The sequence below is a fragment of the Lissotriton vulgaris genome, chromosome 3_1 (assembly GCF_964263255.1).
Source record: "Lissotriton vulgaris chromosome 3_1, aLisVul1.2, whole genome shotgun sequence".
Classification (NCBI taxonomy): domain Eukaryota; kingdom Metazoa; phylum Chordata; class Amphibia; order Caudata; family Salamandridae; genus Lissotriton; species Lissotriton vulgaris.
In genome coordinates this window covers 858,329,232-858,401,320 of record NC_141689.1, presented here as the reverse complement: position 1 = coordinate 858,401,320, position 72,089 = coordinate 858,329,232, and positions in this window count along the sequence as shown.

The window sequence follows — 72,089 nt, the reverse complement described above, 5'->3', positions numbered from 1 at the left end:
TTAACCTGAAGTTGCTCTGAACCGGGCATTGTAACACTCGCTTTTACCTACTGGTTTTCATTAATTCTCACTGTATATTATTAGGAAAGAGGATTTACTGTTTTTATGTACACTTTTATGATCTATGTTTCTAAATCAGATTGAATAAAGTTTAATTAATTCTATGGCAGAACGGAGGCGAGGATTATCTATATTTTTCCTCATTTTATTTGTATAGCAGTTCAAAGAAAACATAACACAACAATCATTAAACAAAAGACTACACAATCCATGAACCATTAGGGGGGTAGTTTCCAAGGCAACTATAGTCCAATCATATCACAGTCCATCGTATATAATATTGTGACGTCCCTTCCGCTTCCTCTATCTTCACTGCTCGTCAGTTAAGTGCATTCCTTACATTCTTGGCTTAATCTGACGTTGTTGCTGTTTGTATAGGGCTTCTTGTGCAGGTTATTAGCATTATTGCCTTGGTATTGTTTCATATTCCCTCCGCAGCAGTCTCTTGCCTGAGCACGTTCGTCCGCTTGCAGTTTCTCCCACTGTGCACTCTGCGCACGGAGAGATCCTGCCAAGCTCGTCTGGTCCGAACGAGGCAGCTCCGTTGAGCACTCCCGCTGGTCTTTACGCGCGTATGGGAATCCGGTCACTCCTTTAGTGTCCGCTTGATTCCTGACCAACCCTCGCCAAATTTTGACACCGCTACGCGGTGATTTCTCCACACGGCCACGTTAGTGACCAGCGCCACCTGGAGGTGGTAATTGGGAGTACGCCTCAGTCTATTCTTATAACCGCTTCGGGGAAAGCCCTGCTGTTGGAGCACCGGCGAGGGGCTGCCTTAAGGATTTTAAGAAAAACCAAAGGTGATGATGGGTGGAGCGTTGACAATACAAACACTCACCCCCAGTTAACTGATCTGGATTTAATCCATCACCGTTCTTTAGCTCACTCCGCCACCCCAGTTCAACCATGGCCATATGCAAATCAGTCTGACCCTGTGCCTCATGGGAACAGTCCAGTCCGAACTGCCAAGCCATGTCTTCCCTGGACCAGAATCAAGCTTCCCAGGACCGGTTTCTGGCATTACAGCCGTCTTCAGCTGGGCTTGCTTGACTCCAGTGGCAAAGTGAGCATGGGACTCACGTCTGAGCATACCCTGCCAACTTAGGGCAAACAAAGGAAAACCGAAGGTGATGATGGACGGAGCCTAGACAATACAAACACTCACCCCCAGTCAACTGATCTGGGTTTAATCCATCACCGTTCTTTATCTCACTCCGCCACCCCAGTTCAGACATGGCCATATGCAAATCAGTCGGATCCTGTGCCTCATGGGAACAGTCCAGCCCGAACAGCCAAGCCATGTCTTGCCTGGAACGGAATCAAGCTTCCCAGGACCGGTTTCTGGCATTACAGCAGCCGTCTTCAGCTGGGCTTGCTTGACTCCAGTGGCAAGGTGAGCAAGGGACTCACGTCTGAGCATACCCTGCCAACTTAGGGTGAACAAAGAAAAACCAAAGGTGATGATGGACGGAGCGTTGACAATACAAACACTCACCCCCAGTCAACTGATCTGGGTTTGATCCATCACTGTTCTTTAGCTCACTCCGCCACTCCAGTTCAGACATGGCCTTATGCAAAACAGTCTGACCCTGTGCTCATGGGAACAGTCCAGCCCGAACTGCCAAGCCATGTCTTCCCTGGACCAGAATCAATCTTCCCAGGACCGGTTTCTGGCATTACTGCCGTCTTCAGCTGGGCTTGCTTGACTCCAGTGGCAAAGTGAGCAAGGGACTCACGTCTGAGCATACCCTGCCAACTTAGGGCGAACAAAGAAAAACCAAAGGTGATGATGGACGGAGCGTTGACAATACAAACACTCACCCCCAGTCAACTGATCTGGGTTTAATCCATCACCGTTCTTTAGGTCACTCCACCACCCCAGTTCAGACATGGCCATATGCAAATCAGTCTGACCCTGTGCCTCATGGGAACAGTCCACCCCGAACTGCCAAGCCATGTCTTCCCTGGACCGGAATCAAGCTTCCCAGGACCGGTTTCTGGCATTACAGCTGTCTTCAGCCGGGCTTGCTCGACTCCAGTGGCAAAGTGAGCAAGGGACTCACGTCTGAGCATACCCTGCCAACTTAAGGCGAACAAAGAAAAACCAAAGGTGATGATGGACGGAGCGTTGACAATACAAACACTCACCCCCTGTCAACTGATCTGGGTTTAATCCATCACCGTTCTTTAGCTCACTCCGCCACCCCAATTCAGACAAGGCTATATGCAAATCAGTCTGACCCTGTGCCTCATGGGAACAGTCCAGCCCGAACTGCCAAGCCATGTCTTCCCTGGACAGGAATCAAGCTTCCCAGGACCGGTTTCTGGCATTACAGCCATCTTCAGCCAGGCTTGCTTGACTCCAGTGGCAAAGTGAGCAAGGGACTCACGTTTGAGCATACCCTGCCAACTTAGGGCGAACAAAGAAAAACCAAAGGTGATGATGGACGGAGCGTTGATAATACAAACATTCACCCCTAGTCAACTGATCTGGGTTTAATCCATCGCCGTTCTTTAGCTCACTCCGCCACCCTAGTGAATGTTTTGCCATTGTGCAACATTCCGTCCCTCAATTGTTGTTTTTGCATTTGTCACCCCGAGTGGGACGGGTATGCTCAGACGTGAGTCCCGTGCTCTCCATGCCACTGGAATCAAGCTATCCTGGCTGATGACGGTTGATAGCCAGAAACCGGTCCTAGGATGCTTGATTCCGGTCCAGGGAAGACATGGCTTGGCAGTTCGTGCTGGACTGTTCCCATGAGGCACAGGGTCAAAACTGAATTGCATATGGCCATGTCTGAACTGGGGTGGTGTGGTGAGCAAAATAACGATGGATTAAACCCAGATCTGTGACTGGGGGTGAATGTTTTGCCATTGTGCAACAGTCCGTCCATCAATTGTTGTTTTTGCATTTGTCACCCCGAGTGGGATGGGTATGCTCAGACGTGAGTCCCTTGCTCACTTTGCCACTGGATTCAAGCAAGCCGGGCTGAAGACGGCTGGAATGCCAGAAACCGGTCCTCGGAAGCTTGTTTCCGGTCAAGGGAAGACATGGCTTGGCAGTTCGGGCTGGACTGTTCCCATGAGGCACAGGGTCAAGGCTGATTTGCATATGGCCATGTCTGAACTGGGGTGGTGTGGAGTGCAAAAAAACGATGGATTTAGGCCCAGATATCTGTACTAGGGTGAATGTATGACATTGTTCTGCATTCTGTCCATCAACTGTTATTTTTGCATTAATGATTTTAAGGGCATTTGTTCTGTGCTCACACCCTCTGCTATCATGTCTTCTGCAGAAGACCATTTTTACTACTCCTACCAGGAAGTGGAGGAGGAATGGCCCCCCAACTTCTCCCTCCAGCAGTGGACCAAGACCTCCCTCTGACTATTTCTAGGGCGCTGTCTCCTCTTAGGGATCAGGTTGATAAGCTGGTGAAAAGCATCCCTGGGGTGCTCAGTGACCCAGATCAGGTGGGTTCCAGTAGCTCCCAGATGGGGAATAAAAGGGCCGTTAAGCATAACGCGGCGCACTTGGAAGGATTTGATAATCTTACGAGACCTTCCTCAAGAGTGCGCGAAGGCTAAAACATGTACCCTGCCGGGAGGAAGAGGAGCCCGGAGAAAATTGTGACGCTGTCACCACTATTGTAGACCCCAATGGCAGGTTTCCCCCTAGAGGAAGAGGGTGTATCAAAGGACGATTTCTCCTCCGATGAGGATAAGGGCTCGGGGTATCCCTGGCGCCAGAGTCCCACTCCTCTCAGTCCCCGGTTGGGGTCGGGCCCACTCGGACATGTTTGAGCCTACCCAATTTTACCATCCTAGGTCGGTGGAGTGGACCCCTGACGCCAAAGTGGCAGAATATGTGGTGGGAAAAATCCATCAACCCCTTGAAAGGGAGGTCGGAATAGGATCAGGGGAGAATGCCCCAGGCCCTCACTGAAGGGGAAGGTGGCACACACGCCTGAAATTGATGAGAAACTATGTACCTTTTCCTCCAAGTACATGAGGGATCCCAGGAAAGGAATTGATAGGTCTTGGACGTCGAAGGGCCTTTGACCCAAATTATTCAATTGGCGGAGCATTCAAAAGAGTCAGGATCCCCTTTGCCCACTGATATTGTGGCTGGTTGGGTGCACTACCCTAAACCCTAAAACACTACCCCCTCCACCACCCAAAAACCACTGCACTACCCTAAACCCTAAAACACTACCCCAGCATAACACCCTACACTACCCAAAAATAACTGCACTACCATAAACCCTAAAACACTACCCCCAGCACAACCCCTTACAATACACAAACACCACTGCACTGCCTTAAACACTAAAACACTACCCCCAGCACGACCCCCTTCACTACACACACACCACTGCACTACCCTAAATCCTAAATCTGAACCCAGCATGACCCCCTACACTACACAAACACCACTGCACTACCCTAAATCCCTAAAACACTACCCCCAGCATGACCCCCATCACTACCTAAACACAACTGCACTACCCTAAACCCTAAAACACTACCCCCAGCATGACCCCCTATACTACCCAAACACCACTGCATGACCTTAAACCCTAAAACACGACCCCCTACACTACTCAAACACCACTGCACTACCCTAAAACTCTACCCCCAGCACGACCCCTACCCTACACAAACACCACTGCACTACCGTGAACTCAAAACACTACCCGAGCACTACCCCCTAACCTACACAAACACCACTGCACTACCCTAAAACCTAAAACAGTACCCCTAGCTTGACCCCCTACACTACGCAAACACCACTGCACTACCCTAAACCCTAAAACACTACCCCGAGCTCGACCCCCTACCCTACCCAAACACCTCTGCACTACCCTAAACCCTAAAACACTACCCCCAGCATGACTCCCTACACTACACAAACACCATTGGACTACCCTAAACCCTAAAACACTTCTCCCAGCACGACTCCCTACACTACCCAAAAATCAATGCACTACACTAAACCCTAAATCTACCCCCAGCATGACCTCCCACACTACACAAACACCACTGCACTACCCTAAACCCTAAAACACTACCCCAGCACGACCCCTACACTATCCAAACAACACTGCACTACCCTAAACCCTAAAACACTAACCCCAGCATGACTCCCTACACTACCCAAACACCACTACACTACCCTATGCCCTAAAACATGACCCCCTACACTACACAAACACGACTGCACTACCCTAAACCCTAAAACACTACCCACAGCATTACCCACTACACTACACAAACACAACTGCACTACCCTAAACCCTAAAACACTACCCCCAGCACGACCGCCTTCCCTACACAAACACCACTGCACTGCCTCAAACCCTAAAACACTACTCCCAGCACGACCAACAACACTACACAAACACCACTACACTACCCTAAATCCTAAATCTGACCCCAGCATGACCCCCTACACTACACAAACACCACTGCACTTCCCTAAATCCCTAAAACACGACCCCCTACACCTCCCAAACGCTGCACAACCCTAACCCTAAAACTCTACCCCCAGCATGGCACCCTACACTACACAAACACCACTGCACTACCGTAAACCCAAAACACTACCCGAGCACTACCCCTTACACTACCCAAACACCACTGCACTACCCTAAAACCTAAAACACTACCCCCAGTTTGACCCCCTACACTACACAAACACCACTGCACTACCCTAAACCCTAAAACATTACCCCGAGCTCGACCCCCTACACTACCCAAACACCATTGCACTACCCTAAACCTTAAAACACTACCCCCGGCATGACTCCCTACACTACACAACCACCACTGGACTACCCTAAACCCTAAAACACTTTCCCCAGCACGACTCCCCACACTACCCAAACACCAATGCACTACACTAAACCCTAAAACACTACCCCCAGCACGACTCCCTACACTACCCAAACACCACTGCCCTACCCTAAACCCTAAATCTACCCCAGCACAACCCCCTACACTATCCAAACACCACTGCACTACCCTAAACCATGAAACACTACCCGTAGTACGACCCCCCATGCTACACAAACACCACTGCATTACCCTAAAACACTACCACCAGCACAACCCCTACACTACCCAAACACCACTGCACTACCCTAAATCCTCGAAAAGAAACCTCCACCCCATGCCCAATCCCCCTTACCTCTCACTCCTTGTGGTCACGTCGTCTCTGAGGAGCGGTGCACGTTGTTGTGAGGAAACAGAACAGCCTCTGTTTCCTTACAACGACGCAGATCGTCTACATGTTTTTTAGAATGCATGGTCATTTCCATACATACCTTTACAACAAAATTTGTTGTTAAGGCATGCGTGGTAAATGACCATGCGTTCTAAAAAAATGCGTAGTAATGACTTTGCCATGTACAACGCATGCGTGGTATTGCATGCGTTGTAATGGTATCGCGAAGTAAAAAAGTCATTGTAACAGCTGTTTACTGATCGAAGCTGGCCCCTGTTCTTCAGTGAGGAAGAAATGTCTTTTTTTACCGAAAAGTGCACTCTCGGTTGTTGTATTGTGAAAGTGTCCGTGTGGCCTGGTTTCACTTCCGGTGAGAGAGTGGAAGAGCTGTTTGGATCTAAACGAGTTCTGTTGTTGGACGGGCCGGCGCGACACATCATCAGAAACCATAGCTAATGGAAAGCGTCCTCCCTGTAGTGTGGAGCAGTGCCATGAGAGGTCAACGAGTGTGCGTCCCACCACAGTATGACCGTGCCGCATGACCCATGTGCCGCCTCCAGAGTAGGGGAGGCAGAAGTGGCATCGCAGGTCCTCTTGAAGACCATTGTAGCACTAATTCTACATTTTGTTACTAGGGCATTTTAGCTTTGTTGTTCCTGCTACAAAGAGAAGTTGCTATGTTATTCAGTGCCCTCATTACCTTTTTTGTGGGTTGTGGTTCTTGTCACTTCGTTGCACAGACTGGGCACCCAACCTTGTGTGCCATCTGCAGGGCCTCTGCCCTCGAATCACTGGTTTCGGTTTCTGGAGTGGCAACATAAACAGTTGCTCCCAAAGGACTAGCCTCAACACTTAGGTGAATATCCCCTGCACTAGCATTCCACGGAAATTCTTTCCTAGCTCTCCCATGTCAACGAGGACGTCCTAATCAGTCTCGGACTGGCCATAGCGGGCACCGGGCAATCCCCCGGTGCGCCGCAAGGGTGGGGGCCGGTTTTGAGCCCCTGGGGGCCGATTTTGTAACAGGGCCGTTTTTGCATCAGCCCTGCAACAAAATCGGCTGAAAACCGGCCCTAGCAAAGCGCTCGGTGGCACCTCCAACCCCTCCCGGCCGAGCACTTTGCCAGGGCCGGTTTTGGTTCCCAGTCCGGCCCTGGTCATAATAGCACGGCTCCGCTTGTGACACCATATGACGTAATTGGTGCCATAAGAGGACCTCGTCGGCATGCTGACGTCAGTTCCACCCATTTTTTCCATGTCACAGAGGCAAATAGGCGGACCGAGACATTTTCACATGTATACATAGTATAATAATAAGCCCAACAATACCCAAGAAAGCCTCTATAAACTTTAGTCGGCGGCCTCTATGAGGTATAGGCTGGTTAATACCAACCCAGAGGTTATTGAGAAGACAACCTGGCTTCAAACCAACAGTTGTTTTGTTAAATGCAAGACTTGTAAATCTTGCACCCATGGCATCAATAAAAAGACCTTTACTGATGGTGTCAGCAATAAGGAACACCAGATATGAAAAGTACTTACGTGCAAAACGGAATATGCCATCTATTCCTGCAATGTCCCTGCCCACTCAGATACGTAGGAAGCACAAAACTGCGGTTCACAAACGTATCTTACAACATTTAAGGGCTGTTGTTAACCAAGATAATATATATCCTGTAGCCAGGCATTTCAGAGAATTCCATCAGAGTGATTGCAAAGGAATTAACTGTTATTTTATTGATGCATTTAGTGCCAGTAGGCGGGGTGGCAGCAGGGAATCTAAACTACGCAAACTGGAAACTAAATATATACTCCAGTTAGACACTAAACAGCCGGGGCCCTTTTTTTAACAGAGGACTTAAACACTAGTCTATATCAATAATCAATAGGCCCTTCTTAAACATTTTTATACAGTGATTTTTTATCTTTGTAGGTAGGATCCTTTAGTGGTCTTAACTTTTTGATAAATATTTATTGTTTTAATATGGATAAGTACATTTTACTGTTTAGTGTCAGTAAGCAATATGGTAACAAATTTGTATTAGTTTCCTGGAGTCAACTTTTGAGATATAACCTCTGAATTAGAGCATCAGTGTTTAACTCTCCATGGTTGCCTCTGTACTAATATTGTGATTCCTATATGAACCCCAGGCTAGCTTTGCAAAATAGAAATTCTTTACATGAGTTTCCCACTCATAGTAACATGATGAGATTATTAGTTATATCAAAGATATTTGTTTTCCATTCATGTAGTCCTATTAATATTTAACAGTTTTAGACATGATGGAGGTATATGGCTGGATTTTTTGCACAATTTGTTTGAGCAGGGGGCGCTAGGTGGCGCTGGACTGGAATGGCCACTCTAGTGTAGAGCTCTCGCCCTACCAGGAGGAAAAATCGCAATAATCCCCATCTTGCCTTCTTATTAGGTTTTCTAATCTCACCGAAGTGTTTGGGGGACCAAGCTGCTCCCTCAGTGCAAATCCTGAGCCGGTGGCTGTTGAGACGGACCCGGAATCGGCGGACGAAGTTGCCACGGGAGGAGGTTGCTGTACCTGCTGGTCTGCCGGGCGGCCTGTGGAACTACGCTAGACTGGTGCTGCACGGCCCTGCAGGCCACTGGGTGATGAAGATCCGACGCTGCTGGTGACCTTCGGCTCTGGGCTTGACGTCTTCGCGCTGGATGTGCCGAGCTCCCCCCCCTGTCCTGTGGCGCTAGACACCTGCCGGTAGGACATTGCTGCCCTCCCCCCCTCCATACCCCCCCGTCGATAGCTCCTTGCTTATCAGGTGGCGCGTGGGGTACCTGGAGGCCCGAAGCAGCACCCACGATCACCCTGAAAATTGCGTGGAGCTGGCTGTGTAGTTGCCTGGGGGTGGCGGGAGGCGGACACCATACTGCGTGGGACGGCGAGGGGCGCTACGGCGGAAGACGCTTTGCCCCCCATCCTCCACAACCATGCACAGGTCCCTGACCTCCTCCACGCTATACCTGCTTAAGGCAATTTCGGGCCCCATTTCCCTACTAGCTTATTGTTGGTGGATAGCACGGCCTCGGTGGGCTGCCATATTTTCTCAGGGACACGTACTGCAACGCTGGCGCATACCTACCTTAAGGCCGCCATTTTGGAGAAGGCGTACGTGTGCACTTGCGGGCCTCGCTCGGCCCGACAGACCAGTACCCCTTGACATATTGGATCCGCACGGAGGCGTGGACTGGCCCGGTCTCCTCGCCCTGCTGCCATCATTCTAGACTGGAAATACGCTGCCCGGCGCTGTCCCTAGCTATCCTCGCGTAGGGAGTATACTCACATGGCCGCTGGCACTACTGGAGTACGGATCGGCGAGGGAGCCGCGAGTGACGCTGGGACTGACCACACTACTCGGAAGGTGAAGGCGCGAGCAGATACATCAAGTGCCCATCCTCCCCCCTTTCCCCCCTGTCCCCACCCCCCTCGCACGAGAGTTGGGAAGGCGCTTGGCCACGACCGCCCGACTGAGCTAAACTGGTTGTACTCCTACCCACTACTGTCTCGAACTGGAACTGTGCAAGCAGCTGGGTGGAAGTGCGAGGGCTTTCCTCTCCCCTATTTCACAGCAACCCCGAACAACCAGGCCTGCTGCGATGGGCAAAACGGAACCTAGGCAGTCTAAGCTGCTATTCGATGGACGCAAAGCAACGGGCGCCAACTCTAAATCCCAGAGTGACGATGATCCACCCGAAACACGAGAGGACAGCTGGAAGACCCTCCTAGTCACCATGCAACAAAGCCTCACCTCAATTGACTCCAAAATTGACTCAATGAACCATAGGCTAGATAATGTAGTGGCGAAATTGGACGGGCACGAAAAACGCCTTAAAGAAGCTGAACAAAGAGTGTCTGATCTGGAAGATGGTGCTACCTCGAATCAAAAGCAGGTGGCACAAATGAACAAACTGTTGAAGGTCATAGCTGACAAGAACAAGGAGGTGGAAGCGCGCTCCCGAAGAAACAATGTCCGCATGCTAGGCCTGGCGGAATCCACCAACATCGGACGATTGGAAGACTACATGGAGCGCTTGTTAAGCGAACTCTTTGGACGTGAGTCTTTCTCGGCGCAATTGGTTATTGAGCGTGCCCATTGCTCCCTGGCACCCAAACCACCTCCGGGAGCGACACCACTTCCGATCATCATGAAATTCCTCAATTATCGAGACCGAGATACCTTGCTACGCCTAGCGAGAGAGAAAGGTGAGGTGCGTTTCGAAAACACAATCTTGTCATTTTATCCGGATTTCACCCAGGCGGTACAAGATGCTCGGCGAAAATTCCTTGCGGTGAAGAAACAGCTCCAAACCTGCAGCATCCAGTACGCAATGCTCAACCCCGCGAGGCTACGGATTCACCATAGTGGCCACCAGCACATTTTTCAGACACCAATCAATCAATCAATCAATCAGTGACACTTATAAAGCGCGCTACATACCCGTGGGGTCTCAAGGCGCTGGGGGGGGGGGAGCCGCTACTGCTCGAACAGCCAGGTCTTCAGCTTCTTCCTGAAGGAGAGGTGGTCTTGGGTCAGGCGCAGGTCGGTCGGGAGGGAGTTCCAGGTCTTGGCGGCCAGGTGGGAGAAGGACCTTCCTCCTGTAGTCGCTCTTCGGATGCGGGGGACGGCGGCGAGGGCGTGGTTGGCTGATCGGAGGTGGCGTTTGGGAGCGTAGAAGTTGACTCGGCTGTTGAGGTAGCTCGGGCCTTGGTCGTGTAGGGCTTTGTGTGCGTGGGTGAGGAGGCGGAAGGTGATTCTTTTGTTGACGGGGAGCCAGTGAAGGTCTCGCAGATGTCCGGAGATGTGGCTGGTTCGTGGGATGTCGAGGATGAGTCTGGCTGAGGCGTTCTGGATCCGCTGGAGTCTCTTCTGGAGCTTGGCGGTGGTCCCGGCGTAGAGGGCGTTGCCGTAGTCCAGTCGGCTGGTGACGAGGGCCTGGGTGACGGTCTTCCTGGTCTCGGTGGGGATCCACCAGAAGATCTTCCGTAGCATGCGTAGGATGTTGAAGCATGCCGAGGAGACGTTGTTGACTTGCCTGGTCATGGAGAGGGAGGAGTCCAGGATGAAGCCCAGGTTGCGTGCATGGTCTGTCGGTTTGGGTGCGGTGCCCAGGGCGGGAGGCCACCAGGAGTCGTCCCAGGCGGAGGGAGAGGAGCCCAGGATGAGGACCTCCGTCTTGTCCGAGTTCAGTTTCAGGCGGCTGGTCGTCATCCACTCGGCTACCTCTTTCATCCCTTCGTGCAGGTTGGCTCTGGCGGCGGCGGGGTCGTTGGTCAGGGAGAGGATCAGCTGGGTGTCGTCGGCGTAGGAGATTATGCTGAGGTTGTGTTTGCGTACGATGGCCGCGAGGGGGCTCATGTAGACGTTGAAGAGGGTGGGGCTCAGAGATGATCCTTGGGGGACGCCGCAGATGACTTCGGTGGCCTCTGACTTGTACGGTGGTAGGCGGACTCTCTGTGTTCTCCCGTCGAGGAAGGAGGTGATCCACTCCAGCGCCTTGTCCTGGATTCCGACGTTGCTGAGGCGCCGTACTAGGGTGCGGTGGCAGACCGTGTCGAATGCCGCGGAGAGGTCTAGGAGGATGAGGGCCGCTGTTTCTCCATTGTCCATCAGGGCTCGGATGTCGTCGGTGGCGGCGATGAGGGCGGTCTCGGTGCACAACAGTCCAAGGAATATTTGAAACGCGACAGGAGATTATCCTCGTGCGAGGCGGCTGCCCGTCGCCGCTCGCGCTCCCGCTCCCATTTACCCTTGTCTGACCCTTCCTGAGTCGCTATCTCCACGCAGCATCAACCTGGAACTGGGGTCTTCCTCCTGGTGACATGATGACGACCAACTGACTGGTGATGTATAATGTTCCTATTGACTTGAAGGCACTTATTGTTTCCCGGCCGCTCGCCCCCGTCCCGTCAATCCGACCCCTGTGTCCCAGGAGTTGTGGATGGGTGAAATAAGGAGGATGAGTGGTACGGGCGGGAGCCCCTAGTGGCCCTCCCCATCTGAGGGCATTACCCACTGAGAACTAATGACTTTTAACGTTTGGGACTGTTCCGGCAGGGTGATAGGACTCAGCGTATTGTTTAAGGGTGGGTGGGGTGATTTTTTCCTGGCAAGTTGGGGCTGCCAGTGTGGGAGTGGAAGGGGGTAAGAACTGTGGTAGTTGGTCCGAAGTATCAATGTTTCTACTCACTGTACATATTATGCGGCACTCTTTCTTCAACTGCTTACTCAATCTGCCGCTTATCACTGACCTGCCTATTGTTTCATGCTATATACCTGCACGTCCACTATGACCCGTCCTGAGGGGAATCAGATCATTGGACTGGCTTCCTGGAATGTTAGAGGCCTAAATGACCCTAGAAAACGTAGACAGATTTTGGGATATCTAGACAGGCATGGCATAAATGTGGCTCTCCTACAAGAAACGCACCTGGCCCCTGGGCACGCTCCACAATTTGCACCCCGATGGGCCTCCAGTCGCACCTTCTCGCCTTATTCTAATTATGCCAGAGGAGTTGCGATTCTGATAAAAAGGGGGGTGGCCTTTACGCCTACAGGGTTTGAAACTGACTGAGAAGGCCGGTTTTGTCTGGTATGGGGACGCTTATACTCACATGATGTTCTCTTTGCTAACTTCTACGGCCCCAACGTAGATAACCCCTCCAGTCTGCTGACGCTATGGAGCAAAATACATACATTAGGTATTACGCACGTCATCCTAGGCAGAGATTTTAATACAGCGCTACAGCCTGCCCTAGACAGATCTCGTCCACTTCCTTCGCACTATACCAGCACACAAAAAACGCTCACTGATATTGTAGTCGATAATCCCTTGACAGATACATGTCGATACATACACCCCGCTTTACGAGAAGGCACACACTACTCTGCCCAACACTCTACCTGGGCGCGCTTAGATTATGTTTTTGTCTCTGCGGGTTTAGCTCCCTGGCTGCGACGCGCAACACACCTTGCCCGCATTTTTTCTGACCACTCGCTGGTCCTTTTGGAACTACTGCTTCCCCTAGATAGCTCTCCCTTTCTGTCCTGGCGTCTCAACCCGGCGCATCTCCGAGACCCTGTTTTTAAAGCCGAACTGGAACAAGACATCCGGGAATTTTTTGAGCCCAATATTTCTCCTGTAGATAGCATTGTCACTGTTTGGGAGGCCTTCAAGGTAACTGTCAGGGGCTGGTGTATCGCCAAGGGAGGTGGTATTTTGAAATCATTGCGCACTGACTTGCTTAAATTAGAGGCGGAGCTAAGGGACTTGGAGAGGTCCATTGATCGAAGCCCTGCGGACTTAGAGATCCATATATGTATGCGTTGTAAACTATCTGAATACACGCAGCTAGCTGACAAAGAACGGTACAAAAGGGGGTGGTGATGGACGGAGCATCTGAATCAATCAAACACTCACACCCAGTCAAAAGATCTGGGTTTAATCCATCACCGTTCTTTAGCCCACTCTGCCACCCCAGTTCAGACATGGCTATATGCAAATCAGTCTGACCCTGTGCCTCATGGAAACAGTCCAGCCCGAACTGCCAAGCCATGTCTTCCCTGGACCGGAAACAAGCTGCTGAGGACGGGTTTCTGGCATTCCAGCCGTCTTCAGCCTGGCTTGCTTGAATCCAGTGGCAAAGTGAGCAAGGGACTCACGTCTGAGCATACCCTGCCACACTTATGGCGGCCAAAAGTGGTACAAAAGGGGGTGGTGATGGACGGAGCATCTGAATCAATCAAACACTCACACCCAGTCAAAGGATCTGGGTTTAATCCATCACCGTTCTTTAGCCCACTCTGCCACCCCAGTTCAAACATGGCTATATGCAAATCAGTCTGACCCTGTTCCTCATGGGAACAGTCCAGCCCAAACTGCCAAGCCATGTCTTCCCTGGACCGGAAACAAGCTTCCGAGGACCGGTTTCTGCCATTCCAGCCGTCTTCAGCCCGGCTTGCTTGAATCCAGTGGCAAAGTGAGCAAGGGACTCACGTCTGAGCATACCCTGCCACACTTATGGCGGCCAAAAGCGGTACAAAAGGGGGTGGTGATGGACGGAGCATCTGAATCAATCAAACACTCACACCCAGTCAAAGGATCTGGGTTTAATCCATCACCGTTCTTTAGCCCACTCTGCCACCTCAGACTGATTTGCATATAGCCATGTCTGAACTGGGGTGGCAGAGTGGGCTAAAGAACGGTGATGGATTAAACCCAAATCTTTTTACTGGGTGTGAGTGTTTGATTCGTTCAGATGCTCCGTCCATTACCACCCCCTTTTGTACCGCTTTTTTGGCCGCCATAAGTATGGCAGGGTATGCTCAGACGTGAGTCCCTTGCTCATTTTGCCACTGGATTCAAGCAAGCCGGGCTTAAGATGGCTGGAATGCCAGAAACCGGTCCTCGGAAGCTTGCTCCGGTCCAGGGAAGGTATGGCTTGGCAGTTCGGGCTAGACTGTTCCCATGAGGCACAGGGTCAGACTGATTTGCATATAGCCATGTCTGAACTGGGGTTGCAGAGTGGGCTAAATAACGGTGATAGATTAAACCCAGATCTTTTGACTGGGTGTGAGTGTTTGATTGGTTCAGATGCTCCGTCCATTACCACCCCCTTTTGTACCGCTTTTTTGGCCGCCATAAGTATGGCAGGGTATGCTCAGACGTGAGTCCCTTGCTCACTTTGCCAATGGATTCAAGCAATCCGGGCTGAAGACGGCTGGAATGCCAGAAACCGGTCCTCGGAAACTTGTTTCCGGTTCAGGGAAGGCATGGCTTGGCAGTTCGGGCTGGACTGTTCCCATGAGGCACAGGGTCAGACTGATTTGCATATAGCCATGTCTGAACTGGGGTGGCAGAGTGGGCTAAAGAACGGTGATGGATTAAACCCAGATCCTTTGACTGGGTGTGAGTGTTTGATTGGTTCGGATGCTCCGTCCATTACCACCCCCTTTTGTACCGCTTAGCTGACAAAGAAAGCAAATTCCTAGGACTCCCGCACTTGGCCCGGATATATGGGGAAGGGGACAGGCCAGGCAAAGCTCTGGCGAATGCGGTTAAGCCCCATAGATTCACTAACTATGTTACTGAAATACAAGATGAATGTGGAGAGACTCATAGGAATCTACCTGACATAATTCGTACTTTCCGTAACCACTACCGGGAACTATATTCCTCGCACAAAACAGAAACCCTTGACCTCCCCACATACTTTGATGATGTTGCGCTGGCATGGTTGGGAGACGCGCAGCAGAAATTTCTCCACGCTGAACTAGAATGAGATGAAATCAACGAGGCCATTATGGGCATGCGCTCTGGAAAGGCCCCTGGCTCGGATGGCCTCCCTATCGATTTTTATAAACTCTTTGCCCCCATTTTGGCCCCCATACTGAAACAGGTGTACTATACCGCTCTGGAAAAAGGCAGCCTGCCCCAAACCATGCGCGAGGCCCTTATCACTTCCTTGCTTAAACCAGGTAATCCCCCCTCACACTGCGACTCCAACCGCCCGTTGTCCCTTTTAAATTGCGACATCAAGATCCTTGCCAAAGTGTTGGCTACGCGACGTAACTTACTCATGGAGCGTCTGGTTCTCCCTGACCAAGCTGGGTTTGTACCTAATCGTGCTACCTCCCATAACCTCCGCACCCTTCATGCTGTGCTTCAAGACCTTAACCCTAAATGCGACGCAGTGGCGGTGTTCCTTGACGCCACCAAGGCGTTCGATTCATTAGAATGGGATTACCTGCTTGGCACATTACAACACATAGGGATGCCCTTCAGTTTCCTTGACTGGGTGAAATTGCTTTACCACCGACCTACAGCCACTGTGCTCCTCAATGGGTCCAGGTCCACTCCATTTACTGTACAAAGGGGCACCCGTCAAGGCTGCCCACTGTCCCCCATCCTATTTGCTCTAGCAATCGAACCCCTAGCCGCAATGCTCCGACAAAAGCATAATCATCGATCCCTCACCTATAACTCCCGACCACTCCTCGTCTCGCTTTACGCTGATGACCTTACACTCTATATAGAAAAACCCTGCAATAATCTAAATCCCGTGCTACGTGAAATTACTAAATTTGGGGGGATTGCCGGAGTACAACTTAACTGGGCCAAATCAGCGATTTTTCCGCTTACCAACAACACACATCCATTCCAACTAGACTCCCCACAAGTGTGGGAACAAGATGACCTGAAATATCTCGGCATCTACATCCATAGAGATAAGGAGGCACTGATTCGTGCCAATTATGGAACTACACTGGATAAAATAACGGACAACGTCACTAAGTAGCTGCGCCTCCCCCTCTCCATGGCAGGCCGCATTGCGTTGATTAAGATAACATTCTGTCCAAACTGTTATACCTTTTTGTAAACATCCCGTACAACCCGGGCAATTTTTTCTTCCGCTCCCTCAGGTCCCAGATTACGCAACTGATTTGGGGTGAGAAACAGGCGCGCCTCAGCCTCGACATCCTCATGCATCCCTTTCACCTAGGCGGATTTGATGTGCCCAACTTTGAAAGATATTATGACTGCGCACAGGCGCACTTCGCCATCTACTGGTATCACCCACCACCCTATATGGCACATTTGGCTGTTGAGGACGCTATATGGCCCCCTTGGTTCCAACTGGCTATATGCACACCACGGTGAGTCAAAGAAGCCGGGACCCCTCCACTGTGGACTGCACAGTACAGGCATGGAACCGACTCGTACGGGCCCGTGGTAGCCCATTTGTCTATTCACCCAATCTTCCTTTGCTGAATGACCCGAGGCTACAAGTCACCTGCGAAGTCATTTTTCACAACCTGCTCCAGAAACTTAAACTTTGCTGCTGGGGAGATCTGTACGTGCAAGGTACCTTTCGTACAGTGGATCAATTTTTTGGGGAAATGACCCCGTCCTGTATGGACATTTTCCTATTCACTAGACTGAGGCAGAATGTCCGGGCCCTTACCCCTTCATTCCCCACTGAACCAGACACGTTAGCCCCGATTCATGCCATATTCCAGCCAGACGCCCCACGACACGTAGTGTCCATGCTTTACAAACATGTGCAGGCCGCACCTAGAACCACCCTTATCAGGGCTAGAATGGAGTGGGATAAAGATCTTGAGTCACCACTGACTGATGAACAATGGGAAAGAAGCTGCATTCAAACACAGGCAACTACCAGCAATAATAGATTATGACTTCTACATTACAAATTTCTTCATAGGCTGTATCACACACCTGCCAGGCTGAAAAGACTTCACTTGCGCGAAACAGACTGCTGCTTACGTTGTGGCGCCGCTGGCGCTGATTTTATACACTTGGCTTGGTCCTGCCCCCAGATTGCCAATTTTTGGGAACAAGTTTTGCTGGCCTAACAAGCATGCTAGGCGTAGATCTTACCCCGTGCCCGCTCCAAGCATTGTTGGGATTGACGCAATCCGTGGTTACGAACCACAAAAAGTTCCTAGCCCTCAATTCATTACTCGCTAAGCGATTAATAGCATGCCGCTGGGGTAGAGGGCGGGCTCCCAAATTTAAGTGTTGGATTCACTCTCTGACTACCTGGCAAGAGAGCTTACATGACTATGCGGAACTCCTGCCCCCCAGTTCACAGCCAAAAGACATATGAGCTCCTTTCACGACATATCTCCTTCAGCTGAGAATAGAAGAGGACACTGACCAGGCTGTAGAGGCCACGAACACCGAAACATTACCTCAAGTACTGGATAGGTAACGCACTCCTCTGTACGCACTCCGTAACTGATCGCCAACGTGTTCTAATTTCACTGTATTGCCATTGCTGTGCCTGATTATACGACTGGGGTCAACCTCTGGGCCTCTATCTGGGTTGTCATTTTACTGTTGTGCCCACTGTTATATCTTGCATGATTGCTCAGTTTGGATGGTTAGTGTCCCGCTTTCTCAAATGAGGCTTCAGGACTCATCTACGCTGCTCCAGTACTACTTCGGACTTTCGTTTACTATATCCGATTACTATGTTGGGGAGAGGGCGAGGGGGGCGATTGGAGTTCACCCATGGTATATTCCTTTGATTATCTGATACTTGCTCAGCATTGCTCTGCATGGGAAGATGCCACTATTCTGCTACATAATGTAATGTATACCAACTTGATTTTATTGCATTGATGTACCATGCTATTATGCTTCAATAAAGGTTTTTGAAACTTCAAAAAAAAAACAATTTGTTTGAGCACTTTATCAGCACTCGTTTTGCACATTTACTTTAGGATCTATTTGATCGTGACAATAAGGCATGTTACTGTTTATGAGGAAGACCGTTATATGTTACAACTACGGGATTTATCCTAGGATTATTATACTAATCAAAAGCAACATTGGTAAACAGCATAGAATTTGACAGGATTGTTTTGTTATGATGTATGCTAGATTGAGGGGTACACATACACATTACATGAACGGAATTGAATGTGATGTCGTTATTTTAATATGACTCAACAGGCATCTAATTAGAATGTTGGATTTATCCCAGTATTTATGCGCTGCTATTTTCTTATATTTGGATTTTAGCATTATGATGTGTATTGTACACATGACTCAATACAATAGAGCCACCCAATAATCCCCTCAGGACTGGGTATAATCAATAAAAAAATCAAATGGTCCCTAGAGGAAACATTTGTAAATCATTTATAATTTGTAATAATGTCACATTTATGCTCATTAGTCTATTTATACAGGGATATATATGCTCATATACCAGATTTTATCAAAAAGAGGGTATTTTATTCCACTTAGAAATTCTATCACTTGATTCCTGGCAACAGACATACTACTGAGGTTCATACATCAGTTAGCAGTGGTATTCGAAACACCTTTTGCACAAACTATGGATAATCAAAAGACCATGTTGATAGAAATTAAACACAGCATCTCATCACATTTACAATCTGTGTAGTCAACATATAAGCAAAACGGTGCTAAGCATCGACGTTTCGGTCCCCCGTTGGTCTAAACAATCCTTGGGACCATCTTCAGGATGGAAGAGTTGCACATATACATCTAATGCAATAAGAAACAATAAACAATGCATGTACTGGTCATCCCTGTATCTGAAAGAGGCATTGTTTGCTCAACACATACAGAAAACAGCAATGGTGCAGGACACCCATTGTGTCAACCAAAAATCAAAGATCACCAAGACATGCCACCAAACATATACCATCAAAGACATATATGTGCAAAAAACTGTGTGACACCAAAATGATCACCACTCAACCAATAAACTAAAAAGACTCAAAGTGCCACTCACTTGTTAAAAATGCTTTCGGAGGGAGAGACTTATCCTATATTAGTTGTTTAAACAGTGAGTCTAATCATAAAAACCTACATCAATGTACTGGATTAGACTCGCTGTTTAAACAACTAATATATGTCTTTGGTGGTATATGTTTGGTGGCATGTCTTGGTGATCTTTGATTTTACATGGGTTAGTAAGTAATATGTAAATATCTGAATCAGTCTTTCACTTTGTGTATATGTGGCTGCATGGGTTGGTGAGTAGCTACATGGGTGTCTATATGGGTTATTAGTTGGTTTTTTGAGTATCAGTATGAGTGTCTAAGTGTCTGTATGGTTCGGTGGGTGTAGTACTTAGTGCATAGATGCATGAATGAGTGTCTCTCTGTTTGTATGTGTTGAAGACAGCATGTGTGCAGGACTGTATAGGTGTATGAGTGTGTGTATGGGTGTGTTAGTGAGTGAATGACTGTCTCAATAGTGTCTTTATGAGTAACTACATATGTTTTAAACTAGTATATGTGAGTATTGGTGTATATAAGTGAGTATATGTGAGAGTGAGAGATTGGAAGAGTTTCTTTACAAATAAGCAGGTTTTTCTATAAGTGATTGTTTAAGAGAGTACGTATGTGTATGTTTCTGTAGAAGTAAGTGTGGTAGTGTATGGATAACTGTATATGCAAGTAAATGGATGTTTGATACTTTGTTTGCATGTGTGACTATGTGTGTGAGTAACTCTATCGATGAGGGGCGGTGTGTAACAGGATGTATAGGTGTATGAGTACATGTATGAGTGACTGTATAGGAACTGTTGGTGAATGAGTGGATGTGTATGTAGATCTTGGAATTACTGACTAGGTGTGTTGTAACTGGTAACTGGTATTGGTATGTCCATTGTTTTGAAAATGTTAGTTTGTATTTTTGAGTGTGTGTATCAAAGGTTATATTAGGGTTATATTAGGGTGAGAGGAGGTCTGCCTCTCTATCACAAGGATGATGTCATCAGTGATGTCACTGACCATGTCATGAGTGATGTAATATGTGACGTCATCAGCAGTGCATTGCGGATGCGCAAGTTATAGTTAGCTGCACTAACTATAAGGGGGAATTTCTATGGTTTTGTACGAGTGAAATGTCCAACTAACTATAGCCCCCCTGAAACCTATCTTATTTTCAGTGAATTTCTAAGGTTTTTAAAATGCTAATTTCTAACTATAACGTGCCTGAAACCTGTGGTTTTTTCAGTGAATATATATATATTATTTATTATTATTATTATTTTAAGAATTTATAGAGCGCGACTGTCACCGTTGCAGGCATCCTGGCGCTAATAGAATCCAGACTACAGAAGGCAGCGAAGTATGCCTGGGGAGCGAAGGCTAGCCAGGGAAAAGCCAAGTTTTTACCTTTTTCCTAAACTGCATAAGTTCATTAGTGGCCCTAATCTCGATGGGGAGAGTGTTCCAGAGTCTGGATGCAGTCACCTGAAAGGATCTGCCACCAGCTCTGAACTTCTTAAATCTGGGAACAACTACCAGTTTAGCATCCGATGAGCGAAGGTGTCTGGAAGGGGTGTACCAGACAAACTTGGACCTGAGGGGGACTGGGCCGCATCCGTGAAGAGCCCTAAACACAATGCAAAGGGCTTTAAATTGAATCCTCTGTCTAAGAGGAAGCCAATGTAGTTTTGCAAGGGCAGATGGACCATGAGATCTCCTAGGCAGCCCCAACGCCAATTTAGCCGCCGCAGATTGAACCCTTTGGAGTCTGTCCAGTAGATACTCAGGGGACCCGAGCAGGAGGGCATTACAATAGTCCAACCTGCTCAGGATGGTACATCTAACCACCTGGACGCGGGCATGAGATGGTAGCAGGGGCAGAACCTTCCTGAGTGAGCGAAGGATGGAGAAACAACAGGCCGATGTTTTCTGAACATGGGTGTCCATACTGAGCCCATGGTTCAGCATGACTCCCAGGTTACGGACAGAGTCTGAAGGCCGGACGCTAGAGCCGGATTCCGGGGGCCAAAAATTGTTCGGAAACGGGCGAGGGATCCTTGTTCCAGCGCTAAAAAGCACTTCAGTTTTCCCGGCATTAAACTGAAGCGAGTTTGCCTTTAACCAGCTGGCCGTATTCCTGAGGCAGTTGTGTAAAACCTCCACAGAGATGGACTCCTCTCCTTCCAAGGAAAGGATCATCTGCGTGTCATCGGCATAATTAATAATTCGAATGCCAAAGCCTTTGATGAGCGAGATTAGTGGCCTAAGGTAAATATTAAAAAGGATAGGGCTGATGGCAGAGCCCTGGGGCACACCATGCAGGACGGGGGAGAAGGGGGATTGAAAAGGAGGCATAGAAACCGCCTGCTGCCTGCCCTGCAAAAAAGAGTGGAACCAACTCAGAGCCGAGTCTCTCACCCCTGTCTCAAACAACCGCCTTAACAAGATCTTATGATTAACCGTGTCAAAGGCGGCAGACATGTCAAGCAGAATCAAAAAAGAAGCCTGATTTCTGTCTGCACGCCTCTGAAGTTCATCCATGGCGGTGATGAGGGCTGTTTCGGTCCCATGGGCCGGCCGGAAGCCAAATTGGTCCTCGTCAAGTAGGAGAAGTTGTTCTAAGTGGGTGGAAAGAGTGTTACTAACCACTCGCTCGACTATCTTGGCGGGAAAAGGCAACAGTGAAATGGGTCGGTAGTTTTTTGAACACTCTGGGTCCAGAGAGGGTTTTTTCAACAGGGGAGAGACGAGCGCACGCTTCCAGTGGGCAGGAACGGTGCCGGTTATCAGAGATTGATTGCAGATGAGATGGAGGGAGGGAAAAAGCTCGACAGCAAACTCCTTCCAAATTTTAGGAGGGAGCGGGTCCAGAGGGGAGCCGGAAACAATCTCTCTCGCTATATTAGAAAAATTTTCAAAGGTGAGTGGCTGGAAACTGAGCAAGGGGCTTTCCAGAGTCAAAACCGGGTTGGGTACCTGGTTAGCCAGTGGAGCGGGTCTAGATTCCAGGGAGGAGTCACTGTCAAGGGGGATGTCCAAATCTTGAAGAATCAGATCGATTTTTTCTTTAAAGAATACGGCAAGATTGTCACAAAGATCTTGAGACGGGACAATCTCGTTCTTGCACGCGTCTGGATTGGTAACGCTGTTTAAGATGTTAAAAATACTCCTGGCATTATTGTTGGGATTACAGATCAGAGAGGAGTAATAGTCAGCTTTTGCTCTCACGATGAGGCTTTTATAAGCAAGAATTTTAGTTTTCCATATTTCTTTAAAGGATTCATTGTAATCGCGTCTCCATTTCCGCTCTGCTTGTTTGCAGTCCAGTTTTGCAGTTTTAAGAGCGTTGTTGAACCAGGGGGCAGAGACTCGCTTGTTGTCTCTGAGGGCTTTACATCTGCCTGGGATTTTGAACTCGGAGGCGGATCGCCTGAGCAGGGTGTTTCCCTCCCTGTCGGACATGTGCCTGTCTCAGGAAGTCTTTCATTGCCTGATGGCCCGGTTCGGGGTCCCGGTGGTGGACCTGTTTGCGGCCCCGGGGAACGCCTTGAGGGAGACGTTTTGTTCTCTGGTTCGCTCTGCCGAGGTTTGGAGGGTGGATGCCCTGTCCTTCCGCTGGGAGGGGGGCCTGATGTATGCCTTTCCCCCTATTGCCCTGCTGCCGCGTGTTCTGCTGAAGGTCAAATTGGATCGGGCTTCGGTGATCCTGGTGGCTCCGGATTGGTCCAGGCAGCCTTGGTTCCCTCTGTTGTTGAAGTTGGCAGTGGGGCCTTGCTGGAGGTTGCCGGTGGTCCCTTGTCCCTTGTCATTTCCCCCTCTGTCTCTGGAGTGTCTGGTCCGCCTGAGACTGGCGGGTTGGCTGTTGAGAGGATGAACCTTGTGGCGTTGGGGTGTTCTCCTTCTGTGGCGGAATTTATTCAGAGGTCCAGGCGCCCTTCGACTCTCAAATCCTATGCCCGGCATTGGGTTTCTTTTCAGTCTTGGTGTACGGCGCGTGGGTGGTCTGCATTGGAGGTGGATCCGGTACTGGTCTTGGACTTTTTGAAGGACGGCTTTGACTTGGGTCTGGCTGTGTCATCCCTGAGGGCTCAGTGGGCTGCTGTTCGGGCCTTTCGGGGTTCGGTCTGTGACCCGGTGGTTCCCCTGGTGTCCCGTTTGTTGCGGAGTTGCTTCCTTCAGAAGCCTGTCATTCGGTCCTTTGCTCCTAGTTGGGATCTGCCTCTGGTTTTGGGGGCTTTGCAGGGGGCTCCATTTGAGCCTCTACTGGAGGTGTCTTTGAGGTTTCTGACGATCAAGGTGCTGTTCCTGGTGGCTATTACGTCGGCTAGGCGGATTGGGGAGTTGGGCTCCTTGCTTCGTTCGGCCCCTTTTTTACGTTTCTTTCCTGATCGGGTGGTACTGCGGCCTGATCCTTCCTTTGTTCCCAAGGTCCCTTCCTCTTTTCACTGCTCTGCGGATCTGGTTTTGCCTGTTTTATGTCCTGATCCTCTTTCAGAGGTTGAGGTGCGGCTGCACTGTTTGGATGTTCGGAGGGCTCTTGAGATCTATTTGTTGCGTACTGGGCCGTTTCGTAAGGTGGAATCCCTTTTTGTGACCTTTGGCCTGGCTGGTCAGGGTCTTAAGCCTTCTGGGGCTACCCTCAGTCGTTGGCTACGATGGGCTGTGGGTGCTGCGTATGAGGCCTGTGGTGTGTTGGCTCCAGGGTCTGTTCAGGGTAGGTCGACTCGGGGGGTGGCGGCTTCCTGGGCTTGTTTTCAGGGGGCTTCCATGGCTGAAATCTGCAGGGCTGCTACCTGGAGTTCTCCGCACACCTTTATGTCCCATTATCGTTTGGTGGTTGGGGGGACTGATTCTGCTGGGTTTGGGGACGCTGTGTTGCGTTCTACTCCGGTGGTGTGACTTTCTGTGCTTTAATAAAGTCTGTTTTTTGCTACTGAGTGAAGCCGATTATTGCTTTGGTATCTGCTCATGTAGTTAGGACTGGGACGGGGAGGGCTGACGAGGAGGTAATGACCGGTTACTCACCGGTAATATTCATTACTCCGAGTCGTAGCCCTCCCCGTCCCAGTCCAGGTTCCCATCCCTCCCTCCCTGTTTCGGCTTCTTGTGCTTGTTGGGTACAGGTTGTTGATTGGCAGGTCACAGGGTTATATGCCTCAGGGTATGGGTGTGGCCTGGAGGGAAGGGATGGGTTTCAAGTTGCTTGGGAGTTTCTGGTGGGAGGAGCTATGCTATATATATATGGACTGCATTACCAGCATGTGCCACCCTTCTTATGTAAGAGTGCATGTCTCCCTTATACTCATGATAGCGCTTCACTCGCTGGGACCAATTCATATGTTTATATTCATCCTGTATGATTTCCTTGACTACAGAGTGACGGGGCGAACACTTCTTTGGGGTGGAGCTTAGATACGTGGCAACATGACGCCACCGCCTCCCTTTCCCCGAATAGCATAAACTAAGATTGCCTTTCGTAAGTTATCAATTATACGAATTCTAGGCTAATGGTACAGTCTGTGTACTTCATAGATGGATTCTATTTGATATATTATGATTTACGCATGGTCACGGACTATTTTTGTGTTACGTAATTATGTCATGTGATTAAGATAACATATGTTGCATTCACGTAATAGGTAAAATGTAATAATATATGCAACTATATTCATTTTGCATTTATGCTTTATAGTATGACAGATTGGGTTTAAATACAAACACAATGCATTATAAGATGAATGTTACACCATTCCAATATGGCGAAAGTTTAGTTCACTAGAGAACAGTGTTCTTATGCTCATGTCCGTCTTTCATGCTCACAGTTGAATCACAATGTAAACATAAAAGATGTATTCAAACGGGTGCAATTTGTGTGATCAAAGACTCCGTGGAGTGCGAAACGCGTCACGTAGATTTATGATGAAATAAATCTTCTATTTTTGGACTTTTCTGTGGATTGTGGACTGTATATCTTTTGCCCGAGTGCTCGTGAGGAACGCCGTTCTTTGAATTCATATTAATCCCGGCTGCTCCGCCGGCTCGAGCCACCCCTTTTGAAGGTGAAGGGTTGCTAGCAGGAGCGTCTTCTAAAAACGACATATTGATTGAAGCAGCCTACGCGGTCTTTTGAACAGTCCTACACTTTGGATTACATTTATGTCCCTGGATTATTACTATTGGAACGATCACTTTTCGTGGAGAATACTTCTACGGAGGTAAGCGTTTGACTTTGCATAAAGAAAATCGGGGATGCACAATAGACTATGCTTTGATTCTCTGCTTTTGAACTGACACTAGCTTCACATGGGGATTGTATATTACGGACTGTGAACCCAGAGACATTGGGGAACCCTGCATTGCGGGGGGGCATGAGGATACAGTAAAACGAACCACATATAAAAGTCCAAGGGTAATCAAGAACATTTACCCAGTAAGTCACAATGGATGATGAGAAAGAAAGGAGGGAAGCAGCTATGTCACTGTTTGCTAGAGCACCGGGGAAAGTAACCACACTCCCTACACCCATGAGAGCAGATAAAACAATCATGGACAGATTGCGAAGATTTGAAAAATTACATAAATTGGAAGTCTCTAAGTGGTGGGAAGCCACATCACTGCAGGACTATCTGGACAAAAATATGATCCCAAGAGGTCTAAGAATATACTTAATTCCATCCTATGACTCACTAGACCCACAAATGCTTGAAGACTGGTCAGAAAATGCTACCAACAGCTCGAGAGTAATGATGCAAATTCTAATAAAATATGCATGGGCGGATAGAATTAAAATTAAAAAAGAAATTGAAGAAATAACAGAGGAACTGAATAAACATGAAGACCAGGAAACAGTCATCAAATTTCTAGAGGAAATGAAAAAACGCTTAAAAACTCTAGAGGATGACATAAAAAAGAGAAAACAATACAAATTACATCGAGATTATGGTGACTATGAGTCAGGCAGAATACTTACACATTGTAAGAAATACGACCATCTATATGAGAATCAGACTCAAACTAATCAGACCTTTGATGTCAGTGAAGAAGCTGCAACCGAGGAGGAAGACACTATCGACTCCCTAACTGATATGTCCGATCTAACTATAAGTACGGATAGTATGAAATCAACTGATGGTACGGCACCTCAAAAGAGCAATTTTTTATTGCAATACCGGCTCATGAAACAGAGCCGGGAAGCCACAAGATCGTCAACAAGACTCCAGGAGAAAAACCAAAATCAAGCACAAGCCCCGAATACAAGAGGAAGGCCAAGAAATACCAGACAAAGAGTAGGAAGAAACGCCAACAAAGGAACAAACAGAACAGGAAATCAAATGCCAGTGGGAACAAGAAGGGCACAACAGAAGAGAAAATAATTATGGATGACACACAGGTAAACAAAACCATAATCAACCTTTCAGATAGGCATATAAGTCAGAAGGACAAGAGAACACTTTGCCTAGGGTTATCCTTTTGTCCCACTGTCACCATGAACTATGCTGAAGATAAGATTGACATTTTCAAATTTTGTAGAAAATTAAAACTGAAGAAATGGCACAAACTGAAACCTAAAAGAAATAAACGACAACGGACAAATGATCCTATCACAAAAATTGACAACATGGTCATAGGAGACATTGACAGCCTAGTGGCTATTGACGAACTTACGAATGAGGAAGATGAACTGAATCTAAGTAGTGAGGCCAGGAGAATTTTGGATGCCTTAGACATCCAACATAATCAGACGGCTGATACTAACTTCAAACCAAAGTCCACGTTTACTCCCAAAATGAATCACGATAACAGATTCATTCCAAGACCAGATGGGTATTGACTTATTTGAACTCAGCAGTCAGAATTGGATCAAAACAAAGAAAAAGTAAAATTCAATATGACTGTAACTCAGAAAAAAGCTATGCAAGATCTTGCTAACGATCAAAGTATACTTATCAGACCTGCTGACAAAGGCGGGAACATCATTATAATGCCTAGAGAAATGTATATTGCTGAAGCTGAAAGACAATTATATGATGGCACAACATACAGGATATCCAATCGGACAGAGTACAATAACAGCATTAGAGACATATGGGAGAAACTAAGTGAGTGGAAAGACAAGGGATGGCTTGAATGGGAAGAATTTTGTTATCTTAAAAAAGATTATCCCATTCTACCCATCCTATACCTTCTCCCTAAGGTACATAATTGTGTTCAAAATCCCCCTGGAAGACCGATTATCTCCTCCAGAGGTTGTGTTCTTGAAAACATCTCAAGATATATCGATCATTTCCTTAGAGATTTTGTCATGAGTCTTCCTACATATGTAAGAGACACAAAGGATTTCCTTGACAAGGTCAATAAGGTGAATATTGATAAGGAGTGTCTATTAATAACAATGGATGTCAATGCTTTGTACACCATAATTGAACACAATCAGGGGATGGAAGCCTGCACCAGATTTTTGAAAAAGAGAGATATAAAATTCTTGGGACACACAACCATGGTGCTTGACATGATTAAACACTGCTTAGAAAATAACTTTTTCAGCTTTAACGGGGAGATCTTTGTGCAAGCCCATGGTACCGCGATGGGTACTTGCTTTGTGCCGAGTCTAGCGAACCTGTTTATGGGAGCTTGGGAGGCAGACATCCATAATGATGCTCAATTTACAAAGGACTTCGAGAAAGTCCAATTGTGGCTCCGTTACATAGATGACATTTTTGTCATCTGGAAAGGTAACAAAACAGAAGCCTCCAATTTCATCAATAGATTGAATAGCAACACACGCAACATCACTCTCACAAGTAATATCAGCAAAAGGGAGGTGGAATATCTAGACACCAAGGTCCTGATTAAGCAAGATACCATTGAAACAACTCTGTTTCGTAAAAAGACAGCAGGGAATACACTGCTACATGCAGCAAGTAGCCATCCTGACAATCTAAAATGGAGCATCCCCTATGGGGAATTACTAAGGGCTAAAAGAAACTGCAGTAACAACTCAGATTATCTAGCAGAAGAAAAAGTAATGACACAAAGATTCCTCAATAGAGAATATCCAATGTGGGTGATTAAAAAAGCAAGCAAAAAAGTGAATGAAACTGAGAGAGATGACCTAATTAGTGTAAAGCCTGTAACTCCCAACAAAGAGGAAGAGGACTCGGGCACTACATGAGTAATCCTAACTTATAATGGGAACTCTAAGCAAATCCACAAAAGCTTAGTAAAAAACAGGAATTTACTTACATCTGACCCCATTATTGGAGATACCCTACCTAAACGCCCCAGTATAGCATACAAAAGAGGGCGCACACTGAGTGACATGCTAGTACGTAATGACATAAGCACCAAAACTATTCCCAGAAGCATTAACTTACAGGGCTTCTACCCCTGTGGCCACTGTAAGGCTTGTTCTAACAGCCATATGAAAAAAGAATTTTGGAACCCCAGCACCAACAAAATGCAGCAAATCAAACAATTTCTAACATGTACCACTCCTTTTATGATATATGCCTTAACTTGTCCCTGTGAACTAATATATATAGGCAGCATGACCCACATGGCCAAAAAAAGAGTATTAGAACATACCAGAGCGATCAGTAATTTAGATCAACAATATCCGATCGCACGCCATTTCGAAAGTCACCATTTCTCAGATCCTAAAAAACTCACTTACTATATCTTAGAACAAGTGAACATTGGCCCGAGAGGAGGTAACCGTCTTACTAAGTTCATACAAAAAGAATCCAAATACATAATAAGCTTATGTACTCGATACCCTAAAGTCCACAATATGGATGAGGAGTATAACGTATACCTACATGAATAAATATGTTGATGTTGCATGATATGTTATGTTCTCTATTAGAATGTATATTGTGTAAAGATATGTCATTTGTACAGATATAATGTTGAACTCAGACATTGGTCTTCTCTCTTTTCTCTCCTCCACAGATAACACAAAGGGAGGGATGTGTTGATGATATCACGATACACGTACCCTAAACCTTTACACTGTGGTCTTCTCTCATCCTTCAGAAACGAAAGTATCAATTTTAAACTTTTCTCTATTCTTTCTATGTTTTGTGCACTGGATTAGAATTTACGTATAATCGCGCCTGTTCTCTATACCTATGACATGTTGCTGTTATACAAGTACATAGATACCGTGCTCACCTTGTTTAACTATATGTATCATTAGCCTAGCCTAGTCCACTATCGAGGACATAATAGCTGAAATGTTTGCTCAGGCTCCACATATTAGTCTGCTGCCTAACATGCCACGGTCTTCTTATTTATATTACTGACTTATTCCACTAACCAGGACTGCATTACCAGCATGTGCCACCCTTCTTATGTAAGAGTGCATGTCTCCCTTATACTCATGATAGCGCTTCACTCGCTGGGACCAATTCATATGTTTATATTCATCCTGTATGGTTTCCTTGACTACAGAGTGACGGGGCGGACACTTCTTTGGGGTGGAGCTTAGATACGTGGCAACATGACGCCACCGCCTCCCTTTCCCCGAATAGCATAAACTAAGATTACCTTTCGTAAATTATCAATTATACGAATTCTAGGCTAATGGTACAGTCTATGTACTTCATAGATGGATTCTATTTGATATATTATGATTTACGCATGGTCACGGACTATTTTTGTGTTACGTAATTATTTCATGTGATTAAGATAACATATGTTGCATTCACATAATAGGTAAAATGTAATATTATATGCAACTATATTCATTTTGCATTTATGCTTTATATTATGACTGATTGGGTTTAAATACGAACACAATGCATTACAAGATGAATGTTACACCATTCCAATATGGTGAAAGTTTAGTCCACTAGAAAACAGTGTTCTTATGCTCATGTCCGTCTTTCATGCTCACAGTTGAATCACAATGTAAACATAAAAGATGTATTCAAACAGGTGCAATTTGTGTGATCAAGCACTCCGTGGAGTGCGAAACGCGTCACGTAGATTTATGATGAAATAAATCTTCTATTTTTGGACTTTTCTGTGGATTGTGATCTGTATATCTTTTGCCCGAGTGCTCGTGAGGAACGCCGTTCTTTGAATTCATATTAATCCCGGCTGCTCCGCCGGCTCGAGCCACCCCTTTTGAAGGCGAAGGGTTGCTAGCAGGAGCGTCTTCTAAAAACGATATATATATATATATATATATATATATATATATATATATATATATATATATATATATATATATATATATATATATATATATATATATATATATATATATATATTACCTACTGGCGGTCGCCAGTAGGTATATATAGTTAGGATTTTTTCTCTATGGGATTTTTGAAAATTCTATGTCTAATAACTTTGGCGTTTGTGGACGGAATTGGCTGAATTTTTCAGGAAAATGGAACATTTTGTTTCTGAGCAGCCCCTGACAATTTGGGGGGGGTTTCATCAAGGGGGGGCCGAGAAAAAAGGGGGTCCCAAAACGCGTTTTTCCCATGTTAATTTCCATAGTGCGGTTGGCCTCACTTTTAGCTCGAACGGCTAAATGGATTTGCACGAAACTTGGCAAAATTGTAGGGACTGTTAGCCCGATGTGCCTTTGCTAGGTCTCAATATATGTGCTCCAGTGGATTTTGAGTAATTTAGGTTCAAAAAAAGATATATATCTGGGCGGAGCCTAACCACACATCTGATCTGATTGGCTGTCAGCACTTCATCCAAGAAGTGTTGGCAGCCATCTTGGGACCAATATACATGATAGCACCTCATTAAAAAGCATTGTAGTTAATAGAGGGTTTTAGGACTTTAGTTACAGTATAAATCATTTGTTGATGGTACCATACTCATTTTAGGAATTGTGGTGGGTTCTAAGGTGATTTTACCATGTGAAAAAACCTTCTGCTGTGATATCATGAATATTGTTTGAAAGAAAACTAATATCTCATGATTTTCCCACAGTGGTTTAGAAGGGGATCTATAAGCTAAACTGAAAGCATATTTTCTGTAAATTCACATTATCTTTCTCAGTCCTGTGAAAATGAAGTCTGACATTCTCAGTAAAACATGTACATCCAACAAGGACAGAGACTGTCAGTTGATTCCTTTGTGTTCTACTGCAGCCTCCTAGAGTATTCTAAAGAACAACTAGAACGCTAACAGTCCTACTTATTACAAAGGTATGGCACACCTGAAGCCATCTTGATTGGAATAAAGTGGTAACTCTTAAAACATTTAAGTTAAAAAGAAACAACATGAGGGGGTATATTTTGCCATAGAAAGTATGATTAGTGCTGCAGAATGAAAAATTAGGGCACATATTGAGTGAGTTCTCAAATCCTTTTCTATTTCATTAAAACATTCTGACATGCAGTCTCCCAAAATGGCCACCAGAGACAAAAGAGCCCAAATGTAGCCCAAATATCACCCAGATGTAGCCTAAGTATAGCCCAATGACAGAATGTCCCAGAGTGTTCTAAAGAACAACTAGAGCGCTAACAGTCCTACTTATTACAAAGGTATGGCACACCTGAAGCCTTCTTGATTGGAATAAAGTGGTAACTCTTAAAACATTTAATTTAAAAAGAAACAACACGAGGGGGTATATTTTGCCATAGAAAGTATGATTAGTGCTGCAGAATGAAAAATTAGGGCACATTTTGAGTGACTTCTCAAATCCTTTTCTATTTCATTAAAACATTCTGACATGCAGTCTCCCAAAATGGCCACCAGAGACAAAAGAGCCCAAATGTAGCCCAAATATCACCCAGATGTAGCCCAAGTATAGCCCAATGACAGAATGTCCCAGAGTGTTCTAAAGAACAACTAGAGCGCTAACAGTCCTACTTATTACAAAGGTATAGCACACCTGGAGCCATCGTGATGGGAATAAAGTGGTAACTCTTAAAACATTTAATTTAAAAAGGAACAAAATGAGGGGGTATATTATGCAATAGAAGGTATTATTAGTGCTGCAGAAAGAAAAATTAGGGCACATTTTGAGTGACTTTTCAAATCCTCTTCTATTTCATTAAAAAATTCTGACATGCAGTCTCCCAAAATGGCCACCAGAGACAAAAGAGCCCAAATGTAGCCCAAATATCACCCAGATGTAGCTCAAGTATAGCCCAATGACAGAATGTCCCAGAGTGTTCTAAAGAACAACTAGAGCGCTAACAGTCCTACTTATTACAAAGGTATGGCACACCTGAAGCCATCTTGATTGGAATAAAGTGGTAACTCTTAAAACATTTTATTTAAATAGGAACAAAATGAAGGGGTATATTTTGCCATATGAATTATGATTAGTGCTGCAGAAAGAAAAATTAGGGCACATTTTGAGTGACTTCTCAAACCCTCTTCAATTTCATTAAAAAATTCTGACATACAGTCTCCCAAGATGGCCACCAGACACAAAAGAGCCTAAATGTAGCCCAAATATCACCCAGATGTACCCCAAGTATAGCCCAATGACAGAATGTCCCAGAGTGTTCTAAAGAACAACTAGAGTGCTAACAGTCTTACTTATGACAAAAGTATGGCACACCAGAAGCCATCTTGATTGGAATGAAGTGGTAAGTCTGAAAACGCTCAATTTAAAAAGGAACAACATGAGGGGGTTAATTTTGCCATAGAAAGTATGATTAGTGCTTCAGAAAGAAAAATTAGGGATCATTTTGAGTGACTTCTCAAATCCTCTTCTATTTCATTAAAAAAATTCTGACATGCAGACTGAAACATGCACTTTGAATACCAGCAGCAGACGTCCCTGGTGAGCAGTAGCTTTACTACAGTGATCTAATGTGCAACTAGAGTGCTAACATTCAGAATTTATGGCAAATGTGTGACACATCTGAATGCCTTCTTGATAGAACCAAAGTAAACAAGCATTGAAAATGCAATAGATCTCGCCCTCGTTTAAGTTAAAGCCATTCTGTTTGTAATGAGGTGGCTTTTTAGCTTTGCTTTTATTAGTGTTTTTTCAACTTTCATGTAAATAACATGCATCTGTATGCATATAAGTATATGTATGCATGCATTTATGTTTGTATTTATATAGATATACAGATGCTATATGTCTTAGATGTCACAGTCAGGGTGGTAGAAGGGGAAATGGTTACAGACCTATACAGGAAACCCACCTCAGGAAATAGCATCTTGCATGCCAAAAGCCACCATCTAAACAGCTTGAAGGATAGCATCCCATATGGCGAGATCCTAAGGGCCAGGAGAAATTGCAGCAACAATGAAAACTTTGAAAAAGCACAAGGTAACATGATCCAGAGGTTCAGAGCCAGGGGATACTCAGAACAGACACTTATGAAAGCTAAAGATAAGGTGAAAACGAGAAACAGGGCATCACTTTTAACTAAAAAGGTGGGCAAACCCCTTGAGACTTCTGGTTCTAGCAATGTTAGGATGATAACATCTTTTAATGTTGAGGCAGCTAGCGTACGAGGTATCCTGAAAAAACATTGGCACATAGTGAAGAGTTATCCAGTAATTGGGAAATTGACCAACAGTTCACCGCAGGTTAGCTACAGAAAGGCACGCTCCCTGCAAAATATGCTGGTCAGAAGTAACTTTGAGAGCCCAGGGAAGAGCAAACAGTGGCTTAAAGAGCAGAAAGGCTTTTATAAATGTGGGAAATGCAAAGCCTGTGCAACCAGTCGCAATGTGAAATCCTATGTACTACCCACGGGAAGAACTGAGAGTATCTGTAAATTTATGAATTGTAACACGGATCACTGTGTGTATGTAATTGTGTGCCCATGCTCCAAATTCTATGTAGGCAGTACCATCTTTCCTATAAAGAAGAGGATCCTTGAGCACATGCGTGCTATCAGAAATGTTGATCTGTCCTATGCAACTGCTAGACACTGGCTTCGAGTTCATAACAGTGATGTTAACAAGTTTTCCTTTTTTGGCATTGACAGGATCCCAGCAAACCCCAGAGGGGGAAACCGTCTCAAACAGCTACGTATCCTGGAATCCCGCTATATCATTCACCTGGATTCTATGAACCCCTTTGGCCTGAACGAAGACGAAGAACTGCATGTGCATATTGGCTAAGACCATATGTTGAGCCGATATATCCACTCCTACTATGCACTAGTTCTTAAATGATCCTGTCCCCCCTGTTACCCTGTCTTGTCTTTTTCTGGTACATATGTGTGTCTTCCCCTCCCTCACTATACCTGCTCAGAGAGGGCTCTCTCTGGTACAGGTGGGTAAACAATACCTGCACCCCCAGAATTCCTGGGCGCAGAGCCTCTTTATCAATCCTAATCTGTCTGAAAATGTCTGGTTCTGTATTGCGTTACGAACCTATTATATATATTGATCTGTCCCCTGACCAAATGTGGATACTGGTGCAAATACCAATGATTTTAATTATTCTCACACTCACACCATTGTGCTTGTTCATGTCATGCCTGGCTAGGTAGATCTTAGACAACACAGGGTTCACTTTCACTATCATCACAGGGCTGAAAGAAGTATTTCAGTCCCTCACCCTTTATTTTTTGTTTTATTGTTAAGATGAGTTGGTATGTTTTCTATATTATGTCGGGTACTCCCGTCATATCATTGAGACATTGCCTGTTCTTACCTTAGCTGGAGAGTAGGTCGGGCTGCCTGATCTGTTATGAACTACCCAGACAATCAAGTTGGAGAAATATTGGCATTGTGATTTGGCCACTCGGCCGTGAAGTTTAATTCTTTTAATTCATGTAATTCTTTTAATTCTTTTATGCTGTAGTAAATGTGGCCACTTGGCCGTGTAGATGTGACTTACAATGCCTGGTAAACATGTTGTTACCGTGTTAGCCGCGAACGCTGCACACTTAAACTCGTTAGTAACCAGCTTGACATGCGTGGTATTCTACAATTACCTTGAGACTATGTTTGCTAAATTTGCAAATAGAAATTCTACTTTGCACTGCATAGTGCATAAGTACAATTTAAAATACAGTCACTGAATTCCATTCAATTTAAATTGCATTAGTTTACATTTATATACAGCAAATATGTCAAAGTATTATTTAACCTATGCATTGGAAAACGTTTGTGGTAAAGTCTGTTGTCTACCTTCATGGTAGTTCTTACCAATTGTAGTTCTTGTTAATGGAGCAGTCCTACCTCTATTTCTTGAAAAGTATGTGGAACACTTTATGCATAAAATGGTGAACACATTGTATTTTGGTTGGCTTTGGAAGAAGACCGTTTGGTCGAAACGCGTCGCCATTAAACATCCTTAAAACACAGACCCTGGAGTGCGAGTCTCTTTGTGTGGCTGCGGCGTGGATGCAAGCTGTCAGCCCTTTCGAAAAAAAAAAAAAATGTTTATATATGTATGTATATATATATATTCACTGGAAAAAACCATAGGTTATAGACCATATATAGTTAGGAATTAGCATTTACAATACCTTGAAAATTCACTGACAAAACCATAGGTTATAGACCATATATAGTTAGGAATTAGCATTTACAAAACCTTGAAAATTCACTGAAAAAACCATAGGTTATAGACCATATATAGTTAGGAATTCGCATTTACAAAACCTTATTTTACTCACACAAAACCATTGAAATTCCATATATAGTTAGTTGCACTAACTATATATCGCGCACCCGCAATCCACTGCTGATGATGTCACATATTACATCATTCATGACATGGTCAGTGACATCACTGATGACATCTCAAATGACATCACTGATGACATCACTGATGACAACATCCAGTGACTGTATGTTTCTGTAAAGTTAAAATATGTCTTACATATTGAAGAATGAGTGGATATATAAGTGTCTGGATGAAGGATTTAGTAGGTGCATGACTGACTGTATGAGTGAGTGATTAAATGGGTCTCACTGAGTGCATGGGTTAGTGACTAAACTGTCTTAATTTGTGCATCATTATGTCTGTTGTTCTGTAAACTGTTGCATGTGTTGATAAGTAGCTATATGAGTAACTATATGGGTTATTGATTGGTTGCCCAAGTATTTGTATGGGAGACTGAGTGTGTGTGTGGGTGGCTGGGAGGTGTATGACTCTGTGCATAGATGTATGAGCAGTTGATTCACTAGATGTATGGTTTCAAAAGTGCATGTGGAAACAGCTGTATGGGCGGTTGACTGTGTGCATGAGTGTATTGGTGAGTGAATGGATATCTCAGTGCTACATGTCAAAGTAAGTACATATGTAAAACACAGTACATGTGAGAGTTGACATATATAAATAACTGTGCATAAGAGCCAGTGAATGTGTGAGTGGCTGTATGGATCATTGTGAACTTGTATCAGGGATTGTATAAGAGAGTAAATATGTGTTAGTATATGTTTGAATAAGTAAAGTTTGTATAACTGTATAGTTGAGGAAATGGAGGTGTGATTGATTCTTTGCATGACTGACTAGGTGTGTGAGTAACTCCATGGATGAGTGACAGTCTGTGAGTGTCTGTTTACACTGATTGTATCTAAGGTTATATTAGAGTCTGAAGAGGTTCATCGTATTATCACATGAATGATATCATCAGTGATGTGATCAGTAATGTCATCAGTGATGTCATCAGTGATGTCATTTGAGATGTCATCAGTGATGTCATTTGAGATGTCATCAGTGATGTCATCAGTGATGTCACTGACCATGTCATGAATGATGTAATATGTGACATCATCAGCAGTGGATTGCGGGTGCGCGATATATAGTTAGTGCAACTAACTATATATGGAATTTCAATGGTTTTGTGTGAGTAAAATAAGGTTTTGTAAATGCGAATTCCTAACTATATATGGTCTATAATGTATGGTTTTTTCAGTGAATATATATATATATATCCAACAGGTCAAGAACTGGCGTAATCCTTCCTTAGATCTCGGACAAGGAATCACACAGGAGCCGTGGCCTCTATCAAAGTGCAGGTTTATTCCAGACACAACGTCCTACGCGTTTCGGAGTAAGATTACACCTTCATCACGGGCATGAAGGAGTAATCTTACTCCGAAACGCGTAGGACGTTGTGTCTGGAATAAACCTGCCGGTTCTTGACGTGTTGGATTTACGGGGGTGGCTACCCCTGCCGTGAGCCCGCCGAAACAAGAGGCTCGGGAACAGCCACAAATTTTTGTGTTTATATATATATATATATATATATATATCTATATATTCCAAAAGCAACTCCGTTTGGGGAGCCCCCCACCCTTCAGGGCGGCCTCTGAGACCGGGCACGGAGAGCCCCGGCTGAATTATACATATAAATATATATATATATATATATATATATATATATATATATATATATGCACAATGTAGCGGCGTTCCTATCGAGCACTCGGATAAGGATCACTCAGCAAACTCCAGGGTTACCAAGAAAAAAGATTTATTGCTTCATAAATCTCTCCGTGACGCGTTTCGCACTCCACAGAGTGCTTGATCACACAATATGCCCCGAGTTCCATTACATTTTTTATGTTAGTAGCACATTAGACACCAAAGAGGGACTCGTTAAGTTAGATCCATGACATACATTTGAACTTGCGTATAACAGGAGGACATGTTGGACTGGTGTAAATCCCATGAATAACGCCCCTTGTTTCGAGAGTAGGAATAAATAATAACAACAACAATATCCTACTCAAGCATTATGAAATAAATATTTGCATTACCATTTTGGTTATACTTTAAATAACACGCATATTTTCGTGAAATCTTAAAGATCTTCGTAATGCACCATCAGGAAAAAAAGAAGAAATTGCAAGACATCGTGTAAAATAATACCTTACAGTCTCATGACCTAAATCCCACTAATAGCCGGGATATGAAGGTGAACTGAATATGTTTTGCGTTCCGGGGCTCCTCCCTGTGTGCGTCATGTAGGATTGTCGTCATGGCAACGGGGGGTAAACATAAACAATAATAATAGTGCGGTCTACGGAGCAGAGAGATCACATCGTAATATGTAGATGCATTCTCACACATTATGATACAGTGTATGGTTGGAGGCGGGAAACCCGCTGGTAATATTGGTGTTCAAACTCTTCAAGCTCCATGTTATACGCCGGCAAAACTAACCGGGTAGTGCTCTATCTGCACGTGACTTGTATGAGTGTCCTACTGCATGATAGGAAGATGGGGGAAAGGTGGAAATATACTCCTCTGGTTAGTGAGATAGAAGCCCCCTTTTTGACGACACGCAACTAGTGTGTTGACGGTAATGTCCAGATTGTATTTGTTCCTGGTTAGTGGAATAGATACTTGTTCAACCGATTACCCCCTGTAATCTTACTGGAGTCCCCAGAAGGGTTTCGGTGTACTTGTGTAATAACTCTGTGGGTATTACTGCATACCACACATGCAATCCTAAGCTCGGGTGCATATTACAGTACATTCCTATTTTAAAAGATAGAAGAGGATAAGAGAGGAGATTCACTGTGCAGTTCAAGATGATTCATGTGATTCTTATTCAGACATCTCCCTTGGAATTATCTGCAGAAAGATAGAGAGAATAGAGAATATGAGGAAAGGAAAAGAGAGGTACACTTCAGTCCATGAGCCATCACTTCTCTGACCCCAAAAAGCTTACTTATTTTGTGTTGGAGCAGGTTAACATAGGCCCCAGAGGAGGTAATCGCTTACTTAAATTAAGACAAAAGGAATCCAAATACATAATCAGCCTCTGTACCCGTTACCCTAAAGGGCATAATATGGACGAAGAATACAATGTACATTTGCAAGAATGAAATGTGTCAGTGCAATGTAATGGTATTGTTCTTGGAAAAGTAATGTGCATTTTACTCATGGACTGAAGTGTACCTCTCTTTTCCTTTCCTCATATTCTCTATTCTCTCTATCTTTCTGCAGATAATTCCAAGGGAGATGTCTGAATAAGAATCACATGAATCATCTTGAACTGCACAGTGAATCTCCTCTCTTATCCTCTTCTATCTTTTAAAATAGGAATGTACTGTAATATGCACCCGAGCTTAGGATTGCATGTGTGGTATGCAGTAATACCCACAGAGTTATTACACAAGTACACCGAAACCCTTCTGGGGACTCCAGTAAGATTACAGGGGGTAATCGGTTGAACAAGTATCTATTCCACTAACCAGGAACAAATACAATCTGGACATTACCGTCAACACACTAGTTGCGTGTCGTCAAAAAGGGGGCTTCTATCTCACTAACCAGAGGAGTATATTTCCACCTTTCCCCCATCTTCCTATCATGCAGTAGGACACTCATACAAGTCACGTGCAGATAGAGCACTACCCGGTTAGTTTTGCCGGCGTATAACATGGAGCTTGAAGAGTTTGAACACCAATATTACCAGCGGGTTTCCCGCCTCCAACCATACACTGTATCATAATGTGTGAGAATGCATCTACATATTACGATGTGATCTCTCTGCTCCGTAGACCGCACTATTATTATTGTTTATGTTTACCCCCCGTTGCCATGACGACAATCCTACATGACGCACACAGGGAGGAGCCCCGGAACGCAAAACATATTCAGTTCACCTTCATATCCCGGCTATTAGTGGGATTTAGGTCATGAGACTGTAAGGTATTATTTTACACGATGTCTTGCAATTTCTTCTTTTTTTTTCCTGATGGTGCATTACGAAGATCTTTAAGATTTCACGAAAATATGCGTGTTATTTAAAGTATAACCAAAATGGTAATGCAAATATTTATTTCATAATGCTTGAGTAGGATATTGTTGTTGTTATTATTTATTCCTACTCTCGAAACAAGGGGCGTTATTCATGGGATTTACACCAGTCCAACATGTCCTCCTGTTATACGCAAGTTCAAATGTATGTCATGGATCTAACTTAACGAGTCCCTCTTTGGTGTCTAATGTGCTACTAACATAAAAAATGTAATGGAACTCGGGGCATATTGTGTGATCAAGCACTCTGTGGAGTGCGAAACGCGTCACGGAGAGATTTATGAAGCAATAAATCTTTTTTCTTGGTAACCCTGGAGTTTGCTGAGTGATCCTTATCCGAGTGCTCGATAGGAACGCCGCTACATTGTGCATATTGATTCCGGCTGCTCCGCCGGTTCGAGCCACACCCACGAAGGCGAGGGGTTGCAGCAGGAGCGCTGTCAGAGTGGAATATATATATATATATATATATATATATATATATATATATATATATATATATATATATATATATATATATATATATATATATATATATATATATATATATATATATATATCTCATCACACGCCTCCAAACAATGGTGTCAGGAAAGAAACGGCCAGCACTCAGATGTCGTGATCTTGTTGTTTATTTCATTTCCAAACCCCCCTGCACCCCCGACAGACGCGTTTCGCTCAAGGCTTCGTCAGTGTCGTCAGTGAACAAACAAATTCGCCGTTTTAAACAGTCCGCCCTTTCAGGTTAGTAAACATAGAAGATGGTACAAAATCAATTCTGTGACGGCCATTTTGTAGTGTGTTAATACATGGTTTCTACTACTGTTAAAAAATGGCGACAAATAAAGTGCACAGTGCAAATATGTGAAACAAAGTTTGACATATGACCAAAAAATTATTAAGACTAGCACATATTTACAATTTTTACATTTGTGATACCGAACGATGCTATTTACAAATTTTACAGGCATGTATGGTGTTATGCAGGGGTGTATCCCCGATTATATACAAGCCATTGTAGTGTGCAAATCCAATATGTACAGGTAATGAAATTGTTCAACCCGATGCCCGCTATATACAAATCTACACCATATAATATATATATACATATGCATATGTAAGGGCAAATTTTTTTCTAGACTTGGCTAGTTGGTTACAATTACGCCCTGTATGGGCTTGTGATTTGCCACATCTTGCCATCTTAGTTTTTTGGTATCACTGTTGTTATTTCATAACTATTCTACATGGCATAAAGGTAGGAAAAGCTTGTTTGCCAGGCTGCATTCAGTTTCTATTCACAGAGGACCAAGGAGTCATATTAAGATATTTAGACACATCAGATGGATTGACAGATCAGGCATTTATCATAGGTGTACCCACATCTCAGCATCATTGTTGAGGCCCCATTGTGTCATCGTTTTGAGGTCCAGGATATACCTCGATTCCATTATACGGAGGGCTTTTTCTCTGTTCCCCCTCGTTCTGATTTAGGAACCTGGTCTATACAATAGTACATGAGTAAGTCTCTATTGCTATGATGTTGTTCCGCAAAGTGACGGGCTATCGGATAGGTTTTGTCATTATTCACGATAGCCCTCATGTGTTCCAAGATTCTCATTTTAGCTGGTTTTATGGTACTTCCTATGTATCGTTTGTTACAGGGGCAGACCAAACAGTAGACCGTATATTCCGAATTGCAATTCAGATGCTTCAAAATCTTTCTGTTAGGTCTGTCCTCCCCTGATCTGCAGGGATACTCCTTGACCTTCTTACTGAATTTGCATGCTTTGCAGCGTAAGCAGGGAAAGAAGCCAACTATTTGGTTGGAGGACTGATTAGCTTTCTCAGGGGAGTAATGGCTGTGGACAAGATGGTCCGACAGAGACTGGCATCTTCTATATGTCACCATAGGTCTATCTGGTAGTGACTTTTTCAAGATGTTGTCAGTGTGTAATATGTGCCAGTTTTTCTTAAACGACTGGACCAATTCTCCAGATTTGCTGTTAAATGTCGTTATCATTCTGACCTGATCATTATCTTTCCTTGACTCCTTGACCAACAGAAGGTCCCTCCTGTCAATGGTCTCTGCTTTAGCACTAGCTTGATCTAAGATGTTCCGGGAGTATCCCCTCGCTTGGAACCTCTCACTAGCTTCTTCCTGTGCTTTTCTATAGTCCTCAGTTTCTGAGCAGTTCCTTTTGAGTCTAAGGTATTCACCATAAGGTACATTTTTCACCAGACCTCTAGGGTGGTGGCTGGCCGCATGCAATACGGCATTGCCGGCCGTTGACTTTCTGTAAAGCCTAATGTGGAGATGGTCATTTTCCACAAAAACCTCTAGGTCAAGGTAGCAAACACTTTGGTCACTTATGGTGCTGGTAAATTTAAGATTCAGGTCGTTATTGTTAAGAGTTGAGACATATTCCTCAGCCGAGGCCCTGTCTCCCCTCCAGACAATAAACAGATCGTCGATGTATCTGGTCCACATCAGTATGTTTTCACTCTATTTCTCATTGTTACCTCCCCACGCCTCGTGCTTCTCCCACCAGCCCACGAAGAGATTTGCATAGCTGGGGGAGAAGCACGAGCCCATAGAGGTCCCTCTGATCTGATTATACAATTGGCCTGCAAATAGGAAGTAGTTGTTAAACAAACAAAATCTTATCATACATAAGATCATCTCACTATGTGCTCTATATTTTGGTTGTTTTCTCTCCAAAAACCACTTTGTAGCACACAGTCCTTGTTCGTGATCTATGCATGTATATAGATTAACGACATCCATGGTTATTAATAGCATGTCTTTCTCCCAGGAGATATTGTCCATGATGCGTAAAAAGTCCTGTGTATCTCTTACATAAGAGGGCAGGTCCTTAACGATAGGTGCTAAAAAAATGTCTATGAAGCGTGATGTATTTTCCAGAAGGCTGCCGATTGCCGAGACAATCGGCCTCCCTGGTGGTCTTTTGGCATTTTTGTGGATTTTAGGCAAATGGTAGAATGTGGCAACATAGGGGACTCACAGTGTAGAAAAGCAAATTCGTCTGAGCTGATCATGCCATCTTCCTTCCATTGCTTTAAAAGATTTTCATAAGCAATGGTGCTTTTAACAAATTCCTCTCTTTTCACTGTGGCATAGCACTCTTTATCTCTTAATTGTCTATGTGCCTCCTGTTCATAATGTTCCTTACTAAAGATGACGATGTTCCCGCCCTTATCTGAGGGCTTAATCTCAATTGACTTGTCATCTCGCAAGGATTTTATTGCTGCCCATTGCCTCCTAGAGATGTTAGAAGACTTCATGTCCATTTTCTTATTTGCCATCTTTTCCAAGTCTGCTGTTACTGCTTCATTAAACACATCGATTGCATCATGGGGTGTGTTTGGTAGTTTTCTTGATTTATGTTTGAGATTGCTCGGATCTCTGACTTGCTCCGGAAAAGATTCAGTTTCTGTGGTTGTTTCCTGTTCTCGATTTTGTAAATCTTGTGTTGATGTGAGCAAGATTTCCAGGAGATCATCTTTCTCTGTTGCACCTGTTGTTTCAGGATTGACTGAAGTTGTTTTATCAGGGCTTAGCAGAAAGATTTTTTTGAATTTTAACTTCCTGATATATTTGAACAAGTCAATTTTGGCGTCCACTAGGTTGAATTCGCTGGTCGGACAAAAACTTAAACCTTTTTTCAATACGTTGGTCTCATCCATGGTCAAAATCCTTTTAGATAGGTTGATGACATTATTATCTTCTTCGGTAATTACTTCCTTCTGCGATTGGAGGCACTCCGTGTCACCATTGGGGTGGTGGTGTTTTGTGAACCTCCCCTTGTGCCTCTTCCCCCGTCTCGTCCTCCTCTTTGATTTTGTTGAGGAGGGTGATTTCTTAGTTGTGGTCTCTGGCGGGTTTCCTTCATTACCTGGTATTCGTCGAAAAAAGGTTCCCCTGTCTCTTTTTCCTTTGTTCCCGGGGCCAAGTTTTGTTCACCATCTGAGGTTTCCACTTCTGACTCCTCAGTGTCCATACCTGTTGTTTGTGCGGTACCTTGGGCCAATCTTTTGCGTGTGGCGTCAAATTTCCGTGCAAACGTAAGAATTCTACCAGATAAATAGTCCTGCTCATCTCTCTGGAATTTCGTTTGCTTCCTTTTGCGTATTCCCATTTCATAGTCCTTAATTCTTTTACTCATCGCAGTGCGAAGTTCTTCACAGGTTTTGGTGTCTTTATCTTTAACAATCTCAGCCTCAAAAAAAAAAAAATATATATATATATATATATATATTCAATGAAAAAACCATAGGTTATAGGCCATATATAGTTAGGAATTCGCATTTACAAAACCTTATTTTACTCGCATAAAACCATTGAAATTCCATATATAGTTAGAAGCGCTAACTATATATCGCGCACCCGCAATCCACTGCTGATGATGTCACATATTACATCATTCATGACATGGTCAGTGACATCACTGATGACATCACTGATGACATCTCAAATGACATCACTGATGACATCACTGATCACAACATCCAGTGATTGTATGTGTCTGTAAAGTTTAAATATGTTTCACATATTGAAGAATGAGTGGATGTATAAGTGTCTGGATGAAGAATTTAGTAGGTGCATGACTGACTGTATGAGTGAGTGATTAAATGTGTCTCACTGAGTGCATGGGTTAGTGACTAAACTGTCTTAATTTGTGCATCAGTATGTTTGTTGTTGTGTAAGCTGCTGCATGTGTTGATCAGTAGCTATAAGAGTGGCCATATGGGTTATTGATTGGTTGCCCAAGTATTTGAATGGGAGGCTGAGTGTGTGTGTGGGTGGCTGGGAGGTGCGTGACTCTGTGCATAGATGTGTAAGCAGTTGATTCACTAGGAGTATGAGTTCAAGAGTGCATGTGGAAACAGCTATATGGGCGGTTGACTGTGCATGGGTGTGTTGGTGAGTGAATGGATTTCTCATTGCTACATGTGCAAGTAAGTACGTATGTAAAACACAATACATGTGAGAGTTGAGATATATAAATAACTGAACATAAGAGCCAGTGAATGTGTGAGTGGCTGTATCGATCACTGTGAGCTTGTATCAGGGATTATATAAGAGAATAAATATGTGTTATTATATGTTTGAATAAGTAAGATGTGTATAACTTTATAGTTGAGGAAATGGAGGTGTGATTGATTCTTTGCATGACTGACTAGGTGTGTGAGTAACTCCATGGATGAGTGACAGTCTGTGAGTGTCTGTTTATACTGAGTGTATGTAAGGTTATATTAGAGTCTGAAGAGGTTCATTGTATTATCACATGAGTGATGTGATCAGTGATGACAAATGAGATGTCATCAAAGATGTCATTTGAGTTGTCATCAGTGATGTCATTTGAGATGTCATCAGTGATGTCATTTGAGTTGTCATCAGTGATGTCATTTGAGATGTCATCAGTGATGTCATCAGTGATGTCACTGACCATGTCATGAATGATGTAATATGTGACATCATCAGCAGTGGATTGCGGGTGCGCGATATATAGTTAGCGCTTCTAACTATATATGGAATTTCAATGGTTTTATGCGAGTAAAATAAGGTTTTGTAAATGCGAATTCCTAACTATATATGGCCTATAACCTATGGTTTTTTCATTGAATTTTCAAGGTTTTGTAAATGCAAATTCCTAACTATATATCCACTATAACCTATGGTTTTTTCTGTGAATTTCATTGGTTTTTTAATAGCAAATATGAAAAGCTTTAAAATGTCAAGTACGTGATAGATAAAAACATTTTCGTATTTATGCACGCTGATGTGCTTTGAACGCTGCACCCCCCCCCTCCCCTCTTTTGCCTTAGTAGTACTCTCTCTTTGCAGATACTGAAGGGTAGTTAACGCAGGCCTTTACCCCCGTTGTAATCCGTCGTGCCTCCTTGTCTCTCCATTTGATTGATTGTTGTCCAAGCATTTACTGTTTTAGAATTGGTTCTCTTTGGATCATTCTCTATTTACAAACAAGCACAAAGTCGCAATACTCTGTTTAGTCTTTGCAGATAGTGAAAAATCGTGTAAAAAAATAAAAGTAATCGAGCAAAATCAGTAGGCCACTAATTGGATCTCTTTTTGACCTCGCTAAAATAGAAATATTAGGAACAACCCTTCATGAGAAATACGAAAATAGTGAGATGAACTGAGCTCCACACCATGAGGGCTGCAAGACAGCTCGGCTCCATCACCCATCCCGCACAAAATAACGACAAACCCTATGCAAATATTAAAAATATAGATAACACACCAGCAAAGAAACAGGGTAAAACATTTTATTAAAAAACTATTTACATAACGTTGGTTTATAAGATGATGTCAGTAGTGGACCGATGTGTGAATAGATCGAAAACAGCACAAGGCTCCAAGATCCGGATGGCAAGCTCCTGGATGTTGGGTGCCATAGTTTAGAGTTCTGAATTTCAGCCTTTTTCAATGCCTGTGCTTTATTGAATCAAAATGGCGGCTTGACACAAAGCTGACTCAAGCGTTGTTACTGATGCTATGCAGACCAAAACTGGTTTTCAGTTTGTACATTTTTCTAGATTTTTCAATCCAAGTTTGGTTGACTTTGTAGAACGATGGCTTCAGATTTTCAACATACGGTGTGGTGGCGCTGACTGGGAGGGGGCGCTTCGCTCCTGCCCCCTCCCCAAGTAAGATTTTCATACGTCAAAGTACGTTAATGGTTTTGGTCCCTGAGATGCTTCGATGTCACTACCATTCTCAAATAGCATAAGTTCTGGATGTTGGGTGCCATAGTTAAGAGTTCTGAGCAGTGCTTGTAACACTGTCTGAAGCTTATTTCCACCTACTGCAGCTTCACTATTCTCAAAGTAAGTGAGTGTCGTTTGTGGACCTGACTGCATTAGAAAACAATGTGATATGTTACCTTCCTAAACAGCTTGACGGAGGCCCCTGAGGGGCGGTGTGATGGCCATGGACTCGGAGAAGACGCTTGGCTCCGACACCCTCCCCAAGTCTTATAGCACTGGTGTAGCCTGAGATCGCCCCCGACATAGGCGGCCGGCTCCCGGGGTCCAGCGGAACTTTTTGCCTTTTGATGACTCTTCAATTCTGGACCTTGTCCCACAATCCGTTTGACCTGAAGACAAGCTGTAGTGGGGCGCCCCTTTATCGTTTTAGTTGCCATTCCGCCCGCTTTTGCTACACTGTGCCTCTTCCGCCATTCAGCTGTTTACCGCCCGCTCTTGCGACTACAGCGTCTCGCTCACCATGTAGTTGAGATGCGCCCGCTCTTGCGGTGCAGCGATAGGCGGCTGCCACAGGACTCTCAAAATGGCGGCCGGCTCTTCGGTTTTGGGCCTGGTCCACTAAAATGGCCCTGGGACACCTTGGAACTCGGACGCTTGTCTGCTAGGGCTTGGGTCCCATTCTCGAAAAGCGTCCCCTCAGCCGTGAAGATTCTACAAAAGTCTTGGGGGCCTCCGACTCCCGCAGGCTTCTGGTGGGGAGCGGCTGCCATGATTGCTCGTGGAATGGCCACGACGGAGCTACGAGATGGTAGTGGTCTCATGCTGACGCCAGCTTTAGTCTGAAACATCCAGAAACACTGTAGACTACCAATTCGATCAGTTCCGGTAGCGCCCCAACATGACCCGGAAGAGAAGAACTTGCCCTCCCCTCTTTGACTGATGGTTCTTGTTGCCTGTCCCCTCTGTTGTCATTTAACAGAACTTTTTGGACTGCTGAAAGGGGTTGTGTTCTGAACGCTGGTTGGTGGAGACATTTAGACTATATTCTTGACCTACGTTGTCGCGTAATGCGTTTTATGACACGCCGCGTTAGCGCACCCGGAAGTGATCCGAGGCGCGGCGCGCAGCGCGTAACGTAAGCATAACAGGTCATGTGACTTGTTAATAAAACTTTTCATTGGTTCATTTTACTTTTGTTAATTTAATGATGAAAAGCTTGGTCATATGACCTAAAAATTACGCTTTTTATTATTTTCGAACAATATTTTTTTTTCAAACATATGTTATAATATTCCAGGCTAATGTACTTTCCCGGAAAATTTACAACTGTCTTGCAAGTAAAATATATTCCTTTTTCGAGAAAAAGGGCGTTTCTTCCTTCCATGACGGAGCCGTTGAGTAAAAGAGATTCGGCCTGCTGTCTTAGTCGCCGATACGCCTGATTATCAGATTCTTATCGATCACTTTATGTTGCAGACATGAAAAACACAACTGCCCTTGACCATTTATCTTTACTGCGTTCCTACATATTATACCTTTTATCCGTCATGTAATTGGACTGCTTTATTTCACTTGCCTTTTACTGATTCGAAAACAGTCACTAAAAGTAAAAACTTTACAAATGAAAATACTACTACCGTGTTTTGTTTTAAAAACCTTTATTGTGAAAATGTCAGTATACAAATACGGGCCTATAACCACGTGGGCCGGCCACGGAGCAAACTGAAATCGTATATGATGAGGAGACATTTACACTGTAGAAGAACGTAACGAGCGGGCCATTAGGTGACAAGAACAAAGGTGTCTAACAGTTGCGGAATCGGTGGACGTACATTTTGTAATTAAAATACGACAGGGCCACTTACAATAACATTTTCTAGATATACATTTGCGGGCAAGGAGTTACGAGTCCCATTTATACCGGCGCCATTTTGGGCGAGGCCGGGCAGGTCCAAGATATAGTCAAAATGTCTCCACCAACCATCGGCCAGACCAGAACCCCTTTCGGCCCTTTATGCTACAAGATGGTGTCTTCCATTCAGAAAATATTGGTGGCAGCATTTTGAAAGGAAACAGAAACAGCCGTTCTCCTAGTGAGTTTCACATTGTTACATTTAGGAAGAATGTTGAAGAGTAGTATGTGGAAAATCTGAAGCCATTTTTCTACAAACTCTCAATCAGACTTGGATGGAAAAAAAAAACCTGAAGAATGTACAAACTGAAAACCAATTTTTGTCTGTATAGCACCAACAGTAACGCTTGAGTCAGCTTTGTGTCAAGCCGCCATTTTCATTCAATCAATAGCGTCCCCCTGCACACATTCAGGGACCTGGTCGTGTCTTCAGATGAAACGCATTGTAGGAAAAGAAGCAGAAAGGAAAAGGAAAAAAGTTCCGCCGGACCTAGTGAAGCTGCAGCAGGTGCAAATAAGCTTCAGACAGTCTTACAAGCACTGCTCAGAACTCTCAACTGAGGCACTCAACATCCAGGACTTGCCATTCGGATCTTGGCGCCTTGTATTTTTGTTTTGTTTTTGATGGAGGGGAAACAACAAAAAACAGGCATTGAAAAAGGCTCAACAGTGCAGGGCGCCTTGTGCTGGTTCCGACCTATTCACACATCGGTCCACTACTGACATCACCTCATAAACCAACGGGGCACCCCACGCCGACTTTCGGCGCAGCATTGTAGGATGGCCACACCAGTGCGGCAATTTACTGGACACCACCTCGGTGCCATCCAGATCTCGGCGCGTTCATTCAATCAATAGCGTCCCCCTGCACACATTCAGGGACCTGGTCGTGTCTTCAGATGAAACGCATTGTAGGAAAAGAAGCAGAAAGGAAAAGGCAAAAAGTTCCGCCGGACCTAGTGAAGCTGCAGCAGGTGCAAATAAGCTTCAGACAGTCTTACAAGCACTGCTCAGAAATCTCAACTGAGGCACTCAACATCCAGGACTTGCCATTCGGATCTTGGTGCCTTGTGCTGGTTCCGACCTATTCACACATCGGTCCACTACTGACATCACCTCATAAGCCAACGGGGCACCCCACGCCGACTTTCGGCGCAGCATTGTAGGATGGCCACACCAGTGCGGCAACTTGCTGGACACAACATCGGGGCCATCCAGATCTCGGCGCGTTCGACTCACTGTACCGCAACAGTGACCGCAACTCAGCTGGACACGCCGTCTTTCGGCGCAGCATTGTAGGATGCCACACCAGTGCGGCAATTTGCTGGACACCACCTCGGTGCCATCCGGATCTCGGCGCGTTCGAGTCACTGTACCGCAACAGTGACCGCAATTCAGCTGGACACGCCGTCTTTCGGCGCAGCATTGTAGGATGGCCACACCAGTGCGGCAATTTGCTGGACACCACCTCGGTGCCATCCGGATCTCGGCGCGTTCGAGTCACTGTACCGCAACAGTGACCGCAATTCAGCTGGACACGCCGTCTTTCGGCGCAGCATTGTAGGATGGCCACACCAGTGCGGCAATTAGCTGGACACCACCTCGGTGCCATCCGGATCTCGGCGCGTTCGAGTCACTGTACCGCAACAGTGACCGCAACTCAGCTGGACACGCCGTCTTTCGGCGCAGCATTGTAGGATGGCCACACCAGTGCGGCAATTTGCTGGACACCACCTCGGTACCATCCGGATCTCGGCCCGTTGTGCTGCCTTCGGCCTATTCGCACATCGGTCCGCTACTGACGCCGCCTCACGTGCCAACGGATTTTCTACGCTTTTTGTAGCCCTATGCCGCATAACAGGTCATGTGACTTGTTTATAAAACTTTTCATTGTTCATTTTACTTTTGGTTTCCTAAAGATGGAAGGCTTGGTCATATGACCTAAAAATAACACTTTTCATTGGTTTAGAACATTTTTTTTTCCCAAACGATGAAAGCCCCACCTTGTTTCTGGATCATTCAGACTGAAGCTGGCGTCAGCATGAGAGCACCACCATCTCGTGGCTCCGTCGTGGTCATTCCGCGAGCAATCATGGCAGCCGCTCCCCACCGGAAGCCTGCGGGAGTCGGGGGCCCCCCAAGACTTTTATACAATCTTCACGGCTGAGGGGACGCTTTTCGTGAATGGAGCCCAAGCCCTAGCAGGCAAGCGTCCGAGTTCCAAAGTGTCCCAGGGCCATTTCAGTGGACCAGGCCTAAAACCGAGGAGCTGTCCGCCATTTTAAGAGCCATGTGGCAGCCGCCTATCGCTGCACTGCAAGAGTGGGAGCAACTCAACAACATGGTGAGCGAGACGCTGTGGCCGCAAGAGCGAGCGCAACTCAGCTAGATGGCCGCCACCTGGGGAGGCCCGTTCACGCCGGCTCCCCCACGCCCCCCCCCCCCCCCCCGGGCCGTCGCACACCAATTTTCGGAGCAGCATTGTAGGATACCAAAACCAGTGCGGCAGTTTACTGGACATCACCTGGGTGCCTGTCGTACATGTTGTGTCAGCCATGTGACACTGGACACAGACCGCTACTGACGAGGCCTCCCCCCGCACCACCCGGGACGCCCCACGCTGTTTTTCTGTGCTGCATTGTAGGATCCCTAAACCAGTGCGGCACCCAGGCGGCATCACCTGGGTGCCGTCCAGAACTCTGCACGTTGTGCTGCCTTGGGACTATTCGCACAACAGACCGCTACTGACGAGGCCTCCCCCCGCACCACCCGGGACGCCCCACGCCAATTTTCGGAGCAGCATTGTAGGATCCCTAAACCAGTGCGGCACCCAGGCGACATCACCTGGGTGCCGTCCAGAACTCTGCACGTTGTGCTGCCTTGGGACTATTCGCACAAAAGACAGCTTCTAACCATTGTTGCTTTTTGTATTGAGAAATGTTTAAATGTTTTTAGTTTTTGTTCCGTTCGTTAAAGTTAGTAGTTAATAAAGTTTTATAACCTTACTTTCTTGGAGTGTTATCTATTTTTTTTAAAAACGGGTGAAAGGGGCCTTGAATCGGGTTATTGTCATGTGTGGGCTTTGGAAGTGTGCTGCTGCAGGATCGGACATTTCAAACTCAAATGCACGTTCTTTTTCTTACCTTTCCGAAGCATGGAGCGCAATAGCAGGCAGAGAAAGGGTGATGCACGTGTTGAACACTACCTGACCTGGCAAGTTGCTGGCAGTGCCCCCCCGCCCGCTCCTGAAAGAGGGCACACACACACCGCCGCCCCGAGTACTTCACAAATCTTTAAAAGACCATGCGCTTGTTCATGAGGCTTAAATGGTTTATCACCTCTTCTAGAACCCCTGCATCGACCCTCTGACGTTTCATGGAAAAATTACCATGTAACACAATACCAAGCCCTGTCAGCTGAAACCCCCAAGGAATCGTGGGGCATATTATCAAGGGGGTTTATCTCCGCTTTTTTGGCTTTAAAAGCCATGAAAGCGGAGATAAAATTATTTCCCTATTACCAAGCTGTCGCTAACACCAGTTAGTGACAGCTAAAAGGAGATAGCGACCATCTTGGGCCCCGCTTTGCATGTCAGTGATACTTATCACTAATGACATGCAAAGTGGCGTGCCAAGATGTTAGCGACTGGAAACAGTCCCTAACATCGCTACCTTCTATTACCAACTTTTGGAGATATTCGCGCTAAGCGCGAATATCTCCAAAATCTAACACCTGCCCTGAGCAGTTCTTAGCCATGTTATCCAATGGGAGGTGGATAACATGGCTAAGAGCATTAGGTCGATAATACATGAATATCGCTGACTTTTCTGCGATAATAGCAAGGTTTATCTGCGATAAAAATCGCCGATGTGCGGCGATAATTTTTGTCTCTAAACAAGTTAGAGACAAAAATTATCGCTAGTTGTTCGTAATATGCCCCCGGGTTTTTGCTTGCAGAAATCGGGAGGCGGGAGACTAGCACTGAAATCAGTAGTCACACGCCTGAATCAGGAGGATTGGCATGTCTGAATTCTCTACAGCTGGGGCCATAAACTACATCCGCAGGGTTAGGTGATAGCCTGGGACCAGCCTGGCATCTAAAATGGCTGCCGTGCACGACAAAATTGTGGCATTCGAAAAAAGGCAAGATGGCGCAGCCGCTGGAAGAGATGTATCAACATATATCAGCCTCCTCAGCCACCCTCAGGAAACATAGGGGATTAGGATACGTCTCCCGCACCCCCTTATACCTAGTACTTTAATTAACGAAGCACAAAATGGCGAATTCCCGTTTCGCTACCAGTTTGCGGCCCAGTTCGCGGCCCGTGAAGCGCTTCTACCGTGAAAAATCTTTTTTTTTTTTTTTTCCCCACGGGACCCTTTAATAACCCCAACAACATTCCTAGGGGGTCAAGAGGGGGATACCTTGCCCCCTTTCATTAAATTCCCCCTTCGTTTTTCACCTTTTCTTCTCTCTCGATCCTACCGAGAGACAAGATGGCGGCCGCTCCAGACTGTCACGCAGCAAAAAAAAAAAAAAAGCTCACGCACAGCCGCTGGAAGAGATGTATCAACATATATCAGCCTCCTCAGCCACCCTCAGGAAACATAGGGGATTAGGATACGTCTCCCGCACCCACTTATAACTAGTAATTTAATTAACGAAGCACAAAATGGCGAATTCCCGTTTCGCTACCAGTTCGCGGCCGCGCTTCTACCGTGAAAAATCATTTTTTTTTATTTTCCCCACGGGACCCTTTAATAACCCCAACAACATTCCTAGGGGGTCAAGAGGGGGATACCTTGCCCCCTTTCATTAAATTCCCCTTCGTTTTCCACCTCTTCTTCTCTCTCGATCCTACCGAGAGACAAGATGGCGTCCGCTCCGGACTGTTTAGAATGTTGACAGACACCGGAGAGCCAATCAGCTTTCTGCGCGCAAAGTTCCGATAAGCGAAAAGTAAGCGGACCGGATCGCTGCCCAGAGCGCTGTTACAGATATATATCTTGGTTTGAACGTTAATTTCTCAAAAACTACTGGAGCACATATATTGAGACCTAGCAAAGGCACATCGGGCTAACAGTCCCTACAATTTTGCCAAGTTTCGTGCAAATCCATTCAGCCGTTCGAGCTAAAAGTGAGTCCAACCGCCCTATGGAAAACTCAATGCAAAAAACGCGTTTTGGGACCCCCCTTTTTTCTCAGCCCCCCCTTGACGAAACCCCACCAAATTTTCAGGGGCTGCTCAGAAACAAAATGTTCCATTTTCCTGAAAATTTCAGCCGATTCCGTCCACAAACGCCAAAGTTATTAGACATAGAATTTTCAAAAGTCCCATAGAGAAAAAATTCTAACTATATATACCTACTGGCGATAGCCAGTAGGTAATATATATATATATATATATATATATATATATATATATATATATATATATATATATATATATATATATATATATATATATATATATATATTCCAGGATTTTCCGATATCTTTGCAAGTTCACAAAGCTGCAGAAACGGATACGGACCCTGAGTAAGTGCAAAATACATTTTTATTGTTGGTGCTTCAGATCGCCATGACGCGTTTCACGCTTCCCAGAGCGTTTGATCACATATATATATATATGATGCCAAGTTTCATCACGCACTGCAAATGGCCCAAACAATAGAGAAGTGTTCCTTGAAGCATGTTAGAAAAATATAAAAGTAACTGTGCACCTATCTTGGGTCATGGAGCTGAAATATGCAAAAACTAACTCTGCAGCTCAAACACAATTGATTAGATTGTCGTCTTTTTGGTCTCTCTCCGAGTAGTGCACACTTTCCTTGTCACAACAAATCTGTAAACAGATTCTACCAAAACTGAGTTTTATTTACGTGTGGTATCTAATTCCTGGGAACAAGTTTCACTCTGCTGTTTCCGAATGGAAATTTTACATTATCAGTTATCCTTCCCCAAGGGATGGCTCTCCCCAGACTCTGCTCTTTGTTGCCCATGTCATGCATGTCCCTCTAAAACTCTGTATTTCTTAAATGTTTTATGCACATTTTACAATCTCCTGCGCCATCCATCGCTGTCTTGTCCTGTTCCTTTGTCTGCTTAGGTCTTTGTGCAATAAAAAGCACACCATATCCATGATTTAGCGTAAAAGGTAATTTATTAGGAAACAGTTGAAAACACTTATTTGAAATTTAATCAACATATATAACATTAACTTTGCAGTACGACACTCCCCATAAGTCCCGCAACCACCCAAACCTCATGCCAACTTTCAATCCCCTAAGCCCTCATACCTTGTTCCATACTTACCTATTCCACTCACTGGGCTCTTACCATATATCCTGGCTCGCCTTCATTTGCTTACCAAACACCCTCCCCTGAAACTCTTTCCTTGCTCGACAACGTATCGCACTCTGTCTTTTGTCACCTGTACTTCGTTCGTCTTCCCCTAAGGGTGTAGATACCCCGAAGTGACTCACCACCCCCCAAAATACCACCTACCCCTAAAAACCGTCCTAACTTTGGCAACAACACTCGGTGGGCCAAAAGGCCACACTCCATACCCCTTTAAGCATGTAGGGTGGGTGGGTGGACAAGCTTTTCATTCAGGCCTCTCTCCCACACGGTAATGCTCAGAGTCAGGAAGAGGCCAGACACATCCTTCATGATTCTTATAAGCCCTAAGCTACCTCCCTCCCCTTCCCCCCTAACTACCGAATATATCCCATGTCCTGTTTTTGTGCACAAAGCACCCCGGGGGAAGACTAGTCTATGACTCCACTTCCCCTGGGTGCCATCATTGTGCAATAAAAAACACACCATGTCCATGATTTAGCATAAAAAGCCATTTATTAGGCAAGGTTGCAAACACTTTTTTGAACTTTAATCAACATATATAACATTAACTTTGCAAGTACAACCATCCCAATAAATCTCGCAACCCCTCACACCAGCTTTCAATCCCTCATACCTTGTTTCATACTTCCCTGTTCCACTCACTGGTCCTTTGCCATATATCCAGACACTCCTTCATTTTCTACCAAACACCTTCTCCTGAAACTCTTTCCTCACTCGACAACGTACTGTGCACTGTGTTTTGTCACCTGTACTCCGTTCTTCTCCCCCTCGAGGGTAAGGATAGGCCCACATGTGACTCTACATCCCCCAAAATACCGCCCCCCAGAAACATCTCGGAGGGCGCTTTCTGCCCCACCCCCGCTCCAGTGCCAAAAACGCACATCAACAGAGATCTCGCCTGCACCAGATGTTCTCATGCCATAAGCGGCTCACCACATCAGGCGACTCCATCATATAGTATGCATTCCCCATTTGAGAAGGATGCACACCGTCGTCCCAAAAAAGACAAACCTCTTCTTCCTTTATGCCCCCATGCAAGATCACCATAATGTTCTTACCCAGCAGGAAACCCTCATGGCTCTGTTGATCTTTCGTTAAACCTTGTCAATTGCCGCATGTCTCAGAGCCCCCCTACAAACCCGACGTAGCACAAATTCTGTCTAAACTGTGCGTGTTCCGGCAAAGTTCCTTTGGATTGCCTCCAGATATGTGGCCCCACTTTTCTTCTGCTCCCCGAATCCCCAATTGGACCACCACTCCCCTGTACCTAAGGGCAACAGCTCCGGGTCCTTCTTCTCCCTGTGACATCCATTTCTCAGCTTCATCACCCAACTTTTGGTGCTTCCTTGGTATGCACTTGCCTTCTGCAAAACACTAACTGCACAACTTGTTGTGCACCCTTTCCCCTTGTGGTGCACCTCAGGTCTCTCCACTTCATCCTCATCATGCAGCTCACTTTCTTCGCAATCGTCACTACCCTCATCATAATCCAGCACCAAAGCATCATCGCACTCACCATCTTCAAACTCACTCAAATGTGCCATGCCTACATGCTTCAGCGCGCTCTCATCTTTGTCCCACTAGGACCAACATTCTTGGGTGGGGTGCAATGTTCTAACCCTCCGTGTAGGGGCGGCCACGGCAGACCTCCCCACCTCTTCAGGCCAAAGTCTCAGGGCCCCTGTGCCCCCTTGGCTTGACTGTCTGTCTGCCAGCATCTGCTGCTGGCTTTGTCACCACATCCCCTTGTTGGCTACACCAACCAAGAGGGTCCCTAGCACCACCGGGCCCAAGCCGCAAAATACCCCTGTCTGTGAGTGCCCCTGACCCCCTCACCAGGCACCCATAGCCATCTTCCTGCCTCAGTTCCAGAAAAATGGTCTCTCCCGGTCTTCCCCCTCCACATCTGTGAAAGTGCTACAAGCCGCCCACCTCCCAGGGCAAGCCTCTTCCTCCCTGGCTCTACACATACACTCCCATTGCTCCTCGGTCTCCTGCACCATACAGCACTGCTCCCTAATCTGCGCCTCTATGTCGACCCCCTGCCTTTTATCTGGTCTGTGTGGTCCCACTACATGCCTGGTCACTACCGCCCATGGCTGACCCACCAACCTCAAGTGTTTCCTCCTCCCCCCTATGATTTGCTGTGCTCGCTGGCCACCGGCACCATTCCTGAGTTTCTTAGTGGCTGGGCCCATTAGCCAAGTCATGGTCTCGTTCTCCCCCACTCAGGCAGCCCCAGTGGGTAAATCAATAGGGGCATCCTGCCCCAGCCACATTGGGGCCACCTGCTGTAAGTATGCGTTGTCCAATGCAAGTGCATCAGCAAGATGCCCCGCTCCCTCAGACTTTTACGAGCCATACTGCTCACCAGGAAGGGGGGGCTGTAACCGGGCCGTGAGGCTGAGACCCATCCACACATCACCGGTAGAGCGCCAAGCGCTCCTATCTCGCTCGCCTGTGGCTTTTTTGCTCCCTCCGCCCCTCCTAGGCAACAAGCAGGCCACAACAGCCGCGGCCACCCTCCCAATGCAAAGCATGTCAGGCAAGATAAACAAACCCATGTCTGCCCTAAAAATCCCGGCATAAGGAGTTCTTTCTTGTTGTTGGCATCCAGCGTGTACAGCGCGTCCCTCACCTGTTTCGCAATAGTCACTGACGTGCCTCCCAGATTAGCTTAATATATACAATAGTTCTGTCGGGTATATAAACTGATTACTTCAAAATGCATATTCATTTTGCCAAAATTATTTCTTAATCGATCATAAATTACTTTGAACAATCATCAAATGAAAGCATAATCAAACAGCAAATCCCGTGCCAAGGAGAACAGAATAACAATATCTTTTTAATCAATGAATTAGTTTCATTCATGAGTACCTTGTTTATGATACATGTAAGTTAATCAGAAAATCCAAACTTACTTAGTAACAAATGGCGCATATAAATAAAGTGCGTGCATTGTGACATATAGTGCACTCTTGAGAAAGTGAATTATATACAAGTGAGTGAAGGAAAACGGGAAGGGAAGGGTTTGGGTGTTTGTCGTGAATACTTTACAGGCCAGTTTTGATATTTAATTGTAATTCAGTCAGTACGCCACTTCATTTGGCCTTAGTAACTGAATATTCTATACTGGTCCGATGGTTATGATATCGTTGACGATTCAACCTTTGGACGCCTTGATTGTGGGTCTGGGGCGGGTCTTCTTCAGGACTTAGGAGAGTGGGGTAGTGAGTTGGCACCTGTTGGTCAAGCAGGAATAGGCCATCAGGACGGGATTTGCGTGAAAGTTAAACTAAATAAAACTAGTTAAAAATACAGTGAGCACCTAGTTAGTACTGCACTCACCTAGGGGCCCTTCTTGGATAGGAACCCGGTGGGCGTTCGGAATAATCACCTTTCAAAATTCAGTAAATTATGTGCTGTTTGAATTACGAAATAATCCGATTAAGTAGCACATGGTCAAGACTCACCCTGATGCTTAGGAGAACTTCACCGCTGATCGTATATTTAAAAACCATACAGCCCGATGATATTCGGGGCGCTCCTTTTCTAGAAAAACAGCCGCAATGATTTGAGCGATCTAGAAGAAAGAGGGTGGAATGAGCTGTCAGTGCGACATCCAAACTGTACATAATTACCACACGCTGTTAAACGCATCCACAACAGAGTCAAAGTGCTGACTCGATGCTTGAATGGCGGCGGAGAATCTCACCTTGTTTCTGACTAATTGTATTCCATCATATGGATGCAGTCAACACTGGGTCTCAATCCGTCTTTGGGCCGCAGAAATGCTCGACTGGCAATTCAAGGAAGTGATTACCGGTTTCGACTAGTATTTCTTCCCTCGAGGATGCAGACATGTGAAAGCCTTGCCTCGTTGCTAGGCAACTGACGGGCTACGTATACGTATAGGAACGTCCTCGTCACTGAGGCGACCCAGCATTCCCGGTTGCCAGGTTACGCTTGGGTGCCTCAATTGTAGTTTTCAACAAATTTAGATGCTACACCACACGGGGTAGTGTGATATAGACTCAATGGTTATTTCTAAGGCAAAGTGCCCCCACGCCTGGGTCTAAAAGATCAAAAAACACACAAGGGCCTTGACTCCTAACCCAGCGCGGCTGAGTCAAACCAGAACTATATAACAAAACAAAAACCACTGCTGAGAAGTTCTTTTGGCCTACAAAAGATTTGTAAAAATAGCTGTTTTGAATCAAGCACAAACAACCTGCATAACGTATAGCAACATACAAAATGTTATCTTTTTGAATTTTTACTTGTTTATGACACTATATTTTAGTGCATGGAAATACAAACAATTTTATATACAATATATACATTAATAACGTGAATAACAAAAAAGACATTTACACACTTCACCATTTCAAAATAGAACAGATAACCGACCAGGTCAATACCAGCAACAACAACAAAATTAAACGCCTTTTTTAGGTCGAGGCCAACAGAAACCCCGGGGCCGAACCCGCTTCACTCAACCATGGGAGATGAGAACGCGTCAAAAGTTCTACAAGAGTTAAATAAATCACTGATTTTCAACCTATCTGACAGGACCCTCACACCGGCTGAAACATCTATTTTAACCAAAGGGCTCAATTTTGTTCCGTCTAGACCCACTGACTTTGTAAAGATGAAATTGGAGACATTGGAATTTTGTCGCAAGATCCGTTTAAAAACATTTTTTCATGATTCAGAAGAAGAACAACAAGAGGAGGCCACAGGTCTTAAAATAAAATCGACCTTCTGTCCTAAAGTACCAAAAATCCCCAAGGAAGTCACAACTTTCGAACGTACTGTACTGTCTGGAATATCCTCAATTGAAAAAAAGAAAACCTTCGTCAAATATAATTTACCAAAAGCTGAGAAAGATGCTCTATTGACTATAAAAAACACCATTGTGGTTAAACAGGCCGACAAAGGCGGAGCTATTGTGATCTGGGACGTTACCAAATATAAACAGGAAGTCCACCGCCAGTTAAATGACCAAAATTGCTACAGACGCATCGGAAAGGACCCTACCTTAGAGATAAAAAATCAAATGTTTGAAGTGATCCAGAGAGGCTTTGACCAAGGATTTGTTGGGCCCAAAGAACTAGCTTTCTTACAAAATAAAAATCCTAGAACCCCAGTGTTTTATGTGCTCCCTAAAATGCACAAAGATGAGGTCAATCCGCCAGGTCGCCCCATAATCTCTGGCTGCGAGTCACTTTTTGAACCAGTAGCAAAATACATCGATTTCTTTTTGAAACCCTACATTGACACCATCCCAGCCCATTTGCGAGACACCACTGCTTTTCTGAACTGAATAGCCACTATCAACTTTGATAGCAATAGACAACTTCTAGTCACACTAGACGTGGTGTCTCTTTACACACAAATCCCGCAAGAACAAGCTCTGGAAACTTTAACAGTTTTCCTGGACAATCGGGAAAGACCAATGAGGGTCCCCACTGATTTCATACTTGACTTGGCTCGCTTTGCATTACAGAAAAATTTCTTCACCTTTGATGCAGAGTTCTTTTACCAAATAAAGGGGGTAGCGATGGGGTGCCCCTTTGCTCCAGAGCTAGCTATAATGTTCATGGGACTGTTCGAAGAAAAATTTATATATAACGACAATCCATACAGTAACTGCATCTCCAACTATATGCGTTACATAGATGACGTGTTCCTTATTTGGACAGGAGGACATGAAGAACTGAACCAATTCGTGGGTTGGCTTAACTCAAGAACAAGTGACATCAAGTTCTCAGTTACATCATCCAATGAATCCATTACATTCCTGGACGTTAAAGTTGAACCCCACGAAGAGGGCCTAAGTACCACCTTATTCCGCAAGCCATCTGATAGGAATAAAGCATTGCATTTCACTAGCAACCACCCACGGAGTCTGAAACAAAACTTACCATATGGACAATTTCTTAGGATCCGTTGAAACTGCTCAGGAAAAGAGGATTATTTCAAACACGCTGGCCACTTAAAAGACCGTCTCATTCAAAGAGGTTACCCTAAAAAATTATTAAAGAACTCCCTCAAACGAGCCTGGTGGACCCCACGAGAAACCTTACTTGAAAAGAAAATAAAACCAGACCTGAGAAGGATGGTGTGTGTCACCACTTTTTGTCCAGCAGCAAACCAACACAAGAAACTCATAATGTCCAATTGGCATTTATTGAAAGACCTCCATGAAGATTTCTCTGCACCCCCATTATTTGCGTATAAAAAAGAGAAAAGTGTAGCCAACCACATCGTAAGAGCTGCTCTTCCGACTGTCAAAGCTCCAACACTGAAAAGTCTATTTGGACTACCCCCCACCAAAGGACATCACAAATGTGGGACGTGTACCTGCTGTAATGAAACCATTGAGGACTCTGTGTTCACTTTTGAAAATATTAATTGGAAGCATGATACATTCACGAACTGCAAAACCAAAAATGTCGTGTATGCCATTGTTTGTCCGTGTCCTTTGGTCTACATCGGTAAAACTACACAAGAAGTCAGGAATCGGATTACGCAACATAAATCCCGTATTCGGAGAGGGGTCGAAAATGCCCCGTTAGTCAATCATTGGACCAAATTGAAACATGAGCAAACTGACCTAAGATGGACAGTCCTCTCCAAAATTGAAAGAGACCCCCGAGGAGGTGATTTGGACGCAAAATTAGCCCAGCGTGAAGCGCTGTTAATAATGAAATTCAATACAGCAATACGGGGCCTAAATGAAATTTCCGAAATTTATAAATCCAGCACCTGATCCCTCCAGGTCACTGCTCGTTAACACTGCAGCAAGTTACAGTGGAGATATCCCCAGGCATTCCATTCCACCCCACCGTTTTCCCTTTGCCAACAGCCGTGCAACTTGTGCTTCAAACTACAAGTCCCAGAAACGCGCTGCACTTTTTAACCAGGAAGTCCCAGCAACGACAACAAGCAAAGGTGATTCATCCCGTGTGCCTGAGTGAAGTACGGAAGCCTTTTCTCCACCGGTACGTCTTTTTCAACTCCTTACCAGCTACGGTTCTGAGGATCAGTCCCACGGTACCGATAGACTCACGTCTCTTGTCCGTTACATTTCAGCGGCGGAGCAGCCCTCCCCTCCAGGATTAAGGAGAGTCATGGAACCCTTGGCGAGTCAGAAGCCACTGATTTAGCAGGTAACAACAAAACCCCCCAAAACCTGGTCAGTCTGAGTGATCGACTGAGAGTGCTTGTGACTAAATGCAGCGCTTGTCTGTTTTTTTCTCTTCTGCAGCCCCCGCGTACACTTCATTGTTGGAAATACCTTGGTTCTTCATGCCTGAAATTCTATCTTTTCACGTTTGGATCATTTACCGAGTGGTTAAGGTTGGGGCGGCTGTTGTCTTACTCAGGGGTTACGTCTCTTTTTTCTATAAAAACACCTCCCTAAGTAGTGTTTTTTGCTATTGTTACAGAACCCTTTTCGGTCCTGAGGAAAACCCCACCACTAATAGGGGTTCGAAACGAGTCGACCACCCTAGTCCCGTATCTGGCTCATACTCTTTGTGTTACAACGGTCCCTGCACCATCAGCAAGAAAAGTGGATACTCTTTCTGAATTGCAAATCTGCAAAGACTCTAAAAAACTGTGAAATCACAAAGGGATTACTTCCATTTCTTCACGACCGATACGTGGACCCATTGTCTTTTTAGTTTAGATCATTTTGTATGATTGTGTTGTGTATGACTGAATGGCCAAGTATGTTTGAAGTGTGTAAATGTCTTTTTTGTTATTCACGTTATTAATGTATATATTGTATATAAAATTGTTTGTATTTCCATGCACTAAAATATAGTGTCATAAACAAGTAAAAATTCAAAAAGATTAAATTTTGTATGTTGCTATACGTTAAGCAGGTTGTTTGTGCTTGATTCAAAACAGCTATTTTTACAAATCTTTTGTAGGCCAAAAGAACTTCTCAGCAGTGGTTTTTGTTTTGTTATATGGGTCTAAAAGATGGCGGTGGCATGGATGGCGTGCAGAGAATATAACATTTGTGACGAAGTGTGACATTATTAAAAACATTTGTGACAAAATGTGACATTATTAAAAATTATGCAATTGAAAGTAAGATGCCATTAAAAATGAGCACTTTTAAGACAATTATACACAAATGATAAGAAGTATTTGAGCGAGTATCACGTACCATGTTATCACACTTATGAAAAACCATATCTGGATCAGCACCAGACTATTACTCATGCAACATCAATTTCAATGAAAAAATGTATCATCATTTCCAAGTACAGTTAAACAGCTAGGCTCATAATAATCATGTAAATTCAGATCTTAGCGAAGGCTGGAATAACGAAGTATATCCTTGGGTGCATGCATGATAGACTAAATATGGGAGTGGAAAGATCTTACTATCACCAGGGGGGCTAGATGGCTATAGTTGCCCCATTTGTTTGGCAGTCTCCTCCCTTTCATTTAATCCTTCATGTACTGTATTCAAAGAGTGTATCCATCTGCACTCCTTGTAGTTAAGTGATTTTGAGATGGAACCGCCTCTCACATTAGGTATTATTTTTTCTAAGACCCTCCACTTGATATCTTCTGGTTTGTGATTGTGAGTCTTAAAATGTTCTACCAAAGGCACTCCCACAGTGTTGCATCTGATTCTACTCATATGTTGTAGAACTCGAGTTTCCACCTTTTGCTTTGTCTGTCCAATATAGATTAAGGTACACGGGCAAGTGATGGCATAGATGACCTGTGTACTATTGCAATTCGTAAATTGTGTAAGTTCATAAGTTCTGGTGTTGTGGGTAAAGCTAGAGCCCTCCTGGCAGTGTTCGCAGGCCTTACAGTTACCACATTTGTGATGCCCAATCAGAGATGGAAGGTTCAGCAGATTTCTTAAATCCGGTTGTTTCGGAGGTTCCAGAAAGGCTTTTACCACTGTGTCTTTTATATTTCTGCCCCTCTTAAAGGCAAACAAGGGTTCTTGTGTAATCTGTAATTCCCCAGCTACCAAGTTCCAATACTTTTTTACGATCTTCTTTATATCGTTACTTCTTGTGTTATACGTGGTGACACACACAATGCCACTGTGTTCTTTGGGCTTTTCCTTAGTCTCCAATAGTTCGTCCCTTGGTTGATACCACACACGCTTCTTGGCCCGCTTTAATAGGCCGGTGGGGTAACCACGGCTCTTCAGTCTTGTAGTAAGATCATCAGCTTCCCGAAAAAAGTCTTTCCTCCTTAGTCTAAGGTACTGCCCATATGGCAAGTTATCCCTCAAATTCCTTGAGTGGTGGGAGCCATACATGGGCAGAGTATTCCTCTCCATGGGTTTTCGATACAGATCACTATAAGATTAGCAACAGCCAAAAATTATAAATGTAACAAGCGTTTCCTTCAGGTCTTTCTCCCACCCGGTGATGCTTGGAGTCAGGAAGAGGCCCGGCACGCCCTTCCTGACTCTTATAAGCCCTAAACTACCTCCTGCCCCTTCCTCCCTAACTATGTATCATATCACATGTTCTGTTTTTGTGTATGAAGCACTCCAGGGGAAGACTAGACTGCAACTCCTCTTTCCCCAGGTGCCATCATTCCCCAATTGCCTTTTGAATTGAACGTCTGTACTGCTGTATCTGCATTCTTGTTCTTGGCTATTAAATATTGCAACTCTACGCTATGTTACCTTTTTTTATCTATGGTCTGTGTTTTCATTTTTTACTTATTATATTTTAACTATGGTGTCATCTCTTTTATTTTTTAATCTTTGATGTAATCACGTTTTACTATGAATAATATCTAAGCTATTCACAAAGGTAACTTACACATGTGAGTAAAGTAAACGTGTAATTTACTCTTGCACTTTTTAGTAGCTTTGCTACTTCTACCTATTCACAAAATCAGTATATAGCACTCATAACATAATTTTGAATCAAGTTTTTAGTTACAATAATTCTATTACAATAAATAAAAATTATTCTTGTGTAGTTTAAATAAAAAACTAAGGGGGTCATTACGATGGCTGACGGACTAGTCGCCATCGTCCCGGGGATAGGGACCGTCCGCCTATATGGCCGCAGCACCTTCCCCAATGTCAAAAGTGCACATTTTGTTTTTCCCTGCACTACGTGGCAGGTACCGCGCGGTGCCTGCAACCTGGTGTAGGGAAATGTAGGGGGGCACCTATGTACAAAACATAAGTGCCCCTGCACAAGGGGGGACCGCAATGGGCCCACAAATCAGTCTCCGCCATCCTTTGAATGGCGGAGGAACCGCCATTCAAAGGCTTGCAGATTGCAACATCCTAATCTGGCCGGCTGTGCCTGCTAGGCACCGCCACCAGTTTATGGATGCTGGAGTTTATGGATGCTGGCCGGGTCCGCCAGGCAATCTGGACTTTGCATCTGCCAGCACACCGCCCACTATCATTATGTGGTGGGAGGAGAAGTGATTGGAGATTGCGGTGAAACTACCACTGGAAGCCTGCTGGTGGCAGTTTCATTGTCATCGTAATGACCCTCTAAATTTCCACCTGAAGTAACAATTTATATTGTGTATTATGTATTAATAATTCTTAAAATTAATGTATACAATTAATTAAAAGTAATTTAGTTAAATTTTAATATTGATTAATGTTACATTAATTTATACATTCAAAAAATGTTGTTAAAATATTTCTTAGGCAAATAATAAACATGTTTTATTTTTAGATATTTTACAACATTAAATTATATTTATGTATAATTTTAAGTAGTTTAACTAATGTAATATTGTTTATAAGAAACATTTTATTTTAAGTCCCTACTTCAATTATTTTCTATAGGAGAATGTTGCAGTGACAATGGGTGGCCGTGTGTGGTGCTGGATTTACTCCAGATCTGAGCTGAAGTAATTTACTACTGTTTTGGGACCCTTTTTGGCTGTAGTAACTTTCGAAGTGCCTTTTGTTAATAGTGATCTGCTTACTCTTTTGTGGGTGGATGCATGTCTCTCCTTAAAGCCCTCCTTACACCTCACTAAACCCCTCCCATTTGGCAAGTATGTCGCTTTCTATCCAATCTCCTTGCTCCCTCCCAAATTTACTACTGATTTCGATGTCAGTCGGAGTTGCCTCTGACCAACACTGTTTCGGTTTGTGAACTGCCCGACCATAGGTCGGCGGTTCCGCACACCTTATTATGATGCGACTGCATATGGTGCAGTCGCAAACTCCCATTTCTCTAAGGGAGCTTGTGCGACAGACGGATACTGCCCACAGCACAAGCTCTCATTGAGAAATGGGAGTTTGTGAAAATCCCTGCACCATGTGCCAGGCACCTCACGGTGCCTGCCACGCGGAGCACAGCCCCAGGGTCACAACTGGAGGGACAGGGTGCCATGCTAGGGGCCCCCAAAGCCGCTTTCCGACAGCCTTTCCATATTAGAAAGGCTGACATGAAAAGGCGGTTAAAACCACCATCATAATCCCGATGGTGGAAATGCGGTCCTTAAAGGATTATGTGCCTATTCCAACAGGCTGACAGGCTCCTTGAGCCCATCAGAACTGAGTCTGATTCCCCTGCTGGTTTAAACTCCGACTGTCGTCATAGTAATACATCGGTCAGAGTGTAAACCGACCGACATTGTTATTAGACACTAAGTAGTAAATTTACATGTGTGAGGATCTCCCAATAGATACGGTAAGAAGGAATTTTGCAGTAAATTTAGTAGTACTATTTCATAAATAGTTACGACAAAAATGCAGTTTGTGAATAAGATCCCGTGTATTTTAATGTCTTTTTAAAGGTCTATTTACTTTTATGACTTTTTAGCCGAATAAAATGAATATCTCTCTTTTTTATTTGAGATTAGGGCTCCTTCCCGCTTCCCCAGCAGGTCAGGAAGTGTTTTTCTTTCAGCTGTTCAGTGATTACAGAATTCAGTAGGCACCATCATGGCAAAATTCCTCCCAAAACGCAACCTCCTTATCAGCACTTTAACATTTAACTTATATGCCACTGGTGCATTTCCTACACCAATGTACCATAGCCTTAATGGAAATTTAAATAAAACAATTGGGTGTAGCCAATTTGAAACGCATGTTTTCAGGGGCAAAGGTCATTCACTGTGAAACGGATTGGAAGTTTCTCAGGGCCTTAAGTCCCAATATCAGCAAAAATCAGTCTATAAAAATGTGACAAATTGAGAAAGAGCACGCAGAAAGGGTAAATTTGCTGCACAGATCAACATAACAGCTTTTGTCATTTGTGCAATATGTGCTGCTGACTATCCTTCTGTGGGTATGTTGGTCTGTAAGGGAAGGTTGTGCAGACCACTGAGGGTTCTGTCTGACCCCAATGTCAGTGGGAGCTTAGTGAGGGTAAACTTTGTGCCCAAATTAGGGTCAGTGGGAGTTGTATGATATTTTACTGTAGTTTATAGGCGGTCTGGTGAGGTTAAATACCAAAACTTTGGGGGGCGGGGGGGGGGGGGTTTATACTTTGAATGCTTCCAATGATTCCTGTTGTGCCAATGTAAAAATAATATTTAGGTATCTTTGCTTATTTCAAATGTTTGTATTGAGAGGTTACATGAGCTAATACTTTCAGACGTTTGCACTCTTCGTTGCTTAAATAACAAGAATAGTTAATGTAAAAAATCAGCTCTTGTAAACACTCAACACATCAAAGGTCGGTCTCCTTCCAGCGACAGATAGGATAGACAATCGTTGTTTACTTTGAAGCTCAATTATTATGGATGAATAAAATATGACGCGTTTATCTTGCCCTTCAAGCATCATGTGAATATTGAAGTTCATTCCACAATATAGGAGCACAATCCAGGGTCACCAAGGAGCAGCAGGATCCAGATTGTGTGAGGCAACATGTTTTAGAAAAGCGAGACAACATTTAGCCAGATGCCCTGTTCTCTGATGCACCAGACTTTGTTTAATCAGACTTAATCATTCCAGGCATCTTTCTGTTTCTTTGTATAATCTGTGATAAGAAATCTCATAGCAACAAGTATAAGTAGTCACACTCCTTTTCTCCGGCATCCTCCCATGCCCTGCGGGATTTTAGAACCAATTGTAGATGTGGGTCATGAATATCAAGTAGGTAATATTGTTATACCTTAATATTGCAGCCAAAATATCAAGAGGTAAGTATGTATACATTTTCTATACTTAACTTTACAATCATGTACCTTGATTTTTTATATATATAGATCTTCAAAGTATTTAAATGTGGATTAAAAATATCAAATCTATACTTTCCTACGTACACTTACCTTTCGCTATTTTATGGCATTTTCCCATAGATTCATCAAACATCCATTTTGCGATTCCTTATTAGCGAAAAATAAGGATTCGCTACTAAGGAATAGCAAAATGCAATGCATGAAGAACTCGCTTGAAAAATAGCAATTTTTTAAAAAAGCAATTCCTTAATTGCGACTCGTAAATTGCGAGTCGCAATTAAGGAATACCTCCCCATTCATTCCTATGGGCCTAGAGGCCCTTAGGAATGAATGGGAAGACAATCTCAATTTGCGATTCTCAATTAGAGAATCGCAAATTAAGATTGCTATTTCAAGGCTGCCAGGGTGTCAAAAGGACTCCCTGTTGCACCCCTGAAATCTGCATATGGGTACATCTTGCACACACACGCCCTAAGGGCATGTGTGTGTGTAAAATGGAACTTTGAAAAATGCATTAAAGTGCATTTTTCAAAGTTTTTGCAAATTACCATGAAGTTCAACTTCATGGTAATTTGCTCCCCCTATTAGCGAAATCGCTATTTTTTCAACTTTAATGCATTGCATTTGAGGAATCTCAATTTGAGATTCCTTAAATGCAATCGCAATTTGAGGAATCGCAATTTTGCGATTTCTTTATTTGCGATTTTTGCATTTGGGATGATGCATCCCAAATGCAAAAATACCAGTCACAAAGGGGCAGATTCTGAGAATCTGTCCCTTTGCGAGCGGTGTTTAGCTTGATGCATCTATGCCTTTGTCTACGATATTAAGGTTTCACAATATTCCCTAATCGATATTCTAGGCTTCACCTCAGCTGCATAATATTTTAGGCTGGTGTTTCGCTGATCTTTATGTATCTGCCCATTTCTGTTCTCACATTTCTTGATCTAGCTCCCTTCTAAAATTCTAGCCCAACACTTTATGTATTCTCAGTGTAACCCATTAAGTAGCAGCCTCTTCAAAAGCTTTAGGTACGTCATATGAGACATTTAGATTCAGTGGAACCAGAAACTCATTTTACGGGATTACTTAAGACAACTATCGTCATTCACATCATTATTTACCAATAGAATCAGCTGTATGACAACACTTTTTCTCTCTGCAGCAGAACCTTTCTCTCCAACCGCAGGAATGTCTCACTCCAGGGCCGGACTGGCCGGAGGACTGGCCATAGCAGGCACCGGGCGTTTCCCCGGGGGGCCGGAGGAGTGGAAGCCGGCTTTGCCACTGGCGGCCGGTTTTGCTGCAGTGCTGCAATATCGGCCCCCAGTAGCAAAAGCCAGGGCCGGTTGCCGTTCCCAGTACGGCCCCGGCTTAATCTACTATTTAGAAATCAGTTTAGCCCTTTCTTTAACATTACTCTTCCCGTCGTTTAAAGGCCAAGGCTTCATTCATCGCGATAGGGTAGGGTTGGCCAATAATAATTTGAGGTAACCGAGACTCAAAGTTACTCATCTGGATGGAATGTTGTTGTATTCGTATGACAAATCTCAGCAAGATAATTGCAGTGCTGGTTTCCACCTTTCACCATCATTTTAGGCATTCTTCCAGATGCTCATAGTCCCACGGCCTCATTAATGCTGCGTGGGTGTATTTTTTGATGTCATTGAAGACTGGCTCTCGGTATACATGCAGACGGCAGATATAATTCCGTCTGTGTCGGGAGTCCACGGGAGAGGTTTACGACGGTATCGGAGACGCCACAGTCTGACGAGCGATGGATGAATTTCAGCCCTTTAATTGAAGAGGGAGCTAAAAAAATGGTCGTTTCTAGAGAGCCGCCTCCCTCTGGTGCAATTCCATCCCTCCTCGGTTTAAAAAAACACGCCTTTTCCCTGAAGCAAATGGTGCGGGTGTTGCCTGGGAGCAAGTTGTTTCCATCCACAGGGCAGTTGAAGCACACTTTGGATTTATGCACTCTCGGTAGCATAAGGTAATCTGGATATTATAGCCGTAAAACATAATTTTTCAAATAAAAAAAAGGTGAAATAATGCACCATTGAATAGCAGGCGTGCAAGTGAATGAATGAAGATATTCATTTTAGAAATCTATGCACTCTTAACGTCATCTACATTTCACATTGAGCTGGATATCGGGGCAGATTTAGAAATAAACTGTATCATGGTACAAATCATTATCTCTCTGACGTTCAAGTAAGCACATTGAGATGCTTGCCTGTATGTCCTTTTATTGTCAGAGGGTTCTGCAGACTTAGCCACCATGGCAGCAAAGTGCTTTACAATTTACATGCACAGAAACAAGAGATGGCTACACATTTGGAGAAAGGGGATAGTGTGAAAATGACCTTGGTTTCCAAAAAAGGGATTAAAAAGGTGAGCAACTGAGTAGTACTTTGGGGTCTCTGGAACCCCCTTGAGATAGGGGTTGTCTTTCAAGGAGGGTAGTAGGCACATGTCAATGGTTTTACAAGTAACGCAGGCAAGTTTAAAGTGGATTCTGGCTTCCAGAGTTAGCCATTTGGGTTCTCTCAGAATTGGAATAATGGGATCAAGTTTCTTGGCTTCTTGAGAGTGGAGCAGCATGCAGGGCACAACCTTCAGCAGTATCAGGCATGTGTTTGGAGCTCACCGAGGATTGCGTTGGTGCGGTCAATGTGGGGTCCTTGATGTGAGATCTAATGACTGGAGTTGGAGTCACCCGTTTAGGATTTCTGACCAGATGGAAGGATTTTGGAGAGTCTAGCAATGAGTGGTAGCACTGATAGACTTGGATCAATGGTGAAGGTAGCGATTTAGCGCAGGGATATGTGAAGGTTAGATGCCCAGAAGGGGGAGCTTGTTTCCGCCAGTTCTAGACAGGTGGCGAAGAGTTATTGGAGGAGAAGCTCAGTTTAGGTAGAACTGCGTTTAAAGGAGAAAGCTCATTAGGCTCTCCATGAAGTTTTTACATATCATACCATTTGGCATATAGGATAATCTCAGAAGGAGCGATTTGCTACATGCATACTGAGAACCCTGTGCCACGTTCCATCAACAGTAAGGATTCCACATTCTGAAACCAGATGGCACTCACAACGGCCCTGTGGGGTCTGACCTTCAGCTGGATTACGACAGAACATTCTGGCACAATGCATACCTTGCTCCACATCTCTCTTCAGTCCGGGCCTCCATACCATTATTCCAGTGCATTACTGTCCATGCAGTGCTTTCTGTCCTCAAACATTGGCAGTCGCGTTGCAGTCCTGTCTCTTAGCATGGTTTGTGATCCCAATACATTCTTTAACACATCAATGTATGTTTTCTGCTCTTTCCTGTGTCTCAGCTCCGACCCACTCTCCATTTCTGGTGTCTTGCTTTTCATCTTGTGCCTTCTGTCTTCTCTATTCTCAAACTGTCTGCATAGCGCCAGTCCTTTTCTTCTTTACATGCAGATTCCTTGTCCTGTACCACACTCTCCCTTTTTTCTATCACCATACTTTCAGTCCAGGAAACAACAATTACAAAGATGGTCGAACCACTCATTGCCTTGCAACGCGGTCGGAATAACGAATGTGCCTTAACCACTCATGTCGTTACAATGACAAGCCTTAGA